Here is a 72089-nt window from a genome sequence, read left to right as displayed (position 1 = left end):
GGTCATCCCTTGAGGGAAAATTGCTACAGTCCTACAAAACTCTGCGCTTGGAGGCCCAACACGTATCTACAAGAATAAAGTTGCGTACTAAACATCACATGTCGGGTTGCGAGGATTTGTTATCTGTGTGCAGGGGCTATTTACGTTGTGTTGCTTGGTTCTCCTACTGGTTCGATAACCTTGGTTTCATATCTGAGGGAAATACCTACCGCCGTTGTGCCGCTTCATCCCTTCTTCTTTGGGGAAATACCGACGTAGCTTCAAGCGACATCAAAAGGAATTTCTGGCACCGTTGCCGGGGAGGATCTTCAACATATACCAGGTTCCTAATCACAAATCTCATCTCCTCACAATTTACATTGTTTACCATTTGCCACTCGTTTTCCTCTCGTCCACTTCACAAAAATTTGTCGTTTTATTCGCCTCCTTTTCTGTTCGCCGTTTTCTTGTCGGATCTATTTTTGTGTGTGCTTTCTTGTTTGCGTAGTCATGATGTCTCAAAGAAAATATTATGATGTTCCTTACACAAATATTTTGCTTGAAATTGAGAAAAGTACTAAGGAATATATGACTACACAATTTGAGCATAATAAGTATTTTACTGAAGAACTTAAGGAACACTCTGTTGTGCTAGATTCTATCACAAAACAACTTGATGATATTAGTAGAGAAGCTTGTAATCTTCAATCTAAGTATGCTTTTGCTGAAAGTTTGCTAGGAAAAATATCCGATGCACAAGCTACCTTAGTAAATCAAATGGCTGCTAAACTAATCTCGTTAGAAGATAAAAGTGATGAAGATCTTAAAATGATTGGTGTTTCTTCTATTGATTCTTTGTTTAGGAAAGTTAAGATTGATGAAAAAGGGACTGGAGAAGAGTCAACTTTAGGTAGAAGGCGTCCCAATATTTCGGAGGGTGAAAATCTTGTTGCAAAAATTGATGAAAGTGGGTTTGGAGAGGTCAAAACTTTAACTAGTGATGTGCCCACTCTTTTGGATTACAAAGACTTTAATTATGATAGTTGCTCTTTGATTGATTGTATTTCTTTGTTCCAATCCATTAAGTTCACCCCATGCCTATGAACAAAATAAAGCTTTCACTAAACATATTGTTGATGTTATGATGAAAGCTTTTGAAGAAAAAATGGAATTAGAAGTATGAATTACTAGAAAATTGCATGATGAATGGGAACCTACTATCAAAGTCAAGATTAAAAATTATGAGTGTTTTGCTTTCTGTGACTTGGGTGCTAGTGTTTCTACAATTCCAAAATCTTTATGTGATGCGCTTGGTCTTACCGATCTTGAATCATGCTCTTTAAATTTGCACTTAGCAGATTCTACTATTAAAAAGCCTATGGGAAGAATTAATGATGTTCTTACTCTTGCAAATAGGAATTATGTGCCCATAGATTTTATTGTTCTTGATATTGATTGCAATCCATCTTGTCCAATTATTCTTGGTAGACCATTTTTACGCACTATCGGTGTCGTGATTGATATGAAAGAAGGCAATATTAAGTTCCAATGAGGAAGGGTATGGAACACTTTCCTAGAACAAGAATTAAGCCACCATATGAATCAATCATGAGGGCATCTTATGGATCTCGAACCAAAGATGACAAAACTTAGATCATTGCCTTATGGCTAGCTAAGGGCGTAAAACTATAGCGCTTGTTGGGAGGCAACCCAATGAATATTTTTTTTCTTTTTGCTTTCTGTTCTCGAGTGTAAGAACAATTATGCTATTGTTATGTTTGTGTTTTTTGTGTTTTAATTAGTGTTTGTGCGAAGTAAAGCCTTTAGGATCTTCTTGGGTAATAGTTGTTCGATCTTGCTGAAAAAACAGAAAGTTTTGCGCTCATGAAAATAATTTTCGTTTTTTACTAGAGAGCGATAAAATACCCATTCCACTTGTAGTAGAACAATATGCAAATTTCTCGGGCTTTCCTAATATTTCGGAATTTTTGGAGTTACATAATTATTCGAAATAGTCAGATTGCTACAGACTGTTGTGTTTTGACAGATTCTATTTTCTTTGTGTTGTGTGCTTATTTTGATGGCTCTATAGTTTTCTTTGATGAGTTTTTGCCATAGAAAAGCTGGAATACAGTATATATATAATGCAAAAACAAAATATGAATTGGTTTGATACATCACTTATCGTAGTGATTTATTTTTCTTACACTAACGGATCTCACAAAGGTTTTGTTGAGTTTTGTGTGATTGAAGTTTTCAAGTTTTGAGTTATCTTATGATGGATGAAGGAAGGATAGAAGAGCCTAAGCTTGGAGATGCCCCGACATCCCAAGCTATTATCCAAAAATGAGCAACCAACTAAGCTTGGGGATGCCCCCGAGTGGCATCCTCGCTTTCTTCCAACGACTATCGGTATTTTACTCGAAGCTATATTTTTATTCGTCACATGATATGTGTTTTGCTTGGATCGTCTTGTATGATATGAGTCTTTGCTTGTTTTATTTTGTGTTTTAAGTCATCAATCCTTGCTAGACACACTTATTTGAGAGAGCCGAAATTATGTCATGACTTGTTAGAATTGCTCTCTATGCTTCACTTAAATTTTTATGAGCTATGGACTTGCTCTAGTGCTTCACTTATATCTTTTTGAGCACGGTGTGCTTAGTATTTTTGAAGACATGCACTCTTGCTTCACTTAGATTTATTTGAGAGTTAGTAAAATTTTCAAGAAAATCTCTCTTGCTTCACTTAAATTAATTTGAGAGAAGAAATATTATGCTCATGATCTTCACTTATATTTGTTTGAGCTTATGAAAAGCAACACATGAAAATTAGTCCCAAAGTGATAGATATCCAAGAAGTATATAATAAAAACTTTCATGAAGATCATTGGAAAAAATAAACTTGATTCTTAGTAATAGTTTTGAGATATGATGATGTGATATGTGATTCATCTTGATGAGTAATTATGCTTTAGTAAGAATATTGGTGTTAAGGTTTGTGAGTCCACTATATCTACCTATATGCTAGATGTGTTATTCTCAAGATATGAGTGTTTATTCAATTGTCATTGCACGAGAGTGAGGCAAAGGTATTAGGGATGCCCAATCCCGAAATGCAAAAATAAATGAATTTACTTTATGTTGTTGTAACGCCCCGTATGTGACCTACCATATTTGTATTCCAACTCTTGCCATTTTCGGCACTAAGTTATGATATTTCCTCGTTGTCGGGTTTTTGTCTTCGTGTTGTTTTGTCTTTGTCATGCATCTCATATCATGTCATCATGTGCACCGCATTTGCATACATGTTCGTCTCATGCATCCGAGCATTTTCCCCGTTGTCCGTTTTGCATTCTGGCGCTCCTATGTCCTCCGGTGTCCCCTTTTACCTCTTTTCTTGTGCGGGTGTTAAACGTTATCGGATTGGACCGAGACTTTCCAAGCGGCCTTGGTTTACTACCGGTAGACCGCCTGTCAAGTTTCGTGCCATTTCGACTTCGTTTGATACTCCAACGGTTAACCGAGGAGCCGAGAAGGCCTCGTGTGTGTTGCAGCCCAACACCCCTCCAAAGTGGCCCAAAACCCACCAAAACCCCTCCATCATCTCGGTCGTTCGATCACGATCGCGTGGCCGCAAACCGTGCTCAATTTGGAGCCTCCTAGCTCCCTCTACCTATAAAAAGGCATCTCCCCCGAAATTTTTGGATCAAACCCTAGACCCCTCTCCCCTCCGCGCGGCCGGACGTGTCCGCCCACCGCCGGACGAAAAATCCCGCCGCCGCCCGACGAATCCGCGTGCACCACGTGTCCCACCGGCGCCTCCCGCCGCCGCCGGCCCGCTCAGCCCGTGCGGGGCCCTCCGGGCCCGAAGCCGCCGCCGCACGGGCTCGCTCGCCTGCCCGCGGTCGCCCGACCTCGCCGGCTCCCAGGTCCCTGCCGTCGCCTTCATCCCGCGCCGGCGCCCGCCGCATCGCCGCCGCCGGCCGCCGCCTCGCTCCATCGCTGGCGACCCCGCCGCCCTCGGCCTCCACCGCGTCACCGCGCCTCCCCGCTCTCCTTCCTCCATTTCGGCCAACTCCGGCGTGGACTCTGGCGACACGGCGACGAACCTCGGATTGCGTGCCCGATCTAGATCCGGATCTGAGAGGTTGACCTAATTTTTCCTTAAGTCCCAATAATTTTAGCGTTTTTCATCGCATCATAACTCTGCATCCGTGGCTCCGTTTTGGGCGTGTAGCATATCAAATTGTTCGCCTCGACGAGTACTTCATTTCATTCCATTGCACCATGTTCATTTGAGTTTATCTTGATGCCCTAAATGCTATTGCAAGAGTGCTATGCAATGTTAGTTTCAGATTCTTATCAGTAATTGGACATTTGTCATTTTTGCCATGATTGTTGTGTGCCTCCTATTAACTTGAGCCCTACATGTGTTTTCAAGTATGCCATGCCATCTTGACAGGGGTGTATGCCATGTATTTTTGTGATCTCTGTGATGACTAGCACAAGCATGCAAAGTAGCTCTTGTAATGTTGCTGATTTCAGGGACTTAGAAATCTTCTAAGTCTTTGCCCTGTTGATATTTTTATCCCATGTCTTCATGTTGCTACAGAGTGATCCATGCCTCTTTTGAGCATGATCAGTAAGGATGTTTTCTGGATATTGTTGTGCTCTACCCATCCATGTCTTTGTTTGCATTTATGGAGCACCCTAGCTTGACTCAATCGAGCTCTACTTTTGCTATAAAATGTTCCTGGCAGATTGTTTACATGTTAAGCAATTTTGCCGAGGTTGTTGTAGTTGATCCGTGCATGCCATGAGGTTGTTCTTGCCATGTTTAGCTTCTATGCCATGTCTACTTGCTGGGTGTATGCTTAGTTTGTCATGCCATGCTTTGTGGTGAGTGCATCGAGCTCGTAAACATGCCTACGTGAATCTGTTTTTGCCATGTTCCAGTTTTCTTCTAAGTCTGAATCTGTTAACGAAACTTGCTATGTTCACATGGTTGCCATTGTATTTTCTGATCCCTTTTGGCTTATGGTCAGTAAGGGACTTTTGTTGTATGCTTTGAGTAGCTTCATGCCATGCTTTGCTTTGCCATGATATGTTCCTGTAGCATGTTGTTATCTTGCTCTAAACATTGCTTCCTGATGTTAAATTCCTGACATGTTATTTTCACTAAGTCTGTAACCTGTTATCTTTTGCACTTTTGCCATGCTTGTTTGAACCTTCTATTGAGTGAATTAGCCGTAGCTCAGTGTTCATCTTTTGTCAAGAATCTTGATTGGATCCCTGCCATGTACTTTTTTGCTATGTTAGAGTGTAGTAGCTTGTTGTTCTTGATGCATTTAGATGGTCTCGTGCTGTTAATCGCACATTGGTGCCATATTTATTTTGCTTGCCATTTGCAAACCGTGCATCCGTTTCCGGTGATCTTTATATCGATTTCGACCGAAATCAAATCATCTTTCCAGCGGTACTCTTGGTTTTTCCAAGTTGAGGCCAGGTTCAATCTTTCCTTTCCGAAACATGCATATGCATCGCATATCACATCCCGCATATAATGCCATGTTTTGCATCATGTTGTTTGTGCATTGCACGTGGTTGATTGTGTCTCCCTTTGCTTGTGTTCTTGCTTTGGGTAGAGCCGGGAGACGAGTACATGATCGAGGAACCCGTTGAGAACGTTTACGAGGATCAAGCTTACATCAACTCGGAGAACTTTGCAGGCAAGATGACCATACCCTCGAAATCACTTCTATCTTTGCTTGCTAGATGCTCGCTCTTTTGCTATGCCTATGCTACGATACCTACCACTTGCTTATCATGCCTCCCATATTGCCATGTCAAACCTCTAACCCACCTTGTCCTAGCAAACCATTGTGTGGCTATGTTACCGCTTTGCTCAGCCCCTCTTATAGCGTTGCTAGTTGCAGGTGAAGATTGGAGTTTGTTCCTTGTTGGAACATGTTCATTGTTGGGATATCATTATTATATCTTGTCTACTTTAATGCATCTATATACTTGGTAAAGGGTGGAAGGCTCGACCTTATGCCTGGTGTTTTGTTCCACTCTTGCCGCCCTAGTTTCCGTCATACCGGGGTTATGTTCCTTGATTTTGCGTTCCTTACACGGTCGGGTTATAATGGGAACCCCTTGACAGTTCGCCTTGAATAAAACTCCTCTAGCAAGGCCCAACCTTGGTTTTACCATTCGCCACCTAGCCCCTTTTTCCCTTGGGTTCCGCGGACTCAAGGGTCATCTTTATTTTAAACCCCCGGGCCAGTGCTCCTTTGAGTGTTGGTCCAAAACAGAGCCACTTGCAGCGCCACCTCGGGGAAACTTGAGGGTTGGTTTTAGTTGTACGTAGTGTTCATCCGGTGTGCCCTGAGAACGAGATATGTGCAGCTCCTATCGGGATTTGTCGGCACAGCGGGTGGTCTTGCTGGACTTGTTTTACCATTGTCGAGATGTCTTGTATCCGGGATTCTGAGTCTGATCGGACTGTCTTGGGAGAAGGATATCCTTCGTTGACCGTGAGAGCTTGTGATGGGCTAAGTTGGGACACCCCTGCAGGGATTTGAACTTTCAAAAGCCGTGCCCGCGGTTATGGGCAGATGGGAATTTGTTAATGTCCGGTTGTAGAAAATCTAAAACTTAACTTAATTAAAATGAATCAACAGAGCGTGTGACCGTGATGGTCTCTTTTCGGCGGAGTCCGGGAAGAGAACACGGTCTCGTGTTATGCTTGAACGTAGGTTGTTCTAGGATCACTTCTTGATCATAGTTTATCGATCGCGCCTTTGCCTTCTCTTCTCGCTCTCATTTGCGTATGTTAGCCACCATATATGCTAGTGCTTGCTGCAGCTCCACATCATACCTTTTACCCTACCTATAAACTTAAATAGTCTTGATCGCGAGGGTGTGAGATTGCTGAGTCCCCGTGACTCACAGATTCCTTCAAAACCAGATGCAGGGACCGATGATACCGCTCCAGGAGATTCGACTGAGCTCAAGTGGGAGTTCGATGAGGACTCAAGATGATACTACGTTTCCTTTCCAGACGATCAGTAGTGGAGCCCAGTTGGGGCGATCGGGGACATTATGCATTTGGGGTTGTCTTTATTTTGGTTCCGTAGTCGGACCTTGATTGTATCTAGATGATTGTAATGTTATTTATGCATTGTGTGACGTGGCGATTGTAAGCCAACTATGTATCTCTTTCCTTTATTCAATACATGGGTTGTGTGAAGATTACCCCACTTGCGACATTGCTTACAATGCGGTTATGCCTCTAAGTCGTGCTTCGACACGTGGGAGATATAGCCGCATCGTGGGCGTTACAGTTGTCAAATAATAAATTCCTTGGAAAGTGTTGGTATGGAGGGCACCCGTGGATACGGTTAACCATGGAAAGTGAAAGTTATGGTGGAAAAAAGAATAAACTTTATTTTCTGTTTGGGAACCGCCTATGGCATATCTAGCATGGAAAGTGTTTGGAACACTAAGTTGTTTTCGTTGGTGGGATGGATACACCTCCCAAAATGTTTTTATCTCAAATTTTTCACTTTGAGCTCTGGCACCTCTACAAATCCCTACTTCCCTCTGCGAAAGGGACTTTCTTTTACTCTATGCAATTTTTATTTTGAAATTCGAGTCTCCATCTTCTCTTATAAAAAGCACCAACTAGGAGGCAATATGATCGTGCTCAAGTATTGGGTGTAGTTAATATTCGAGTGTGTTTCATGAATGGATCAATGTTTGAGCATGATGGGCTAGGGATAACTTATTTTAGCATTGATATTTTGAAAGACATGGTTGCTTGTTGATATGCTTGAGTATAAAATTATTAAGTCAAAACTAGACTATTGCTTTGAATCACATAAAAGTTCAAATGTCCATGCTATAAAGAAAAAAAATATGATATGACTTGATGAACATCACTCCACATCAAAAATTCTGTTTTTATCACTAACCTACTCGAGGACGAGTAGGAGTTAAGCTTGCGGATACTGATACGTCTCCAACGTATCTATAATTTTTGATTGTTCCATGCCGTTTTATTATCAATCTTGGATGTTTTATAATCATTTTATAGTCATTTTATATCATTTTTTGGTACTAACCTATTGACATAGTGCCCAGTGCTAGTTCCTGTTTTTTCCATGTTTTTTACATCGCAGGAAATCAATATCAAACGGAGTCCAAATGGCACGAAACTTTACGATGATTTTTTATGGTCCAAAAGGAAGCAGATGGGCCCTGGTTGCACCTAGGGGGGGGTGCTCCGAGGGGGGCACAACCCACCAGGGCACGCCAGGAGGCCCTGGCGCACCCAGGTGGGTTGTGCCCACTGAGGGAGTCCTGGACTAAGGGGTCCTCGGGCATCCGACCTATGGGACGTGGGCCAGACTGATGGGCCGTGAAGATACAAGATGAAGACTTCCTCCCGTGTTCGGATGGGACTCTCCTCTGCATGGAAGGCAAGCTTGGCGTTCGGATATGAAGATTCCTTCCTCTGTAAACCGACTCTGTACAACCCTAGGCCCCTCCGGTGTCTATATAAACCAGAGGGTTTAGTCCGTAGAGGCAATCACAATCATACAAGCTAGACGTCTAGGGTTTAGCCATTACGATCTCATGGTAGATCAGCTCTTGTAATCCTCATACTCATCAAGATCAATCAAGCAATAAGTAGGGTATTACCTCCATCAAGAGGGCCCGAACCTGGGTAAACATCGTGTCCCCTGTCTCCTGTTACCATCGACCCTAGACGCATAGTTTGGGACCTCCTACCCGAGATCCGCCGGTTTTTACACCGACATTGGTGCTTTCATTGAGAGTTCCGCTGTGACGTCAAAGATAGGATTGATGGCTCGCCTTATTATCAAGGATGGTATCACCTCCGGAGGAGCCCTGGCCTCGGGCCAAACCCTCCGGCTGGGCGGCTTTACCGTGACCGCCCGTTCGGTCATTAAGCCGATGATGACTTCTCATGTCATCGAGAATCGCCTCCGTGTTGACTCTGAATATTCTAGACGGATGGATCCGGCAGAGTGGCCAGCTTTAAATGAACTCCTGGATCACATCGCCGCCATGGGGGTCGCTACAAACTATGATAAGATTGGGCTTAGACCCGATCAGAGAGAAATCAAATCTCCGCTGATCCCCATCAGATAGCGGTCGGAGAGGAGCAAAACAACAATTCTTCCCCTATGTTGAAGATGAACTATGTTCGGACTTCCGAGCCTGAAGAGCCGGATACCCGTCCGTAGAACGACACACCTAGTCCTCCGAACCTGGAATCGGGCGATGGGCCCGGAAAGTCGTTTGACATCCCGGAGCCTGAACTAACAAGATTGGAAGTTTTTCAAGCTCTAGATTCCAAATTGGGTCAGGGTTCGGATTTAAAGCCACCCACCCACCACAAGAAATATTCGCCAAGCAATTCCGGCCCGCCGGATATATGCGACCTCATGTACGTACGGCAGTAGTCTCAGGAAACAGTCCATCGCTTTTGGGCCAGATTCCTCCTTATCAAAGACAAGATTAAAGATTGTCGCGACGAAGATGCGATTTTAGTATTCTGTAATAATTGCACGGATGAAGGAATCCTCAACGCCATCAACCGCCATCACGTATCACACTTCGCTGACTTGGCAACCATAGTACAGAAGTATTGTGCAATGGAAAGCACCTGGAAAACTCAGACAGCTCACTGGGAACCACTGGTCTCCACTCAACTCCTATGGCGAGCAAAAAGGATGCACCCTCATGGGGAACCCGTCCCCGTAGTGAAGAAAACTAAAACCATTACGGGGCGTAGAACCGTTCTGGAGGGATGGCTCAATAGGCCATGCAAAATACACATGACACCAGATACCGTACCAACCCACAGCCTTAGAGCATATTGGATACTCCAGCAAGTGGCCAAGAGCGGCGAGGATATCCTCACCAAAAACACCCAAGAGCAACACCCCCCGGAGGACGACGACCTCTGAGTATTGACGGTCTTCAAGACTTTCGCTTCAAACAATCGGCGCAAGAGGGCACTCTGCGACCTCGCCGAAGTCTGCCAAGTCGCAACTGTAAACCCCTAGAACGACTCGGCCATAACTTTCAATGCCAGTGATGAACCAAAATTCTGTTCAGTCCGAGCACCAGCCACCTTGGTCCTTAATCCAATTGTGGATGGCTTTCGACTAACTAAAGTGCTCATGGACAGCGGCAGTGGACTAAACCTCATCTACGAGGACACACTCAATAAAATGGAAAATAGACATGAGCCGCATCGAGCAAAGTAATACGACCTTCTGAGGAATCATTCCCAGCCAGGAGGCGCGATTGTCGGTGTCAAAACTGGCGGATCTCGGGTAGGGGGTCCCGAACTGTGCATCTAAGGTCGATGGTAACATGAGACAAGGGACATGATGTTTACCCAGGTTCGGGCCCTCTCTATGGAGGTAATACCCTACGTCCTGCTTGATTGATATTGATGAATATGAGTATTACAAGAGTTGATCTACCTCGAGATCGTAATGGCTAAACCCTAGAGGTCTAGCTTGTATAACTATGGTAATGAATCTCTCCCTCCTGACTAAGTCCCCCAGTTTATATAAGCACCGGGAGGGTCTAGGGTTACACAAGGTCGGTTACAAAGAAATGAATCTACATATGCGGTCGCCAAGCTTGCCTTCCATGCCAAGGAGAGTCCCATCCGGACACGGGTACAGTCTTCGGTCTTCGTATCTTCACAACCCATCAATCCGGCCCATGGCTAATAGGCCGGACGCCCGAGGACCCCTTAGTCCAGGACTCCCTTAGTAGCCCCTGAACCTGGCTTCAATGACAAGGTATCCGGCGCGTAGATCTGTCTTCGGCATTGCAAGGCGGGTTCCTCCTTCCGAACTCCAAGATAGTCTTCGGACGAAACAATCATGTCCGGACCTGTAACACAGACCACACACACAACTGTACAAAGAATATAACTTTACACGAGTCCAATCTGCTGACAACTTTTCGTAACATGACATCACATCTGTCGGGTCATAATTTCGAACCGTTTTTTGTCTTCCGCTTCACGTCTCGAGACGCGTTGCCATTGGCACGTCTTGTCAAAGCAGAGATTGTGTCCCCTTATTACGGGATTCTCATCAATACGGGCGTGGGTAACCCAACCGTGCCGTTTACACAGCCCTTGGGAATAGGCGAGTAGGGAGGCGTTCGACATTCACGGCCTTTATAAGAGGATAAGGATTCGTTCTCACTCACCCCTGCCTTCTCCTTCCTATGCCCATCCATTCTTGAGCTCCAGCGCCCAAGCTCTAGCTTCCCACATCGGAGAAAGCACTCCAACCATGTCCGGATCCGGAGCTGGTGGCAAATGGATGGCCTCCTCTGTTAAGAGGAAAGACATCAAGGAGCTCCGAGAGGCCAGATACCTGGCCAAGGAGATAGTTCACCATCTCCCGGCCGAGGGATAGATCGTCCCTACCCCAGAGCCCCATGAGAGGGTTGTGTTTCTCACACACTTCGTCTGCGGGCTGGGATTCCCTCTCCACCCGTTTGTCTGCGGACTGATGTTTTACTATGGGCTGGACTTCCATGATCTAGCCCCCAACTTTATCCTCAATATCTCGGCATTTATTGTCGTGTGCGAGGCCTTTCTCCGTATACCACCTCACTTCGGCCTATGGCTAAAGACTTTCAACGTGAAGCCGAAGGTGGTGAGCGGCCAACAAGCAGAGTGTGGAGGCCCCATGGTGGGCAAGATGTCCAATGTCACCTGTCCCGAAGGCTCCTTTGTGGATACGGTGAAGGGGTGGCAGTCGGGGTGGTTCTACATCACCGAGCCACGCAACACCAACTGGGCGGCGGCCCCCGAATTCCGATCTGGAGCTCCGATGCAGCTCACGTCCTGGCAAGAGAAGGGCCTAACCTGGGGATCTTTGAGCAAGCTCACTGGGCTCTAGACGTGCGTCCAGAACATGATAACCAAGAGGATCAAACTCGTCAACGTGATCCAGGTTATGCTCATTCGCCGGATCCTTCCGTGCCAACTCTGGACTTGCTATTTGTGGGAGTTCGATCCGGCCAAGCACCAGACGCTACTAGAGCTCTTTGGCACGACGCACGAAGACATCTGGAAAATGCTCTTCAAGGCCGGCGAGACACCACCGCCCACGACCGAGGATCGCGGGCTCAGATTAAAATGCTAAGCCAATTCGGTAAGTTCTTTCATGTCTTCAAGGTATACCCCCTACTGGCATATTTTGAGGAAGGAGTTTGAGCCTTCCTATCAATTTTTCAGGCCTGGATCGATATAGCGGGGCAGATTAACTGTTCGGCTCCGCTACCCGAAGACCAAGAAACCCCTCTTCTGACGAAGATGCGGTTTCCAGCGCCTTATGAGGTGCCGGAGAAGAAGGCCAAGAAAACGGCCAAAGGGGCCAGGAGTGGCCTTCGCTGATAAGGTGCTTCGGACGTGACGTCCGGATACGAGACTCCCTCTTCGGCTGCCGAAGACGACGACGAAGAGGAGGAAGAAAACGACTCCCCCCCTAAGGAGGGAAGGAAGAAAAGGGGGGCCTCCCCAACTCTGGAGGCGAAGGCGTACAAGAGGGGGAAGTGCTCCCTCGCGGATAACTCCGCGTGGGATGTCGATAGCAGTCCGGAGCGACCCCCCCGAACCAAGCCTCAGGCTGCCTCGTAAGTACCTTATGCACATCCAAATGTCTGGCCGTTCCATTTTGTGATATTAATATGTTTAAATTACGCCATCACAGTCCAGCCCGCGACAGCTCCTTGCGATCCTTGACAGAGGGTTCGCTAGATTCAAAGGAGACGACCAGCGTGTCACCGCCGCCCGCTCACTCCCCCAAGGCCAAGGACGGCGCATAGGTGTTGTCCCGAAGGAATTTCCCGGGCCAGGGAGAGGCTCAGGAGGCACCAGGAGGCGATGCCTCCATCGCCGGACATCAGCGGGAGCCGATCCCCATGGAGACTGGTGGTGAGGGGGGCTGTGCTCAGTCCAACCCTCAGCCCGATTCGATTCCGGAGACCAATGCGTCTCCCAAATCCGGCACGCAACCTCCTTCGAAAGAAGGGGGTATGCGTATTCCGCCGGTGACCCCTGTCCAACCCGGGGCACCGGATAATCTGCTGGAAGCGCTGCGAGGCGCTTCCATTGTGGATGAGCATCGTGTCCTTATGGGCATGGTAATCGAGAAGGTTCATCCGCCAAAAGCGGACTGACCGAAGCCTGCTCTAGCCTTTTAACAGGCTTTGAGGTAAGTAATGTAATTGTAGAAAGAATATCACAGTGTAGACAGTAGCCCCTGATGCTCTGTTCGGTGTCTGGAAAGGAAAAGCCGAACAGAGGATCAAAATAATTTTCACAGGAGTCTAACATACGATGTCTATGTGAATAAGCAGGCGTCGCTGCTGGCTGCTGCCGCTCATGCTGCGGAGGTCTCCAGACTGAAGCAGAACCTGGAGCGGGCCGAGAAAGAGCTCGGCCTCATAATGAAGCAGCTGGAGGATAGCCGAGGTATGTAGTAACCTGCGTGTATATTTAGGAAGGATAAATGGTTCGTGCTGACTAAAGTGCCATGAACTTTATTAGGGGCCACGACCGAGGTGGCTGCCCTCAAGGGCGTTAACCGAGGCCGAGGACAAAGCAACCAAGGAATGTGTTGCATGCGAGAAGCACGAGGCTCGGATCAGCGAGGTCCAGCAAGAGCTCCAGGACGCCGTCAAGAAGAACGAGTCCCTGGAGCGTGATTCTAAGATGCAAGGGTCCGAACTTGCGAAGGCCCGCCAGAGCGCAGAAGATGCCCGAGCCGAAGCCCAGAGTGCCCTTCAGGAAATGCAGGCGGCCAAGAAGATCGCCACTGGTAAGGCTTTCGTTATGCAAAGCAAGTCTGCAAAGGAAACGTTCCTTTTACTTACCCGAATTTGGAGCTCTCTAGGGGCGTTTGCGGATTTGCCGCGCAGCGTAGTGGATGCTGCTGAGTTCTATCGAGCCGAAGAAGGGAGTTCTACGGAGAAGCTGTTCTGTTCTCAGTGATCAGCTAAAACAACTGGTCGAGTTGCATAAGGCAACCGAGCTAGCCATGAAGGGCCTAATAGTCCGACTATGGCCTGCCGAGCCCATGCCCAGCAGCTACTTCGGACTGGTGAAGCGGCTTGTTCATGCCTGCCCCCGGCTTGTGGTTATAAAGCGGTCGGGCTGTATCGAGGGTGCACGGATGGCCTTTGCTCGCGTCAAAACGCATAGGGTGAAGATGGATGCCAAGAAGCTAATGACCGAAGGGCCGCCTGAGGACAAGGAGCACCGTCGACCCGAGTTGTATTTTGATGGTGTCCTGGAGGGATGTCACATTGTTGCGGATCACTGTGTGAAAGACACTATCTTTGAATGGATGTATTCGAGCTTCCTCTTCCTTGTATGATGAAACTGAGTGTTTATGCAATATAATGCTTGTTATGTTTTTAAATTTTTATTTCCTGTGCGGCCGTGTTGTATGAAATCCGAGGGTTAACCAGTCGTCGGCTTCTGCCCCAACGTAGATAGTACGGGGGTGTTCGGGATGGAATCTAAACAATCTTGATCCAATTAGATGGTCCTTGAAGGAGTTGTTTAGCGCAACGAACCAGGCAACCAGACTATGCGGCTGTAATGCCCTCACTTAGCCATAGGAGTGCGACAATAAAAACATGGGCACAACCCCTAGTATTCGAACTAGAGTGCTATAAGCGTCTGATCGGGAAGTACCAATCCTTCGGGTAATGTGGAACAAATCTCCAACGATTTGCAACCACCGAACAGCTGGCCTGCTCTTGCCGCATCATGACAGTCAGTTTTCGGCTTTCTCTACTAAGGTGCTCCTTGAGATAAACCAAGGCACAATTGCAGTAGTTCTCCCTTTACTACCTTAGCCGATATAGCGGACCGTAAGGTAGCAAGCACAGGAGCCGGGCAACCCAACTATTGACCAAAGACATGATTCTGAGCCAGTGCATATAATGCTAAATTCGGGGTGCCGAACTTATACTTATAAAAAGTGTTCGGACATTTGTTGCCGTAATGTGGGGTGCTATGAAGCCCCTGGCAAACATCAAGCGTACCAAAGTGTATGGGTGCTACCTGATAGGGTGATCCACAGGGAAGCTGAAAAAGAGAAAGAAAACAGAAAAGGTACAAAGGTAAAAGGCTGGGGTCCTAAAGCTCCAGCCACAAACTGTTCTCATTCTAATTTAACTAGTATGTCAAGGCACATCGATACAGGTAGTGAGATAAGCAACAGGCTATTTGACATGCCAAAACCAAGGGAGACCTGCATGTGGGTCCTGAAAAACAGGTAGAGTTATCATTAACAGAATCACCTAAAAAGTCCCCCATATGTCTGCGTTTCTCGTCGTCTTGGTGTGTTTATCCTTCAAGAGGACCGATGACCAGACCACCAGATGGTGCCTGTGGGATTGAGACCTGAAAAGGAAACAAGTAAAAAGTGAAAGTATATGTGTATCCAATGTCGGTTGAGCCGTACTATGGACCACAAGCTAGTTATGCCCCCGTCGATGCCCTTGGGATTTTGAGTGCGTGGTTATGCACGCGCAGCATGAATGCCACCACTTTATCGGGACTGAGACGGAGGCCGGATTGCTAGTCGAGCTCATGACGAGCCGAGCTCTTCTGCTGCAGAGTAGTTCGGACCCTCTTAATGGTGTTCGTGGGCTCGGTAGCCGAATTAAGGTTCTACTTGAGAAGGCCGCTCTGTACTTCTGCTGCTAAGGCAGCTATGTGCTCTTCTGTACGAAGGGAGCGTTCCGTATTTCTATTGACTGTTATGACGCCGCGTGGACCGGGCATCTTGAGCTTGAGATAAGCATAGTGTGGTACTACCTTGAATTGAGCGAACGTAGTTCATTCGAGCAGTGCGTGATAGCCGCTGCGGAAGGCGGCGATATCGAAGATTAACTCCTCGCTTCAGAAGTTGTCCGGAGATCCGAAGACAACCTCTAGTGTGATTCAGCCCATACAGCGGGCCTCTACACCTGGTATGACTCCTTTGAAGGTAGTCCTTGTGGGGTTGATCCGAGATGGGTTAATGCCCATTTTTCACGCTGTATCCTGATAGAGCAGATTAAGGCTGCTACCTCCGTCCATAAGGACGCGGGTCAGGTGGAACCCATCAATTATTGGGTCTAGGACTAGTGCGGCTGAGCCACCGTGACGGATACTGGTTGGATGATCCCGGCAGTCAATAGTGATCGGGCATGATGACCATGGATTAAATTTTGGGGCAACTGGCTCTATTGCGTAGACGTCCCTGAGCGCACGCTTGTGCTCCCTCTTGGGGATGTGGGTAGTGTATATCATGTTCACCGTTTTGACCTGGGGGGGGACTTCTTCTGCCCCCCTGTGTTCGGTTGCTGGGGCTCTTCGTCATCGTCCTTGCTTTGCGATCCCTTTTCCCTGTTCTCGGTGTTTAATTTGTCGGCCTGTTTAAAAACCCAGCAATCTCTATTTGTATGATTGGGTGGTTTGTCTGGGGTGCCATGAATCTGGCATGGACGATCAAGTATGCGGTCCAAGATGGATGGGCCTGAATTGTTCTTTTGGAACGGCTTCTTCCGCTGACCGGACTTAGAGCCCCTGAATCCGGCATTGACTGTCGTGTCCTCGATGTTATCACTATTGTTTCGATGCTTGTATCTATTGCGTCGAGACTTGTCTTTGCTAGTTTTGGCTTCAGGGGTGCCGGTGTCGCTTGCATTGTTTTTGCTACGGGCCAACCAATTGTCCTCGCCCGAACAAAAGCGGGTCATGAGTGCCGTGAGGGCTACCATGGATTTTTGCTTTTCTTGGCCAAGGTGGCGAGCGAGCCATTCATTGCAGATGATGTGTTTGAAGGCTGCTAGGGCTTTGGCATCCGGACAATCGATGATTTGGTTCTTTTTAGTTAAGAACCTGGTCTAGAATTTCCTGGAGAACTCTCCAGGCTGTTGAACTATATGGCTTAAGTCATCAACGTCCGGAGGTCGAACATATGTACCTTGGAAGTTATCGAGGAATGCCTCTTCCAAGTCCTCCCAGCTGCCAATAGAATTTGCAGGCAGACTGTTGAGCCAGTGTCGAGCTGGCCCCTTGAGTTTTAAAGGGAGGTATTTGATGGTGTGGAGGTCATCGCCGCGGGCCATATGAATGTGGAGAATGAAGTCTTTGATCCACACCGCGGGGTCCGTGGTTCCATCGTATGATTCTATATTCATGGGTTTGAACCCTTCTGGGAATTCATGATCCAGGACCTCATCAGTGAAGCAATGAGGGTGTGCGGCGCCTCTATATCGGGTCATATCACGACGTGGCTCTGATGGAGTCCGTCTGTGTTTTTCAGCCCGCGCATGACTAAATTTGTCGCGTCCGAATAGGTGGCCGTTGTCACGTGTCGGGGCATGTCCTCGCGATCCGTTGTCGCGATCTGGTATGTCCTGCTTTATTGTTCAGGTTTTGCCGAAGGTCATATGTATGACCGTGGGCTAATTTACCTCTACCTATGCGATGAGGCGGGGCTGGCTGGTGTTCGGCGTGAGCTGCCATTTTGTCCCGACCACGTGGTGGTCGGTCAGGCGCATTGTGTGATGGAGGTATGTATTCCAGCGCCTCCTCGTCAAACTGTGGTAGCAATTTGCGCTTTGGGTAGCTTTTGGTTGGGCGCTTGAGGCCATATTCTTCGGCTGCTAGGACATTGGTCCATTTATCATTGAGCAGATCTTGGTCAGCTTGAAGCTGCTGCTGCTTCTTTTTCAGGCTCCTTGCAGTGGCGATTAGCTAGCGCTTGAAGCACTCCTGCTCAAGAGGTTCCTCGGGCATGAGGAAATCGTCGGTGCCGAGGCTCACCTCATCCTCGGAGAGCGGAAGATAACTTCCGTCCTCTGAGTCTTCGTGCGTGGCCTGCTTACCAGGGCTAGCCTGCCCATCTTCTCGTTCATCTTGTTCATTAGCTGTTTCAACGGGGTCTTTGTTGTCTTTGGCACCTTCTGGAGTGTTATCTTCTCCTGTGCCGGTGTTGCTGTCTTTGCTGCGGCGTGACTTAGAGCGGCGCCGCTGACGCCGGTGCTTGGATTGTATTTCGAAAGGTTTATCCTCAGCTGGATCTTACTTGTCATCGCCGCTGTTCTCCTTTGGTGCATCCACCATGTATACATCATACGAGGAAGTGGCCGTCCAGCGTCTGGTGAACGGCGGGTTCTGGGCCTCTTCTTCTCCGGCATCGTGGTCCATACCGTCGATGTCCTCGGAGTCGTAATCAAGTGTGTCGGTCAAATCCTCGACCATGGCTATGAAGTGGGTGGCGGGTGGGAAGCAAAATTCTCCAACATCAGCCCCTAGTTCGGGCCAGATATAGTTCGGCTATGAGTCCTCCATCAAGGACATGTTTTTTTAATGAGTTTAGCATGTCGCCCAAACGCGAGTGCCGGAAGATGTCTGCGGCGCTGAACTCGAAGATCGATAAACGATCAAGTTCGGCATCCACAGACTCGCATGGTTCGGAGCTTATACCCAGAGAAGAGCTTGGAGTTCCGGTGACACGGGTATCGTGTGAGATCAAGTCTATGTGTGGCTCCAATGCTAGGGAATCTATGGCCTCCATGGTGGGGTTGAGCTTCCAATCCTCGGATGTTGTAGTGTGCTCTGGATCTATGGCCGGAGTGGTCACAGGAGCTATCTCCTGGATGCGGTCTAACGACAGATTTAGGTCATGTTCGTCAAGGTGACCAGGAGCGGTCGCTATGGTCTCGAATCCAGCGAAGATCAAATCTCCACGGATGTCCGCAACATAGTTCAAATTCCCAAATCTGACCTGATGGCCAGGGGCGTAGCTTTTGATCTGCTCCAGATGGCCAAGCGAGTTGGCCCGTAGTGCGAAGCCGCCGAACACGAAGATCTGTGCGAGGAGGAAAGTTTCTCCTTGGACAGCGTCACTATCGATGATTGAAGGGGCCATCGAACCTTACGTCTACGGCATAGTGGAACTCTCAATGAAAGCACCAATGTCGGTGTCAAAATCGGCGGATCTCGGGTAGGGGGTCCCGAACTGTGCGTCTAAGGTCGATGGTAACAGGAGACAAGGGACATGATGTTTACCCAGGTTCGGGCCCTCTCTATGGAGGTAATACCCTACGTCCTGCTTGATTGATATTGATGAATACGAGTATTACAAGAGTTGATCTACCTCGAGATCGTAATGGCTAAACCCTAGAGGTCTAGCTTGTATGACTATGGTTATGAATCTCTCCCTCCGGACTAAGTCCCCTAGTTTATATAAGCACCGGGAGGGTCTAGGGTTACACAAGGTCGGTTACAAAGAAAGGAATCTACATATACGGTTGCCAAGCTTGCCTTCCATGCCAAGGAGAGTCCCATCTGGACACGGGTACAGTCTTCGGTCTTCGTATCTTCACATCCCATCAATCCGTCCCATGGCTAATAGGTTGGACGCCCGAGGACCCCTTAGTCCAGGACTCCCTCAGCGATGCACGGGAAAATTACACTCGACATAGTGTTCGGCATGCCAGAGAACTATCGGTCTGAAGAGATAACCTTCCAAGTGGCCCCTTTCAACAGTGGATATCACGCCCTGTTGGGGCGAGATGCATTCACACGCTTTCAAGCTATACCTCATTACGGGTACATGAAGCTCAAAATGCCCGGGCCCAATGGTATTATCACTCTCACCAGTGATCCGGACATAGCCGTCCGCGCCGAAAACAAAACCACGTCCCTAGCCCTCGAGGCACTGTCCGAGGCCCTCACGGCCAAAGAGTTAACCGCACTACGCTCCACGATGGATAGGGACGACGTAATCCTGGATAAGCGGCCCAAATCCACCTCCTTCAAACCAGCAGATGAAATAGTCAAATTTGAAGTCCACCCAACGGACCCCAAGAAGACAGCTTCCATCAGGGCATAGCTAGACCCAACGGTTGATGCCGCATTACGAGCGTTCCTACGCAAAAACTGGGACATATTCGCCTGGCAACCTTCTGATATGCCAGGAATCCCATGCAGGTTGGCAAAACACGGCCTCAATATATTGAAGCCGGATTCATCTGCTGGCGCTTTTCCGAACCCAGACAACAAGCTATGGGGGAGGAGCTAGCCAAGTTAATCGAGGCCGGATTCATCAGAGAAATAAAACACCCGGACTGGCTAGCAAACCTGGTGATGATGCCAAAGAAGGATAAATCCTGGCGCCTATGCATCGATTTCAATGACCTCAATAAGGCTTGCCCTAAGGATACCCTTCCCCCTCCCCCACATTGATCAGATTATTGACGCTATGTCGGACATGACTCACTGCGTTTCCTCGACGCATACTCCCGATACCATCAAATCAAAATGAAGTAGTCCGATCAAGCCGCAATGACATTCATTACCCCATACGGGCCTTTCTGCTTCAACACTATGCCCTTTGGGCTTAAAAACGCCGGCGCCACCTACCAACGCATGATTCAAACATGCTTGGAAAAACAAATCGGCAATACAGTTGAAGCATATGTGGACAACGTCGTCGTCAAGACTAAACACGTCGAGTCATTAATAGACGACCCACGTCTCACATTCGACAAACTCCGGACATATGACATCAAGATCAATCCGGAAAAGTGTATTTCGGCGTTCCCGCTGGAAAACTGCGGGGCTTCATCGTTTCCAATAGATGAATTGAGGCAAATCCAGCCAAAATCCGAGCTTTGTCACAATTGGCTACACCAACAGACCTTAAACAGGTCCAAAAACTAGCCGGATGCGTGGCAGCTTTAAGCCGCTTTATCTCTAGAATAGGAGAAAAAGCATTGCCACTTTATCGCCTTCTTCGACGCACCGACCACTTTGAGTGGACGGATGCGGCAACGGCCGGACTAGAAGAAATAAAGGCTCTTTCAGCAAGCAACCCAATCCTGGCCGCGCCGAACATCGGCGAACCAATGTCATTATACATCTCAGCAACACACTAGGTGTTGAGCGCGGTGCTTGTCGTTGAGCGAGAGGAGGCCGGACACAAATTCCCAGTTCAGAAACCGGTATACTACGTATCTACTGTCCTCACGCCATGCAAATCCTGGTACCCTCATTACCAAAATATATCATATGCGGTCTTCATGGCATCCCGGAAGTTGCGACACTACTTCCAAGAGTGCTCAATCACGATGGCTTCTGAAGTACCACTCAATGACATAATAAACAACTGCGATGCTACGGGCCGGATTGCCAAGTGGGCCATTGAGCTCCTGCCATTCGATATAACATACAAACCGCACCGAGCCATTAAATCCCAAGTATTGGCCGACTTCGTCGCCGAATGGATAGAGGCTGAACTCCCTAAAGAGTATGGTACATATTCCAACTGGGTCATGCACTTCGATGGCTCTAAAATGCTGGCCAGCTTAGGAGCGGTCGTCGTCTTAACGTCCCCCACCGGAGACACAGTCCGATACGTACTCCAAATATTATACACATACTCCAACAATGCAGCCGAATACGAGGCCTTATTGCACGGTCTTTGGATGGCTGCCTCCATGGGCATACAACACCTGGAGGTGCGCGGGGATTCAAATCTCGCAATATCCCAAATAAATGGAGACTTCGACGCCAAAGATCCAAAGATGGCGGCCTATCATAACGCCATACTTAAAATATCAGCTCGGTTTAAGGGACTCGAGTTTCATCATGTGGCTCGGAAAGTAATCAAGCGGCGGATGTTCTCGCTCACATAGGCGCCAAGCGTGACCTGCCTAACATCTTTCTGGAAAGGCTTTTCAGGCCATCCGTGGTGTGGCAGGGTGAGAGCAGCAACACCAGTCCGGATCCGATTATACCCCTAGATTCCGAACACAATACCGATATCATCGGGGGCTCAACCACCGAAATAACACCATCGGCCCATCTAATAATGGCAGTATTTGCCCCATGGACCGAACCCTTCTTGGCCTACCTTAATAGGCAAGAGCTCCCTGAGGATCAGAATGAGGCTCGCTGCATTGTTCGGCGCTCGAAAGCCTACAAGGTCCATGACGGAGAGCTCTACAAAAAAAGCGCTACGGGAGTCCTTCAAAGATGTATCTCCGAAGAAGAGGTACGACAGCTCTTGGCCGAAATCCATGCTGGTCTCGAAGGTCACCACGCCGCAGCTCAGGCCCTCATAAGTAAAGCCTTCCGTACAGGTTTCTTTTGGCCGACGGCCCGAGCAGATGCAAAGGACCTTGTCCAACGTTGTGGTGGATGCCAGCTTTTCGCCAATCAAAGCCATATGCCGCCTACCACTCTACAAACAATCCCCATTACTTGGCCTCTCGCGGTCTGGGGGCTTGATATGGTCGAACCCCTTAAAGGAGGAAGCCATTAGAAAAAATATCTGTTGGTCATGGTAGATAAATTCACCAAGTGGATAGAGGCCAAACCAGTTAAAACAGCCGAAGCCGGACTAGTGATAGACTTTATATCCGGTGTCGTGCACCGTTATGGTGTCCTGATATGTCTCCAACGTATTTATAATTTTTGATTGCTCCATGCTATATTATCTACTGTTTTGGACTATATTGGGCTTTATTTTCCACTTTTATATTATTTTTGGGACTAACCTATTAACCGGAGGCCCAGCCTAGAATTACTGTTTTTTTTCCTATTTCAGTGTTTCGAAGAAACGGAATATCAAACGGAGTCCAAACGGAACAAAATCTTCGGGAACGTTATTTTCTCACCGAACGTGATCTAGGAGACTTGGACCCTGCTCCAAGGAACAAAAGAGGCGGTCACGAGGGTGGGGGGCGCCCCCCCTAGGGCGCACCCCCTGCCTCGTGGGCCCCTCGTTGCTCCTTCGGCATACTTCTTCCTCCTATATATACACACATACCCCCAAATGATCAAAATAGGAGCCAAAAACCTAATTCCACCACCGCAACTTTCTGTATCCACGAGATCCCATCTTGGGGCCTGTTCCGGAGCTCCGTCGGAAGAGAGCCGTCATCACAGAGGGCTTCTACATCATCATAGCCTCTCCGATGAAGTGTGAGTAGTTTACCTCAGACCTTCGGGTCCATAGTTAGTAGCTAGATGGCTTCTTCTCTCTCTTTGAATCTCAATACAAAGTTCTCCCCCTCTCTTGTGGAGATCTATTCGATGTAATCTTCTTTTTGCGGTGTGTTTGTTGAGACCGATGAATTGTGGGTTTATGATCAAGTCTATCTATGAATAATATTTGAATCTTCTCTGAATTCTTTTATGTATGATTGGTTATCTTTGCAAGTCTCTTCGAATTATCCGTTTGGTTTGGCGAACTAGATTGGTAGTTCTTGCCATGGGAGAAGTGCTTAGCTTTGGGTTTGATCTTGCGGTGTCCTTACCCAGTGACAGAAGGGGTAGCAAGGCACGTATTGTATCGTTGCCATCGAGGACAACAAGATGGGGTTTATTTCATATTGCATGAATTTATCTCTCTACATCATGTCATCTTGCTTAAGGCCTTACTCTGTTTTTAACTTAATACTCTAGATGCATGCTGGACAGCGGTCGATGAGTGGAGTAATAGTAGTAGATGCAGCATCGTTTCAGTCTACTTTTCACGGACTTGATGCCTATATACATGATCATGCCTAGATATTCTCATAACTATGCTCAATTCTGTCAATTGCTCAACAGTAATTTGTTCACCCACCGTAGAATACTTATGCTCTTGAGAGAAGCCACTAGTGAAACCTATGGCCCCTGGGTCTATTCTCATCATATCAATCTCCATCACTTTAATCTTGCTTTGCTTTTTTACTTTGCCTTTACTTTTTACTTTGCATCTTTATACCAAAAATACCAAAAATATTATATCTATCAGATCTCACTCTTGTAAGTGACCGTGAAGGGATTGACAACCCCTAATCGCGTTGGTTGCGAGTAGCTATCGCTTTGTGCAGGTACGAGGGACTTGAGCGTGGCCTCCTACTGGATTGATACCTTGGTTCTCAAAAGCTGAGGGAAATACTTACGCTACTCTGCTGCATCATCCCTTCCTCTTCGGGGAAAACCAACGTAAGCTCAAGACGTAGCAAGAAGGATTTCTGGTGCCGTTGCCGGGGAGTCTACGCAAAAAGTCAACATACCAAGTACCCATCACAATCCCTATCTCTCGCATTACATTATTTGCCATTTGCCTCTCGTTTTCCTCTCCCCCCCAATTCACCCTTGCCATTTTATTCGCCCTCTCTCTCTCTATCCTCCCTCTCTATTTGCCTCTTTTTGCCCGCTTGCCTTTTTGTTTGCTCGTGTGTTAGATTGCTTGTTTGTCACGATGGCTCAAGATAATACCAAATTGTGTGACTTCACCAATAGCAATAATAATGATTTCCTTAGCACTCCGATTGCTCCTCTTACCGTTGCTGAATCTTGTGAAATTAATACTGCTTTGTTGAATCTTGATATGAAAGATCAATTTGCCGGCCTTCCTAGTGAATATGCCGCTACTCATCTGAATAGATTCGTTTATTTATGTGATATGCAAAATAAAAAATATTTCAATAATGATTTCGTTAAATTGAAGCTATTTCCTTTTTCGCTTAGAGATCGTGCTAAAGCTTGGTTTTTGTCTTTGCCTAAGAATAGTATTGATTCATGGAACAAGTGCAAAGATGCTTTTATCTCTAAGTATTTTCCTCCCGCTAAGATCATCTCTCTTAGAAACGATATTATGAACTTTATACAATTTGATCATTAACATGTTGCACAAGCTTGGGAGAGAATGAAATTAATGATACATAATTGCCCTACTCATGGTTTGAATTTGTGGATGATCATACAAATTTTTTATGCCGGATTGAATTTTGCTTATAGAAATCTTTTAGATTCGGCAGCGGGAGGCACTTTTATGGAAATCACTTTAGGAGATGCTACTAAACTCCTAGATAATATTATGGTTAATTATTCTCAATGGCATACTGAAAGATCTTCTAATAAAAAAGTGCATGCGATAGAAGAAATCAATGTTTTGAGTGGAAAGATGGATGAACTTATGAAATTATTTGCTACTAAGAGTGTTTCTTCTGATCCTAATGATATGACTTTGTCTACTTTGATTGAGAATAACAATGAATCTATGGATGTGAATTTTGTTGGTAGGAATAATTTTGGTAACAACGCTTATAGCGGGAATTTTAACCCTAGGCCATATCCTAGTAATCCTTCTAATAATTATGGGAATTCCTACAACAACTCTTATGGAAATTATAATAAGATGCCCTTTGAATTTGAGAATAGTGTTAAAGAGTTTATGAATTCACAAAAGAATTTTAATGCTTTGCTTGAAGAGAAATTGCTTAAAGCTGATGATTTGGTTAGGAACGTTGATAGAATTTCTCTTGAGATTGATTCCTTAAAGCTTAGATCTATTCCTCCTAAACATGATATCAATGAGTCTCTCAAAGCCATGAGAATTTCCATTGATGAGTGCAAGGAAAGAACCGCTAGGATGCGTGCTTCCAAAGATGCCTTTATTAAAGCGTGTTCTTCCAATTCCTATGAAAATCAAGATGAAGATCTAAAAGTTATTGATGTGTCCCCTATTAAATCTTTGTTTTGCAATATGAATCTTGATGAAACTGAATATGATCTTCCTTTACCTAGAAGGCATTCTAAAAATTTGGAGTATTTAGATCTTAATGATGAAATTAATGAAAGTGGGATTGAAAGAAATAAAAATCTAGATGTTGCTAAACCCACTATATTGGATTTCAAAGAATTTAATTATGAAAGTTGCTCTTTAATTGATTGTATTTCCTTATAGTCAAAATAAAGCCTTTACCGAACATATTGTTGATGCCTTGATGCAATCTTATGAAGAAAAACTTGAGTTGAAAATTTCTATCCCTAGAAAACTCTATGATGAGTGGGAACAAACTATTAAAATTAAAATTATAGATCATGAGTTTTATGCTTTGTGTGATTTGGGTGCTAGTGTCTCTACTATTCCCAAGATTTGTGTGATTTGCTAGATTTCCGTAATTTTGATGATTGCTCTCTAAACTTGCACCTTGCGGATTCCACTATTAAGAAACCTATGGGAAGGATTAGTGATGTTATTATTGTTGAAAATAGGAATTATGTGCCCGTAGATTTCATTGTTCTTGACATAGATTGCAATCCTTCTTGCCCTATTATTCTTGGTAGACCTTTCCTTAGAACGGTTGGTGCGATTATTGATATGAAGGAAGGGAATATTAGATTTCAATTTCCATTAAAAAAGGGCACGGAACACTTTCCAAGAAAGAAAATAAAATTACCATATGAAACTATCATGAGAGCCACTTATGGATTGCCTACCAAAGATGGCAATACCTAGATCTATCCTCGCTTTTATGCCTAGCTAGGGGCGTTAAACGATAGCGCTTGTTGGGAGGCAACCCAATTTTATTTTTATTCCTTGATTTTTGCTCCTGATTCGTAATAAATAAATTATTTAGCCTCTGTTTGGGTTGTGTTTTTTGTGTTTAATTAGTGTTTGTGCCAAGTAGAACCGTTGGGAAGACTTGGGGAAAGTCTTGTTGAATTTGCTGTAAAAAACAGAAACTTTAGCGCTCACGAGAACTGCTGTAATTTTTATTTGAAGAGTGCTATTTAGTTAATTCTTTATGTAGATGATTAATAGATAAATTTCTCACGTCCAGCAATTTATTTTAGAATTTTTGGGGTTCCATATCTTTCGCTAGCTACAGATTACTACAGACTGTTATGTTTTTGACAGATTCTGTTTTTGTGTGTTGTTTGCTTATTTTGATGAATCTATGGTTAGTAAAATAGTTTATAATCCATAGAGAAGTTGGAATACAGTAGGTTTAACACCAATATAAATAAATAATGAGTTCATTACAGTACCTTGAAGTGGTATTTTGTTTTCTTTCGCTAACAGAGCTCACGAGTTTTCTATTTTGAGTTTTGTGTTGTGAAGTTTTCATGTTTTGGGTGAATTATTTTGATGGATCATGGAACGAGGAGTGGCAAGAGCCTAAGCTTGGGGATGCCCATGGCACCCCCAAGATAATCCAAGGACACCAAAAAGTCAAAGCTTGGGGATGGCCCGGAAGGCATCCCCTCTTTCGTCCACTTCCATCGGTAATTTACTTGGAGCTATATTTTTATTCACCAACATGATATGTGTTTTGCTTGGAGCGTCTTGTATTATTTGTGTCTTAGTATGCCACAATCATCCTTGCTGTACACACCTTTTGAGAGATCCATACATGAATTAAAATTTGATAGAATACTCTATGTGCTTCACTTATATCTTTTGAGCTAAGTAGTTTTTCTCTATGTGCTTCACTTATATCTTTTGAGCTAAGTAGTTTTGCTCTATGTGCTTCACTTATATCTTTTGAGCGTTATAATTTTGCTCTATGTGCTTCACTTAGATCTTTTATAGCACGGTGGTGGATTTGTTTTAAAGAAACTATTGATCTCTCATGCTTCACTTAAATTATTTTGAGAGTCTCTTAATAGCATGGTAATTTGCTTAATAATAATATGCTTGGTATTCAAGATTTGTGAAACTTTCTTTTGAGTGTGTTGAATACTAAGAAAATATTGAAGCATGATAATTGTTTTGAGATATGGAGGTGATAATATTAAAGTCATGCTAGTTGAGTAGTTGTGAATTTAAAGAATACTTGTGTTAAAGTTTGTGATTCCCGTAGCATGCATGTATGGTGAACCGTTATGTGATGAAGTCGGAGCATGATTTATTTATTGATTGTCTTCCTTATGAGTGGCGGTCGGGGACGAGCGATGGTCTTTTCCTACCAATCTATCCCCCTAGGAGCATGCGCGTAATACTTTGCTTTGATAACTTCTAGATTTTTGCAATAAGTATATGAGTTCTTTATGACTAATGTTGAGTCCATGGATCATACGCACTCTCACTCTTCCACCTTTGCTAGCCTCTCTAATACCGCGCACCTTTCGCCGGTATCATACACCTACCATATACCTTCCTCAAAACACCACCATACCTACCTATTATGGCATTTCCATAGCCATTCCGAGATATATTGCCATGCAACTTTCCACCATCTAGTTCATCATGACACACTCCATCATTGTCATACTGCATATCCCGGTACACCGCCGGATGCATTCATATAGAGTCATATTTCGTTCTAAGTATCGAGTTGTAATTGTTGAGTTGTAAGAAAAATAAAAGTGTGATGATCATCATTATTAGAGCATTGTCCCATGTGAGGAAAGAATGATGGAGACTATGATTCCCCCATAAGTCGGGATGAGACTCCGGACGAAAAATAAATAAAATAGGCCAAAGAAGCCCAAATAAAAAGAGGCCATGAAATAAAAAAAAAAGAGAAAAGGCCCAAATAAAAAAAAACAAAAAAATGAGAGAAAAAGAGAGAAGGGACAATGTTACTATCCTCTTACCACACTTGTGCTTCAAAGTAGCACCATGATCTTCATAGTAGAGAGTCTCTCATGTTATCACTTTCATATACTAGTGGGAATTTTACATTATAGAACTTGGCTTGTATATTCCAATGATGGGCTTCCTCAAATTGCCCTAGGTCTTCATGAGCAAGCAAGTTGGATGCACACCCACTTAGTTTCTTTTTGAGCTTCCATATACTTATAGCTCTAGTGCATCCGTTGCATGGCAATCCCTACTCACTCACATTGATATCTATTGATGGGCATCTCCATAGCCCATTGATACACCTAGTTGATGTGAGACTATCTTCTCCTTTTTGTCTTCTCCACAACCACAATTCTATTCCACCTATAGTGCTATATCTATGGCTCACGCTCATGTATTGCGTGAAGATTGAAAAAGTTTTGAAAAAGTTAGAGTATGAAACAATTGCTTGGCTTGTCATCGGGGTTGTGCATGATTTAAATACTTTGTGTGGTGAAGATAGAGCATAGCCAGACTATATGATTTTGTAGGGATAACTTTCTTTGGCCATGTTATTTTGAGAAGACATAATTGCTTTGTTAGTATGCTTGAAGTATTATTATTTTTATGTCAATATAAACTTTTGTCTTGAATCTTTCTAATCTGAATATTCATACCACAATTAAGAAGATTTGCCTTGAAATTATGCCAAGTAGCACTCGGCATCAAAAATTCTCTTTTTATCATTTACCTACTCGAGGACGAGCGGGAATTAAGCTTGGGGATGCCTGATACATCTCCAACGTATCTATAATTTTTGATTGCTCCATGCTATATTATCTACTGTTTTAGACTATATTGGGCTTTATTTTCCACTTTTATATTATTTTTGGGACTAAGCTATTAACCATGGGCCCAGCCCAGAATTGCTATTTTTGCCTATTTCAGTGTTTCGAAGAAACGGAATATCAAACGGAGTCCAAACGGAATAAAATCTTCGGGAACGTGATTTTCTCACCGAACGTGATCCAGGAGACTTGGACCCTGCTCCAAGGAACAAAAGAGGCAGTCACGAGGGTGGGGGCGCCCCCTGCCTCGTGGGCCCCTCGTTGCCCCTCCGGCGTACTTCTTCCTCCTATATATACACACATACCCCCAAACAATTAGAATAGGAGCCAAAAACCTAATTCCACCACCGCAACTTTCTGTATCCACAAGATCCCATCTTGGGGCCTGTTCCGGAGCTCCGTCGGAAGAGGGCCGTCATCACGGAGGGCTTCTACATCATCATAGCCTCTCTGATGAAGTGTGAGTAGTTTACCTCAGACCTTCGGGTCCATAGTTAGTAGCTAGATGGCTTCTTCTCTCTCTTTGAATCTCAATACAAAGTTCTTCCCCTCTCTTCTGGAGATCTATTCGATGTAATCTACTTTTTGCGGTGTGTTTGTTGAGACCGATGAATTATGGGTTTATGATCAAGTCTATCTATGAATAATATTTGAATTTTCTCTGAATTCTTTTATGTATGATTGGTTATCTTTGCAAGTCTCTTCGAATTATCCGTTTGGTTTGGCCAACTAGATTGGTAGTTCTTGCCATGGGAGAAGTGCTTAGCTTTGGGTTCGATCTTGCGGTTTCCTTACCCAGTGATAGAAGGGGCAGAAAGGCACGTATTGTATCGTTGCCATCGAGGATAACAAGATGGGGTTTATTTCATATTGCATTAATTTATCTCTCTACATCATGTCATCTTGCTTAAGGCGTTACTCTGTTTTTAACTTAATACTCTAGATGCATGCTGGACAGCGGTTGATGAGTGGAGTAATAGTAGTAGATGCAGAATCGTTTCGGTCTACTTGTCACGGACGTGATGCCTATATACATGATCATGCCTAGATATTCTCATAACTATGCTCAATTCTGTCAATTGCTCAATAGTAATTTGTTCACCCATCGTAGAATACTTATGCTCTTGAGAGAAGCCACTAGTGAAACCTATGGCCCCCGGGTCTATTCTCATCATATCAATCTCCATCACTTCAATCTTGATTTTCTTTTTACTTTTCCTTTACTTTTTACTTTGCATCTTTATACCAAAAATACCAAAAATATTATATCTATCAGATCTCACTCTCGTAAGTGACCGTGAAGGGATTGACAACCCCTAATCGTGTTGGTTACGAGTAGCTATCGCTTTGTGCAGGTACGACGGACTTGAGCGTGGCCTCCTACTGGATTGATACCTTGGTTCTCAAAAACTGAGGGAAATACTTATGCTACTCTGGTGTGTCACCCCTTCCTCTTCGGGGAAAACCAACGCCAGCTCAAGACGTAGCATGTCCCACACAGCATCATCACCGATAACGGCTCCAATTTTACAGCCGATGAAGTGAAAACCTGGTCTGCTTTATGCCTCCATCTATCACCCACAAACAAATGGTCAAATGGAGCGAGCTAATGGTCTTATCATGAGCGGCATTAAGCCTAGACTAGTATGGTCTTTGAAAGAATCAGACAAGCACTGGGTTGAGGAGCTCGACTCTGTACTCTGGGGGCTGCGGACCACGCCCAATCGCACTACTGGATACATACCATTCTTCATGGTGTACGACGCAGAGGCCGTTTTGCCCTGCGACATCATTCATGACTCACCTCGAGTGCGCACGTACGAAGAAAGAGAGGCCGAGCTTGATCGGCAGGACAGTCTAGATGCCCTGGAGGAGGAGCGCGACCTTGCAAAAGCCCGTTCTGCATTCTATCAACAACATGCTCACAGATACCGAAGCAGAGAAGTGCAGGCCAAGACTTATAATGTTGGTGAACTCATTCTACGCTTTCCAGAGAATAAAAAGGACAAACTCAAGCCCAAGTGGTAGGGTCCCTTCATCATAGATGAAGTTCTCACTAGAGGAGCATACCACCTGCGTGATGCACCAGACAATCGCTTAGAGCCGAACCCGTGGAATGCCGCCAGACTCCAAAGATTCTACGCCTAGAGTCGTACTCTTTGTTCGTCTTCTTCTCCCTTTGTTTCCATTTTTTCTCTCTTTAATTTTTTTCTCCAGCTTGATAGCTCTTGTGTGGCCAAACTGCACACCCATGACGCGCACATCCTTAAATGTATACACTCATAATACCTGGGGGCTTCTTTTACAGAAGCTTATTATTATTATTTTCCAAGCATCAAGCTCACCACATATGTGTCTTTTCCTCATATGTACCTTTTCTTCGCCATTATATGCACCGTTATGACTTAAGTTTTTGCCAAGCTGGGTTGCCTGGCTCCTGTGCTTATGCCCTACGTTCTCGTTTGTTCGGCTAGGGCATAAAGGGAGCACCTCTGCGATTCTTACAGTCGGGTCATATGGACTTGTACCTCAGACTGGGTGAAGTTGAAAGCTAGCATTCTTAAGGGAATATTCAGTTGGCGGACTAAAGACGTTATACCCAAATTATACTGTGAACCCCAGATGTTACGTATACTGTAATTTTTCAATCACAGTTCGGGCATGCATACTAACGCATGTCCACCCAGGGAAAGGAAACCTTAATGGGACTATTCTACCTGGAAGGTGTTTCTTACAATCAACAAGTAATATAACATAGCTAGCCGGATACAACTTGTCTGTTCAAGCTACTATGACCCCTACTCCTGGTTTCCACGCATACCCCGGGCTATGCTGCCGATCCGGTGTTCAGAACACTCCGCACCTTTGGGTTCAGAGGTCGAAGCGAAAAGGTCTGCCATGACAATTGTTTTACAATCCGGCTAGGGACAAATTTGTCAATTGAAGTACATAGTCAGTTGGACTCAAAAACTTCTTCCTCTATGCCGTCCAACAGGCTGTCTAGCTTACAATCCTCTTGGGAAACTTGGTGGCTATCTTTACTTGGTCATATACCAAACTAACTGGAATTTCTTGTCCATCTGACCCCCGAGGTCCAACCCGGGCCATATGATTCGGATCAAGCTTGGTGTACTGTGTTTTTACCATGGCCCAAGCCTCGCCCGCACCTTCTCGGCAGGCTGATATCTTCCATAAGAGAAAGCGCCGCCGAGCCCCTTGGAATAGCTTTACAAGCTCCTCCATACTTCTTGGAGGGGAGGCGGATGGCCACAAAGCCTTGGCAACACTCCGCATTGCTTGCCGATCTCGCTCGTGCACTTGGGACAGCTCTTGCAGCATATCGGCTTGAGATCCGGACATTTCCTCTTCGAGACGACTAGTCACCATACCTGCAGACATAAATCAGTCAGCTCATTTTCTCATTGAATTACACAGAGGCAAGTTCAAAAGCATATTGAATATGCCGCCTCGTAGCCTCCTATTTTCCTTACGGCGTCAGCTAGCTGGGCTCGTACATCTTTTAGATTTTCACCCAGTAGGGTGTTGGAATCATGTAGCTTGTTCTTATCATCCCTGACTCGTGTCAGCACACGTTCGCCTACAGCATGTCACCTTTCGACCTCTTGTTTACCCGCCTGCGCGACTTTAAGTTCCTCTTTCAGTTGATCCGCTGATCCTGTCATCGGAAGCGCAATAGTATTCACATTACTGGTACATGATTACACTTTTTCTGGATGGAAGGGAACATTACCAGGCGGTGCCTCCTTGGACTTATCCAGTTCGGTAGTAACAACAGCTAGCTGAGTCCGGCACTTTTCCAGCTCACGAGACAGCGTGTTGTTCTTCTCTGTGAGTACCTGATTATACAATGATCCTTAAATCAGTTGTTTCAAATATTTCAAGTCTCAGGGGCTACTGGTATATGATTACCAGATCTAAACAATGCATACTTACCCGCATATCTTTCAAATGTTAGTCAGTGGCTCGGGCAAGCCCATCCCGAGCAGCTCGGATGTACGCATCAGCCGAGCTCAAGGCATTGAATGCCTCTAGTAAAATCAGGGTCGCGAAGAGCAGCCCTCCGGCGCCGATGATTCATGGCGCTCTCCACTTCAGAGTTCGTGATGGATACATTATCCGAATCCTCTGAAGGAGGACAGTCTGGCATTGCTTTCGTGTCAGCCCCCGCCCTAGAGGAAGGGTCTGGAACTTGACTGGTGGAGGCGCGATCGGCAGGATCCCTGGACATAGTCCAGCGAACACTCTTCCTGATAAAACATAGCGGACAATGTCATGGTTCGATGTGACTGCCAGAGGGCATATTTAAAGCCATACCTCTTTGATGAAGGCTCGGCCGTGTTGTCATTTGACTTCCTCTTCGAAGACCCACCGGGTGTAGGAGCCGCTCTCCTATGAGACGCCTCTAGTGCGGCATGACGCGCCGAGCGCCTCCCCTTTGGAGCACGAGGCAGTGCGGTGGGTGAGGCATAATGAGGAAGCTCTTTCAGAGGAGGTGTCTCCTGATTACTTACATGTGAGGCAGGAAGGAGGCTAGGATAATCGACCATGATGGGCACTTCTGTGCCGTCATAGCTCGCCTGGTAGAAGACTCCCTCTTTGAGTTCTACAAATATGTCTGGATCCTCTTCAAATCCGGGATCGAGGTCCCGGTTATGGTCCTCCGGCTGTGGAGCGGGACTATAAATCTCCATGATAGCCTTCCACCATTCCTATTAAGAATGGATGGGTAGATGTCAATTAAACATGACTTAGGGAAAGGATTGAGTAAGGAGGTGGGATTAAAACTCACCCAGCTAGGGGGATTGTACATAGAGAATCCCTCTCGGTGTTTGAGATGAGTAAACTCCTCTTTTTCCCCTTTATACAGATCAGCCAATATTGTGGCCTGGGCGGTAGGGGCATCCGGACTCTTCCCTCCGCAGCGTGAGGCGTCGTCTTCCCCATTATAGTGCCACATGGGGAGCCCTTTGAATTGGAGTGGCTGAACACCTCGCATTATGGAAATTGCCATTACCTCGATTATTGATAATCCGGACTGGGCAAGTGTCCTTATCCTGCCCATTAACATCTTGACCTTCGCACTATATTCCTCCTCGAGGCTCCGAGGGCGCCAGCTGTGGTGCTTCTTCAGTGGAGCGCTGGAAAACTCAGGAAGGCCTTGCCGGATTTGGTCCGAGAGAACGACATCTTCGATATAGAACCACTCCGAGGGCCACTCTTCAGACGCCTTCTTAGGCATGTCGGATAGGTATCCGGTTCCGGCTATGCGCCATATCTCGGCGCCGCCCACCTCGAATATAGATCCCTTTTGGGAGTGAGGGACGAGGCAAAACAGTTTGCTCCATAGCTCAAAATGAGCCTCGCAGCCCAGGAATAGCTCGCAAAGAGCAATGTAGCCCGCCATATGCAGAATGGAGCCTGGCGTGAGATTGTGCAGTTGGAGTCCATAATACTCCAGGAGACCTTGGAGGAAAGGATGGATTGGAAATCCAACACCTCGCAAGAGAAAGGAAATGAAGCACACTCGCTCCCCTTCTAAAGGATTCGGAAAATTTTCCGCCAGGGCTTCGCCCGTAAAAGAAGTTAATCCCGCTCGCACCGGGACTAGATCCGTGGGGGGAAGGAATCCCTACATTTGAAGCTTACTCAGTTGGTCATGGGATACTGAACATTTCTCCCAATCGCCTTTTTCGGAGCCATGGGGGCGGGAGGAAGAACTGGGAACGCTAGCCATGTTGGAATGGTTTCTCCTAGCAAGCTCTAAGGATTTTCCGCCTGGTGTGATATGGCATCTGAGATCCAGTCCACTTAAATATACACCTTTCTTACATGGCTAGGGTGTTATGTGCAAAAATACTCTGACCTTTCGTGTTCGCTCGACACGTGGAAGCCGAAGCAATGGAGGCACAGAAGCCGATGGGTACGACATTAAATGGAAAACTGAGTATAACTCTTCGGATCAGATGCTTTGAAGTATTCGGAGCAAGAACCCTCCTTGCAATGCCGAAGACTATCAGCACGCCGGAAACATCGTCATTGAAGTTTGGTTCTGGGGCTACTGAGGGACTCCGGGACTAAGGGGTCCTCGGGCATTCGACCTATGGGACATGGGCCAGACTGATGGGCCATGAAGATACAGGATGAAGACTTCCTCCCGTGTCCGGATGGGACTCTCCTCTACATGGAAGGCAAGCTTGGCATTCGGATATGAAGATTCCTTCCTCTGTAAACCGCCTCTGTACAGCCCTAGGCCCCTCCAGTGTTTATATAAACCAGAGGGTTTAGTCCGTAGAGGCAATCAAAATCATACAGGCTAGACGTCTAGGGTTTAGCCATTACGATCTCATGGTAGATCAGCTCTTGTAATCCTCATATTCATCAAGATCAATCAAGCAGGAAGTAGGGTATTACCTCCATCAAGAAGGCCCGAACCTGGGTAAACATCATGTCCCCTGTCTCCTGTTACCATCGACCCTAGATGCACAGTTCGGGACCCCCTACCCGAGATCCACCGGTTTTGACACCGACACCCACCTCGGGTCCCCCCGGACCGCCTCTTTGCTCTATAAATACCCAAATATTGCCAAAACCCTAGGAGAGTCGACGAAATATTCATCCAGCCACCGCAGAGTCCAGAAACACCAGACAATCTAGACACCATCATGGAGGGGTTCACCACTTCCATTGGTGCCTCTTCGATGATGCGTGAGTAGTTCTTTGTAGACCTTCGGGTCCGTAGTTAGTAGCTAGATGGATTCATCTCTCTCTCTTGATCCTCAATGCAATGGTCTCTTGGAGATCCATATGATGTAACTCTTTTGTGGTGTGTTCGTTGGGATCGATGAACTTCGAGTTTATGATCAGATCTATGTTTTTATATCCATGAAAGTATTTGAGTTTCTTTGATCTCTTTTATGAGTGATCTCTTATAGCCTCGAATTTCTTCTCTGATATTTGGGTTTTGTCTGGCCAACTCGATCTATTTATCTTCCAATGGGAAGAGGTTCCCGGTAGTGGGTTCGATCTTACGGTGCTTGATCCCAGTGATAGAAAGGGAACCGACACGTATGTATCATTGCTACTAAGTATAAAAAGACGAGATCTATATCTACCGCCATATAGATAAATGGATCTTGTCTACATCATGTCATCGTTCTTATTGCATTACTCTGTTTTTCCATGAACTTAATACACTAGATGCATGATGGATAGCAGTCGATGTGTGGAGTAATAGTAGTAGATGCAGGCACGAGTCAGTCTACTAATATTGGACGTGATGCCTATGCAATGATCATTGCCTGGATATCGTCATAATTATTTGATGTTCTATCAATTGCACAACAGTAATTTATTTACCCACTGTTTGCTATTTTTCTCGAGAGAAGCCACTAGTGAAACTTACGGCCCCCAGGTCTTATTTCTGATATATTTGCCTTTGCGATCTACCTTTTCCTTGCTTTTATTTTCAGATCTATTAAACCTAAAATCCAAAAATAATTTTCTACACTTTATTTTATTTGCGATCTATTTATCCAATCTATTACAACCTTTCTCCCATCAACTTGCCAATTTCTGGCACCGTTACCCGAAAGGGATTGACAACCCCTTTAACAGGTCAGGTTGTGAGGTGTTGTTATTTGTGTGCACGTGCTGCTTACGTTGTGTTGCTTGGTTCTCCTACCGGTTCGATACCTTCGTTTCATAACTGAGGGAAATACTCTATCGTTGCTGTGCTACGTCATCCCTCCCTCCCCGAGGAAATACCGGGGAGAAAGAGAGAGAGGCGACTGAACTCACCCTAGCAGTTCATCGCACCAGCTCAAGAACACCTCTCGCGAGGCTGTTCTTCCCTTGTACTGTTCATCATCAGCCCCCTGAGGCAATCCACCACACCACACACTGGAGTAGGGTATTACACCACAACGGTGGCCTGAACCAGTATAAACCTTGTGTCCCTTGTGTTGTTCGTTGTTTCCAGCTTAGATCACGCAAGGAGATTGGACGTAGATCGGTAGGGGAGAGATCTCCGCGCGCACCCTAGTGTTTGAACCTCAAGGGTCTGCCGAAAGTTGAAATGTGACAAGGATCTTCTTGGGCAATAGTTGTTTGATCTTGCTGAAAAACAGAAAGTTTGTGCTCACGAAATTAATTTTCATTTTTTACTAGAGAGTGGTAAAATACCCATTCCTATTGCAGTAGATCAATACACAAATTTCTCAGGTCGTCCTAATTTTTCATAGTTTTTGGAGTTACACAAGTATTCAAAATAGTCAGATTGATACAGACTGTTCTATTTTGACAGATTATGTTTTCTTTGTGTTGTGTGCTTACTTTGATAGCTCTATGGTTTTCTTTGATGATCTTTTGCCATAGAAAAGTTGGAATACAGTAGATATAATACAAAAACAAAATATGAATTGGTTTGATACATCACTTATAGTAGTGGTTTATTATTCTTATACTAACGGATCTCACGGAGGCTTTGTTGAGTTTTGTCTTTTGTGTGATTGAAGTTTTCAAGTTTTGGGTTATCTTAAGGTGGATGAAGGAAGGATGTAACAGCCTAAGCTTGGTGATGTCCCGACATCCCAAGCTATTATCCAAGAATGAGCAAGCAACTAAGCTTGGCGATGCTGTCGGCGTCCTGGGAACAGGGGTCCCCAAACTTGCCTGCCTGCGGCCCATAGCGCGGCTCCACCAGCGGCCCTGTACAGCCCATCTTCACCAATAAACACTCAAGACCCTCGCGAGGGGCCAAGCCTCGCGAGGCGGACGACACAAGACCTCCTCGGGGGCAACTTCACCAGGCAGGCTCGCGAGGGGGCGGAGAGATCAAGGCAAGGGACACCACATGAGGTTTCTGTGACGCAAGCCGTAACGACTGGATCCAGGCAGGCGCCAGCGCGCAGTGTCCTCATTTCCTCTTTGGTGCTAAAGAGGCAAGCACAGGCGAGGAGTCCCGAGGCATCAAGAAAAGGTTTCCACATCGGTGCAACAAGACCAAGACCAGCAGGACGGTAGGACAGAGGTCACCGTGGAGCCCAAGACGGCGTCACCACCAGAGCCTTTGGCAGGCGAAGACCACCTTTAGTCAGGATAACTTGTACTAGTTGTCTCCCTTTGAATTTGGTCGTTCTGGGATCCCTTCTCGCTCAATATTTGGGAAGAGGACTGAGGCCACTATAAATAGGACTAGCCACCACAGTAGGACGGACAGATCATTCAGGCCATCCTCAACCACACAAGTTCACCAAGCACAAGAAAACCTCTCCTCAGGAGGTTGTTCTTCCCTTGTAACTGTTCCTCCTCAGCCCAAGTGGCAATCCACCACACCACACTGGAGTAGGGTATTACAACACATCGGTGGCCCGAACCAGTAGAAACTCTTGTGTCTCTTGTTCTTTGGGTTCGTCGAGCTAGGCCGTGAGATCATGATGTGTGCGCGCTAGAGAAGGGGGAGAGATCTTCGTGCGCACCCCAGTGTTTGAACCTCAAGGGTTTTGCAGGAACCCGAAATCCGACATTTGGCGCACTAGGTAGGGATGCGCCGAAGCTTTGCCCCCTGACGGCCTCGCCTCTCCGACCGGCTCTCATGGACGTCGCCGCTTCTCCTACTGGATCGACGGGCGCCCTCCGCAGCGCCATGGGGCTCCGGGCCTTCACCCCCGCCTTGCGACGCGTGCGGTGGCCGCACAAGTTCAAGCCGAGATGCCGCCCCGTTACGATGGTGCGGCGGATCCGGTGGCCTTCCTACTGGCGTACGAGGAGGCTGTTCTGGAGGCCGAGGTGATGATAAGGTCATGGCCAACTGGCTCCCAATGGCCCTCGCTGGCGTGCCACGCACCTAGCTCCTCCATCTGCCAGCATCTTCTGTGGCCTCCAGGGGGGAGCTGCGCGACCTCTTCATCGCGCGCTTCGGGGGACCAGCACCCCCCGTCGTCGCAGGTCTCCTCGGTGGCTCGCAGGCGCCGCCCTCGGACCATCACACCAAGTCGTTTTTTCGCCAGATCAGCGCCGCCTCCACGTGGCAGGGGGCTCCCCCAGGTTGGGTGGCGCCCAAGGCTGACCTAACTTTCGACTCGGGGGATCACCCAGTCACCACCGTCGGTTCGGGCGTGCTCCCGATGCTTTGCACGCCCACCATCTGCAGTGTAGCTGTTACCAAGACCCTCATCGACGGCGGCGCCAGCCTCAACATGCTCTCCATGGAGGCTTTTAGCCTCCTTCACGTACCGCTTGAGTGGCTCCGCCCCAGCAAGCCCTTCTCCGGAGTCGGCGGCGGCTCCTCCAACCCCCTGGGGCAAATCCGTCTCCCCGTGACCTTCGGCACACGCGACAACTTCCCCACCGAGCTAATCGACTTCGACATCACCCGCATTGACTTACCCTACAACGCCATCCTCGGGTACCGGCGCTGGCCCAATTCATGGCAGCTACTCATCCTGCCTACAACCTCATGAAGATGCCAGGGAGCAAGGGTGTCCTCACCATGTTCGGAGACACCAAGGAAGCCTTGGCGGCCCTCAAACTCGCCTTCAGGGCCACGGTGGCAGCTTGCCCGGCCGACAAGGCCGTGCCCAGGACCAAGGGGGCTGCGCCGACCAAGAAGAAGCTGATGTTCACTCAAGGTCAAGCCGAGACAAAGCAGATACCGGTCGACGAGGACGGGGCCTCAGGCGCCACGTTTACTATAGGTGCCGACCTCGTCCCAGATCAAGAAAGGGAGTTGGTGGACTTCCTGCGGGCAAACAAGGAAGTGTTCGCCTGGGAGCCCAAGCAGCTAGTTGGGGTCCCGAGAGGAGTGATTGAGCATCATCTGAGGTTATGCCCCCAACGTGCACCCTGTGAAGCAGAGGGCAAGGCGACAGTCCACGGAGAAGCAGTCTTTCATCGTTCAGGAAACCCGCAAGCTGGAGGAAGCAGGTGTCATTCGCGTGGTCCGGTACCCAGAGTGGCTGGCGAACCCGGTCGCCGTGCCGAAGAAGGGAGGGAAGGAGCGCATGTGTGTCGACTTCACCAACCTCAACAAAGCTTGCCCTCAAGATCCATTCCCGCTGCCGCGCATTGACCAGATTGTCGACTCCACTGCCGAGTGTGATCTGTTATGTTTCCTGGATGCGTTCGCGGCCTACCACCAAATCAAGATGGTGGTGGAAGATGTGGAGAAAACGGCTTTATTGACCCCATGCGGGGTATACTGCTACACTTGCATGCCATTCGGACTGCGCAACGCAGGAGCGACCTTCCAGCGGCTGATGCACATCGCCTTGGGGCGGCAGCTCGGGAGAAACGCTGAATCCTACGTCGACGACATTGTGGTGAAATCTCGGGAGGCGAGAACTTTGATTCAGGACCTGGAGGAGACCTTCGCGAGCCTGCGCTAGGTGGACTTGTGGCTCAACCCGGAGAAATGCGTGTTTGGTGTCCCTTCCGGCAAGCTGCTGGGCTTCCTCGTGTCCCATAGGGGGGTCGAGGCCAACCCGGAGAAGGTCAAGGCAATTGAAGACATGAGCCCACCACAAATCCTCAAGGAGATGCAGAAGCTTGCAGGCTGCATGACTTCGCTGGGGCGCTTCATCTCGAAGTTGGGGGAGCGTGCCTTGTCGTTCTTCAAGCCTATGAAGAAGAATGGTTCGTTCGAGTGGACCCCCGAGGCTGACCTGGCATTTCAAGACCTCAAGAGATACTTGACCAGCCTGCCGGTGATGGTGGCGCCTCGTCCTCTTGAGCCCTTGGTACTCTACCTATCTGCCACACCCCACTCCGCCAGCACGGCGTTGGTGGCCCTCAGAGAGGAGCGCCAGGTTGAGGGCCCGCCAAATGGAGCCGCCAAGCCGGATGAGGCAGCACAACACCAAGGCGATGCTCCCGAGACAGCAACTGCCCTAGCTAGTCATCAAGCTGGGGATCCACAGGAAACACCTCAGCTCCCAGGAGCCAAAAACTCCTTCAGCTCTCCCACCCTCATCGAGCACCTAGTGTACTTCGTTAGCACAGTGCTACGAGATGCGAGAACACGATACCCCATGCCTCAGAAGCTCTTGCTCGCGCTCCTGGTGGCCTCGCGTAAGCTACGCCACTACTTCTAGGGTCACCCCATCAAGGTCGCTCAGCTTACCCGTTGGAGAGAGTGCTCAGGAGCCCCAATGCTGCGGGAAGGGTCACCGAATGGAACATCGAGCTGCAAGCGTTTGACTTGGAGGTCAGCACAACCAGGGTCATCAAGGGGGCTACACTCACTGACTTTGTGGCAGAATGGACCGACACCCCGGAGCTCGAAGTAGGCGAGAACCGATCCCTCTCGCCGGGGAGTGAAGCGCCGGATGGCTGGGTCATGTACTTCGATGGCGCGTTCGCATGCCAGGGCGTGGGGGCTGGAGCTGTGCTCATCTCGCCCACTCAGGACAAACTTTACTATGCCGTGCAGCTCTACTTCTAGCGGGGCGAGAAGGTCTCCAACAACATCGCAGAGTACGAGGGTCTCATCGCCAGCCTCAAGGCTGCGGTGGACCTGGGGGTGAAACGCCTCACCATCAAGGGAGACTCGCAACTCCTCATCAACTTCTCCAACAAGGTGTACGAGCCAAAGGATGCACTACAAAAAAAATACACTTTTGTGATGATACGTGTTTGTCATAGTAGGTCCCGTTTTCTGTCATGCATGTACATCCATGACAAATTTATGACAGAATCAAGATAGTCATACCTGTGCTGTCGTAGAAGTGTTCCACGACATTACCAAAATTATCATCACGGAAGTGTCCACTTCCATGACGATAAATCGCGCGTCACAGAAATGCTTTCGTCAAGGGTGACCAACACGTGGCATCCACCGTAATGGAACGCCGTTAAGCTATCGGGTCGGGTTTTGGATCCGATAACCCGTTAACAGCCCTGACCAATGGGGATTTTCCACATGTAAAATCATCATTGGCTGGAGGAAACACGTGTCGGCTCATCGCTGGGACAGATGTCATCCACTCATTGGACAGAAGGCGCCTATGATACGTCGACACATGGCACGGCCCAACAGAGGCCCATTCCAGTGAAAAGGCCGGCCCGTTTGACTTGGTCAAAAGGTGGCGGGCCGGCCCATGGAAAGCCTGTTAACGACATGTTCGCATATAGCCCATTTACAGCCCGCTAACCCAAGGCTCGTTACGCCCTATTCGAATGAGGCCCAGTAGCGTCATCTGGGCCATCCAATATGATTCCAGCCTGTTTTCACTTCTGGCCCATGTATGGCCCATGACGTCCTTCGGCCCAAATGAGGCCCTATGTAACTCTTGGCCTATTAATGGCCCTTGGTGAACTGGCTCGTAATGAACAGTGTATCACTTTACACCCATTAACGGCCCGTGGTGAAACTGGCCCATAAAGAACAGTGTATCACTTTATACCCATTAACGGCCCCTTATTCCGTTGGGCCGTTTCCAGCCCATGTTATCTATCGGCCCTCTCAGAGCCCATTTATTCTTGGGCTATTTTCCAGCATTCTTTTACTTATGGCCCGTTACTGTCATTTTCTTCTTGTGGGCCAAATTCAGCCCGTGGTTACAGTCGGCCCGTTTGTGGTCCGTTAATACGTTGGGCCATTTTCATAGCGTCATCAAATACAGCCTATTAAGGATGCCCCGTTATGGTCGGCCCTTGAACGGACGATTCCAACTCTAGCCCGTTTACGCCCATAATGCGGTCTGTTTGGCCCATGTTTGGCCAATCGATCATACGGCTCGTATAAGGCCCATTGATGATACGACCCGTAGAAGGCCCATTGTTTCTACGGCCCATAGAAGGCCCACTATTTCTATGGCCCGTAGAAGGCCCATTGTTTATACAGCCCGTAGAAGGCCCACGGTTTCTACGGCCCGTAGGAGGCCAAGTGTCACTACAGAAAATATTAGCCCATGGTTATTGTGGCCTAGTTTTAAAAAATAGGTTATTGCAGCCACTAGCAAACCACAGAAAAAGAACTGCACTGACTACAAGCAAACAAATAAACAAGACAACAAGGAAATAAATAAGCAAGCAACTTACACTAGGCTATCACGGCTATTACACATATTACATGCACTGGGCATCAAAGTTCGCCACCAGTGCAAATATAGGGAACACAGCAGCATATAAACGCCGCAGCAAAACAAGTCCAGAACTAAAACCACTTCAGAAGAGCTCAAGAAACAATATCATGGGTACCCATAATGCTGGCAAGATGTTTAGCAAGCTTATTAACTTTCGCTTGTTTGGCGCTTAAGTCCTCCAGCGCTTGCTGTTGCACCAGAAAGTATGCATCTGAATTCTGCAGGGACTTCCTCAGTCCTTCGGCTTCCTGTTGCATAACATCTGATCGATGTCTTTCAACTTGAAGTTGAGACTCAAGAAGCCGAACTGATTCAGGCAACAAGTTCGAAGAGCTGGTGCCAGCAGTGGTAGCCAGTAACTCGAACACTACATCAAGACAAGACTTTGGGGTTGTCTCAGTGTCTTTAGTATAGTTTTTATCAGCTTTCTTGGAGACCAACAGGGATGTCTCACTATCTTGAACCTTATTTGCATTACTTCCTTTACCATTGCATAATAGGGTACTCTTCTCCAATATTTTATCCGCATTCTAAAAGAGAAACAAACAAACACATCTCAGGTTTACAATGTAGTATATGAAAATCATTTTGGTAAACCAGTTCAGTAGTAAGGTGGACAGGATAATAGCATGAAACAAACATATATCTATGTAGTATGGTCACTGTATGGTCTATATCATTCTAGTTTATGTTGCCAAATCAAGATAGATATAGTTTGAATCATATCTATTTAAGACAAAGCAGCATAGACAGAATATAAGTGTGGGAAACTACATAGCAATAACAACACTTGTAATGTGCATGGCATGAGAACATAACTGTTTATTCAATTGAAACTGAAATCAACATAGAGCAAGTTACAACAGCAAACAGCCAAACACGTTGAAGAAACATGTTTAAAACATACCTGTTGCGCCATTGGAGTTTCAATTGCATCCTTCAAATTTGAAATTAGTTGGTATCAGTAAATACAGTGATGCAAGAGCAAAGTAGTATGAACCATAGCTACGGAACCTGACCTGAGAACAATTCTTCTTCTGATTTAAGCGTTGACTTCGGGTTCGGAGTGGTGGTCCTCGTGATTTGGGCACTGCAGTTGCCTTACTAACTACTCGTGTTTGGGTGCTCTATGGTGGAGACGGTGCTGTGTCAACGGGAACCGAGTGTCTATCTGCTGGGGTTGGGGTTCGAAGGGGTGTAGCTGGTTCTCTGTCCAACTGGGTAGGGGTACAATCTGCATGAGTGTGGGTTATGTGTGGTGGGGCTGGTTCTTGGGCAAGTACAACCGTGGTTCTATCTGCATCGGCAGGTAGCACGATCTTTTCTGAAAACCGTGTTTTTACGCCCACAGATATTGCCATCACTCCCTCCAATTGAAATGGCTGATAAACTAGAAAAGTAATTGAATGTACAGACATTGTAAGATAGACAGGTGCAATGGATAGCAGGGAAGAAAATAGGGCATGAAATAATTCACATTTATGTTGTCTAAGGAAACAGAATAGCAGGACATAATTTCACATATATGATGGCTAATTAAACAGGATAGCATGACACAATTTCACATGTATGATGGCTAACTAAACAGGATAGAATGACATACTTCAAAATATGATGACTATGTAAACAGGATGACATGATATAACTATACGATGTGTCTATTAAAGTGGTTGGCATGCCATAAATCACAAACATGCCTTCGATGGAAACATGATGGCATGATATAATTCACGGATAGAATGACATAATTTAAAATATGATGACTATGTAAACAGGATGAGATGATATAACTATATTATGTCTTTAGAAAATGGGTTGGCATGCCATAATTCAGATACATGCTGTCTATGTAAGCATCATGGCATGACATAATTCAAATATATGATTTATCTACTAAGGAAGTGAGCAGAGGGCAATCGCATATATGATGTGTCAACTAAGGAGACAATATTATGTATATGATGTAAAAACTAAGCATTGCAATACAACATATGCATTATATGAGTAATATAACGTTGCCAAGTTTGAGCATACACCTCAGGGGGATAATAGGACTGGTCATCTACCTCTGAATCCTCCTCTGGAGAGCTATCTGTAACCAGCAAGATATCTGCTTCAACAGGTAGCATTGTCTGCTCTGAAGACCTTGTTTTCACTCCAGATTTCTCCATCACCAATTCAAATGGCTGATGCACAGGAAGAGCAGTTGAATATACAAACATTGTCGACAAAAGCAATGAGAAATACAAAAAAAGGACGGCATGATATAATTCACATATATGATGCTTGCCTAAACAGCATGGCATTGCCTAATTCACATACATAGTGCCTTGCAACAAGATAACATTGCATACACATATATAATGTCTTGCAACAAGATGGCATTGCATAATTCACATATATGGTAATTAGACACTAAACAGGTGGCATTCACACAAAGCATGTCTAAACTAAGCAAATGACATAGCAATGCAAGATACCATACGCATGATATGAGCAACATAACCCTGCCAAGTTAGGGCATGCACCTCGGGGGCAAATATGACTGGTCATCTGTCTCTGAATCCTACTCTGAGGAGCTATTGGTAATCAGCAAGACATGCGCTTCGTCAGATAGCATTGTCTGCTCTGAAGACCTTGTTTCCACTCCAGATTTTTCCATGACCGTGCCGAATGGCTGATGCACAGGAAGAGTAATTGAATGTACTAAAATTGTTGACAAATTTAACACGTAATAAAAAATAATGGCATGATATAATTCACATATAAGATGACTGGCTAACCAGGGTGGCATTGCAAAATTCACATATATGATGCCTGGCTAGACAAGATGGCATTGCATGATTCACATATACGATAAAGAAACTAAATAGATGGCATTGACACAAAGCATGTCTAAACTAAGCAGATGACATCTTTAATGTATACAGTAAGCAATGCAAGGCACCATATGCATGATATTACCAACATCAGCATGCCAAGTTAGAGCGAAGACCTCATGGGGTAAATAGGAGTGGTCTTCTCCTTCTGAATCCCCCCAGAATAGTTATCTTCCTCTTGATTACGATCCGAAAGGGGTGGAGGGGGCTGCCTTTGCGCCCATCATGGAACGACGTTTGCATGAAATTTTATTGCCACGCAAGGCTCGTCTCTTTTGCTCTACATGATCAATTCCATTGTGTACAATAACTGGCATGCATAGGGATAAAACATAGTGAGATTATGTAAGGAGTGCATGCACAAATCCAGAGTGATGGTAGCAAACTGTGGATAGACCCAAAACCAATGATTGCAGGCAGATAATAGCTTTAGTTAAAAAATACAGATAATGGCTCCTTTAATGTTTGTTTGCACCCAACATGAAGCTCATAGTAGACACCGGAGATTAACCAGATATAGACAAATAGTACTGATTGCTGCCCCAATATGTACCCCACAACCATTTAAAAACTCAAGTTTCAGCATTAGTTTGGACTTGACTCGGAGTATAATAGGTGAACACGACGATAATGTAGCATGTCATCATATTAAGCGACGCATAACGTAAGTAGACACGGAAGAGTGCGACCTCTCTTGCGGACCCGTGTAGTCCTCAAGGTCATCTGCTCAGTTGATGATGGTAATGCAGTTGTCGTGGCTGCTGGCGGCGGGGAAGAAGATCTAAGGCGGCGAAAGACAGTCTAGAGAGCGGATCCCTGCTGTGGTGAACCCTTCCATCATTGGAGCAGCTGAGTTGGGGTGGAACACAGCGCCGCAGGAGCAGGACAAACCACACAAGGTTTTCTTTGACACATATCTCTAACAGAAGTAATTGAGTAAGGGCTTGTTTGAATTTGAGGATTCTAACAATGCAGGGATAGGAAATAGACAGGAATAGGATAGGAATGCACGTGCAAAACAGAGAATTTAAAAACACAGGATTTCTGCCAATCTGGGTGTTTGATTCACAACAATTGGAAGATCACAGGATGCAAAAAAGCATGGTGAGGTTAAGTCAAACCACAAGAAAATATACGGTTATAATGCTATTATGCTACTATCTCTTAGTCTTGTGCTTGATGAATAGGAATATGAAAGGAGGAGAAGTGGAAATTAGAATTCCTACAGTTTTTCTTTCAAGGAGACACTAAAGGAACAAATCCTACAGTTTTCCTTTGCTCCATTCCTTTGCACCAAATTCATGAAAAGTAGTACCATAGGAAACTTTCCAATTCTGATGTTTTTCATTCACTTTTCCTTTCAAGCACTGGCGATTCTAGTAGGCAGGCTTGAGCAAGGAAAATCCTACACTAAAAAAATGTTTTTGTGCTACTTCTATTACTTTGGACCCAGGCCACTGCCATACTAGCTCTACTCCAAGGCCCATCGACAAATGCACAGCTCAAACGCGCAGAGATAAATAATGATGGCGTTCTAGAGAGTCCATCACGGATAGCTAAGTTGCCTGGTACCTCACTACTTGTCATATAGTAGGATAAAATAATCGTATTTCCCGTTACTACGAGTGCTCGGTGGACAATATATGTAACATGTAGAGTAAAAAAGAGATGCAACAAGTGTACAACCTCTTTGGCGAAGCCATGTCGATCTCAGTGTGATTGGGTTGGCCGGTGAGGATACTCCGGCTGACTTGGCTGTCGGAGGAGGGGAAGAAGATCTTAGGCGTCTGGAGATGGAGCCCGAGATACTGCTCAAGTGTGATGGAGGGTTTTTTCGTTGGAGCAGCTCCGGTGAGTTGTACGACGCCGAGGCTGAAGCAGGACAAGAGAGACAATGAACAATGTTAACCTGAGTGTAATTCTAATAGCATCTCCAATACATGACGTAAAATACATAACCACAAAGTGCTAGATGTAAAATACATCAGCCGCTCATCTCTGAACTTAACTGTCAAAACTGAATTTAACTGTCGAAACTGAACTTAACTGTCAAAACTGAACTTAACTGTCGAAACTGAATTTTGCTGTCGAAACTGAATTTTGCTGTCGAAACTGAAGGCACTAGCAAGGTGAGGCTACACGTCGATCGACTGACTTTTTCATCTCTGGTCAGTCGATTTTGCAGCCGTTGGATACGAAATCAAGGGCCTGTGGTTCATCTTCAACCTCCACCCCCCTAAGCCGCCAGCCACCACCAGCCAAACAGCAGCCCCCCGCCGCACGCGGCCGGTGGTGCGCCGCTGCGCCCGCCCCAAAAACACTCCCCACGGCCGGTCCGCCACCGCCCCGGCCATCCCTCTAGGCCCCCCGAGCCAAGCTTTTTCTCCGGTGATCCCCACGCCACCGCCACGCCAACGCCCCGCCACCGCCAGCCACCACCGCCCACATCCTGAACCCTAAGATAGATAGTGGGGTACCTCTCCGGCGAGCCCCCCTCCCCGCTGCGGCTGGTTCTTCCTTCACCCCGACGAGCCCCACCACCCCCTGAAAATCGACTGACCCAAAAGTCGATTCAGTCGACTAAAGTGTAGCTAAATCGGAGCAGCATCGCAAGCAAGAGCAAGAGCGAGAGCAGCAGCGCGAGCAAGAGCAATAGAAAGAGAGACCAGGTAGGGGACCGAGAGCAAGAGCAGAGCAGCAGCGTGAGCGAGAGCTAAAGCAGCAGCATCTCCTACGGATGTGGACGTCACCGCCGAGGGAGTGACGCCGTGGAGGAAGTGGTCGGCGACACCGCCGTGGATGGAGCCGCGCCGTGTCGGCTCAGGACCGAGTGCCGGCAGCACCGTGAGATCGAATCAAGAAGAAAATGTGGCGATTAGTGTGCAACCTCTTTGGTGGCGCCGATTAGGCCGCAGCTTCATCCGAGGAAACGGTGATGATGATGCTCTTCCGGTGGTGCAGGTGAAGACAGCGGTGTGGGAATGGAGGTGGCATGAAAGACGAGGGGAACGTCGGGGCAGCTCCTTGGAGGTGGAGGACGGGGTGACTGAACCGGCGGGACGATGAGATCGACGACGGATCCTCATCCGGTACGGTGGATGATGGACGTCGAGGTGTTGCTCTGGACCACTTCGTCAGGGAAGAGGCTTCGGCTGGGTGGCAGACGGAGTAGGGTGTGGGGTTTCGTCGCGGGTTTTCGCGGCCTTGGTGTATGAATGGGTGGGCGGATGGGATGGCAGTGGGGAACCATGGCTTAGAGACGCGCTTGTCCGAAATGTGGGGTAAGTTATGAAAGTACCCCCACTGATTTGAGGCGGTTCTTTCGGTTTAGGGGTACCACGGGCATTTCGCGTGTCGGGATTTCACAAGAGGTGGGAGTTTTCGCGTGCGTTGTAATTTTGGAATAGCAAGGTGCGGGTTGAGATGGAGGGAGTTGTTGGAGCACAACGAGACAAAGATATATCTTAAATATTTCGGGCTAACAAGGCGCGGGTTGAAGAGGCGGGAGTTTCGCAGCACGATAGACAGAGACGCTAGCTTGAATTTTCGGCATAACAAGGTGTGGCTTGAAATTTCGGAAGAACAAGCTTAACGTGTACCAAAAAAAGACAATTTGCACCTCAACATGCACAACACACACACAAACACCATTTAGACTAGAGTAAGGTACACTTTCATTGCACGCATGAGATTTGCCAACCAAATTATGAATAAATACCACATTATAGCATGCAAGCTTTGAGTCATATATGCATGATGTAGATGTCCGTTTAATTCTTATAGTTCATTTCATTCAAAATCATCTAGTTTTTATAAGAAAGCTAATCTATTTTAAGATTCATGGAATTGTGCGTCGTAAGACATAAAGTAAAAACAAATGATGGCAAATCATGTAGAAATATATTTGGGCAATTCTGATATGGAAGATTCTAGAACAAATAAGAAGTGCTTTTGTTTTGATGTTTGTGCATTATGCTTAAGTTCAACCATGGAGTCTTCTAGATTATACATGTGGCGAAATCTGGTGGAATCTAGATGATATCCAATGACCGGTAGTGCTCAAATTTGCCATCTTTGGATCATCGGATTCGCCTCATCCAACGACCATCTTTAAAAGTTAAAGTTACCTGCACACAATATAAAAAATATAAATAATATGTATATATATAGGGGTATAGATATAGATATGTGATGCGAAAGCCGCCCATCATCTCCAATTAGAATAGTGTGTCCATGCACGGATGCGACGTGGCCAAATGATGTCTGCCATCGGTATCTCAAATTCAAATCAGTCTGACCTTGTTCAATGTGTATACATTACAACATGCTCGTTTCCAAACCACACCGCGCAGATCTCCGTCATATTCATGCATGAATGGGTTTCAAACATTACGATCTCTTATTCAAATATTTGAATTCAACTTTACATTGATTATGACCTCACCTATTCTTTTACACCCACACAGTAGTCTTATCTTTATAATTGTACCACTAACTTTCTCTCGTGCATGCATGCACACACACTACCAGTCGGCATTATCCATCGCACGCATGCAATCTTTTTCTTCAGGTCGGTCTCCCATGAAGGCACACACCCACACACATCCCCCTCTCCATCATATCGGGCATTCTTTATCTCTCACGCGTGCATGCGCAACGATCGATGTTCCTCTATGTATGTGTGTATATAGCTAGGTCTTTCATAGTTTTCCACACAAACCGATCAATCGATATATCCAGTGAGGTATCACCCTCTTTCCCACGTCCACATTGATCAATCTATACCTCTCTATATAGGATTAACATATATAGCTAATACATCCACATTAATTATATATCTAACGTCCCCCTCTCATCATCCATGCCTTCCGCTTCATCTCTCAGACGCGTGCACAATGGTGAAGACAGGGGGCAGTAAGGGCCCTGCCCCCTCCCCCTAACATCACTATATATCGAGGCTAATAAGAATGTGATCATTAGACAATTGCTGCTAAAAATGGTTTAAGTTCATGAATTGACCCTCCTCGTAAAGGATTAGCAATGCTTGGCCCCCTAGCTCATTTATTTTTCATGGCTCCGCCACTGCGCGCAACAGCGCACGTGTTCGCCTCCTCTCTCTAAATATCGGTCTCGCACTTGTGCATTCCTTCATAGTCTCTCTCCACTCGGCCCCTCGCACCATCTTCTAGCCCCCATCAGATTTTGCCACATGTATAATCTAGCAGACTCCATGGTTGAACTTAAGCATAATGCACAAACCTCAAAACAACAGTGGTTCTCTTTTGTTCTAGAATCTTCTGTATCATAACTGCCCAAACTTTTTTTCTATTTGAATTGCCATTATTTGTTTTTACTTTATGCTTTACAACGCACAATTCCATGAATCATAAAATAGATTAAGGGCTTCTTTGATTCAAAGGATTCTCAAAGGAATTTTGGAGGATTCTTATCATTAGGAATTTTTCCTATCTTGGTTGTTTGATTCGTAGGATTGTAAACCATAGGAATTTTTCCATATGATTCATTTGCACTAGATTTCATAGGAAACATCCCATCCACTCAAACCTCTTTGAAAGAATTCTGCGTTTTTTCTATGCACAATCAAACACTCGTACAATCCTGTAGGATTCAAGACGACATTCCACTATAATCCCATGTTTTTCCTATTCCCGTGTTCTTAGCTTTTTTATAAAAAATAATTGATTCTGAATGAGATGAACTATAAGAATTAAATGAAGGGCTACATCAGGCATATATGACTCAGAGCTTACATGCTATAGTGTGGTATTTATTCATAATTTGGTTGCAAAATTGTACCTTACTAGTACTTCGAGTATGTGCAAAACATGTAAATTAGAATACCAATGGCACGCTACACAGTGTCTCTCTTACAATTCATGAAGCCATGTGGCACATGTGGAGGCGTTGTCACGACCTCCTTGCGTGGATTGATCACAGTGACGTGCTGCTGGTTCCAGAAGAATGTACTCGTCCTCCTTGAGCCATACTGGCGGTACATGCACGAAGCGAAGATGTGCACGCACGCCACACACGCACTCATTCCCTCGCACGCACACGCGGGTACATGGGCGGACTCAATTTTGTGCCAAGATCCACCCCATGTGATAATTTGATGCGTGTAAAGTCGTTCACTTCATTGATGGTCAATTAATACAGCGCATGCAAATTGAGTGGACGTGAGGGCGGAAGAAATACATTATTACTCCATTGCGCGCATGCGAGTAGTTAAATCGTGGGTTGCTAGTAGTACTTCCATTGGTCTCCTTCGTATTTTGTGCTAATTTTTGACAGTAACATAATATTTACGCATTTGAGCAGTGTAGTACTTGAAATTTATGTTCCGCTAAACTCATCGGGAGCCGTTTCGGGCCTCGAAATCAAAACCATCAATTAATCTTTACCTTGTTCCCATCACATTCGAAAGCCTGCTTACACCTACTAGTACGTACCAAACCTGAACGTGTTCCCACTATGTAGTTATTAGTACTAGTGCTAGTACTTAGGTTATAAAAAGGGGAACTACCTAACCGAAAATTACTCTACCTTTCCTCCTCATAAGTGCTTCTTCTTCGTCCGTCGTTGCCATGGCCAGTGAGCAGAGCTCTAGGTCGAGAACTACTCGTAACAAGGGAGCGGCAACCAAGGCTACAGAAAAAAAGAGAGGGCTTGCCGCCACGCAGAGACCTCGAAAGATCTCTCACGGGCAGGCGATGGCTCCCAGGAGCGCCCTAGCCACGGAGGTGAACATGCCGAGCCGGCGGAGCTGGAGTCGTTATCCCTCGACGGCATGCCCGATCAACTTAATAAGCACCTCAATAAGAAGAAGGAGTTCATCCAAGGCTTGATGGACTTGCTGAAGGAGAGCCTCGACGACATGCCTGCTGAGCTCAATCAGCAAGGGGAGTTGACCGCCGGCTTGGTGATGCTGCTGAAGAAGAGCATTGCCTCGGAGAAGAAGGCAACCGGCGAAATCCTGCGACTTCAGGAGGACAAGGCGAAGCTCTGCCACGAGATCGACATGTTGAAGGAGAAGAACGTTGGCTGGAAGAAGCTGCATGAGAATAGTAGTTCCTCGATGAAGATGCTGCAGGCCCTCGTCATGGAATAGAAGGAGGAGTTGGCGAAGCTCCGCATCGAGCACCCGGCTGCTGTCATGGTACGTAATGCGGCCGTGGAACAGATGATGAAGGCTCGCGTCGAGAAATCCCGCGTCATGGACAGAATGAGGAAGATGGCGGAGGAGACGCGCAAGGAGATGGAGGTCGTGGAGGAGATGAAGAAGCAGTTACGACTCCGCGGCGAATTAGATCATTTGGGGTGATAATCTTCCTTCTTCTTTTTCTCTTGTGTTTCATCTTTTTCTTCGGGTGTTTCGCCGCACGTGTCACGTTCTCTGCGAGGCATGAATAGAACAATGGTTTTTTTTGAGGGAATGAATAGAACAATGCTAACAATGAGATGACTAGCAAATTAGATCATTTTTATCGCCATATGGCACTGAGCTGCCGTGTTTCGTGCTCCTCCGTCGCAGTACTACTCTAGTGGAAAACTTGAGTATACCGCACGGTTCTTTGCTCCTCCTCAATCAGGTCGTCGGCGCATTTATACGAGCAGTCAAATCACAAGGCCCTGCCTTCCAGCAGTAATGAGCCGTCAAATCACAAAGGCCCTCGCCTCTCGTGAAACCAACCAAGATAGACTGCCCCGCCCTCTAGCCTTTTAAAAAATGTATACTTTTGTACAGCAGTAGTATCGATTGATTGCACCATGGAGCAAAACTTGAAATTAAAAAAAGGTGGTACATATAGAGAGCGCTTGTCGCCAAATTATGCATATAGTACTATTAAAAAGGCTAGTCACAATAATGGTGTCCAGCACAACCCACCCCTCAAATAAAACTAAGAGGGTGCTTGGATACGTTTTAGTCCCATGACTAAAAGTAGTGGGACTAAAACATGCTAGCCTCACCCATGCTTGGATCCAAATACTAAAAAGGCTAAAATAAGTTAATGAGCATTTATTATCCTCCAAACCCTTCAATCCAGAACTCGCCTGTGTTAAAGGAGAGGAGTTAAATGAGTAGAGAGAGGTCTAATCCACATTTTAGTAGGGGTACCCCTGACTAAAAAAATTAGTCTCAAGACTAGTTTTAGCCCCTCTTTAGTCAGGGGTGCTTGGAAGTTTAGCCTCATAAAGAGACTATTTTTAGTCAGACTAAAATAAGTCCCTTGGATCCAAGCACCCTCTAAGCATCCTGGAATTCTTTGACAAAACTAAGCACCCTAAAATTCTTTGACAACTAAACTGCTGGCTATATGATGTTGGCCATATATATTGTACGTATATAATGTGAAGAAATGAGTGGTAGTACTATACCAACTAAAAGATGAAATGTAAGAAATACTAGTATGTACGTACTGAAGAGTTAAAGTAACGAGAAGAAACATAACATAGTTCTGCTGGGGGCTCAGCACAACAAACCCCTCAAATTAAATTAAGCACACCTGAAATTAAACTTTGCAACTATTCCGGTAGACACTACATTAGAACCACCATGAGCAACGACACTGCCACCTTACTCGGAGTCCTCGTCCACGTCCTCGACTTCGTCCTTGTCCCTCTTCCTCTTGGTCGATACTTCTTTGCTTGAACCGCACACTTGGTTGTTGCTCTTCATCCAAACCTTGTAGATATTAAAGCAAAGGTAGCCATCCATTGCAGCGTAGTGGATGTGGTCTATATCTAGTACATTCTGCTGCCATGCATGATGATGAAACATGTATGGGGGTTTCTCTAGTTTACCGTACGAAGGATGAACCATGGCTCCTGCCAGGGTCAGCATTGAAGGCTGACGAGAGGACACCAACCGATTCTTCTGGAAGTCGAAGGGGTTGCCTACAACGAGACCTATCTGACGCAGGACATCCCTGTCGTTCTTAAAGTCTAGAGTAACGAATTTCACTGTTTTGTCCTTGAGGAAGTTCTTAAAATCCTGGCACTCAACGTCGGCATGGCATATGTGGTAGACCAAGCAAACGTTATGTACGCAAACCTGGATCACAGCGGGCTTCTTCCTCTCTTCGTCCTTTAGATCCTTCTCTAGTCCCAGGACTGTGGTGTACTCAACACCTAGCCCAGTGACCCACTCATCATCTGAGTTTTCGAACATGTGTATGAAGCGAGAAAGGCATCCTTTCACCGTCGCGGAAGAACGGGTGTAGATGATGTCGAACTCATCGCCGGTGATGGTTCTAACCTTGTACTCACCGCCGATCGTGGAGATTTGGGACGCCATGGATTTGGGAGGAGGGTTAGGATTAGTGGAACTGCCGTAATGTGAATGGACGGGACGACTAGGAGCGAACCGCCGTAGTATCGAACGACGTGCAGGGACGAGTAGGAGCGAACTGCCAGCATGCGAACGACAGGGTAGTGGCTTTCCATTCTCCCATGACACGGGCTTCCGAGAGCCCTTGGATCTGAGATCGAACGGTTGCATGGTGTGATTCTAGACCTATGGGTGAATATCCTATCCTGGAGGGTTATTCTGCAAATTTTTAGCAACTTAGCATGCGACCGTTTGATCTCAGATCCAAGGGCTGCCAGCAGCCCGTATCATGGTCGCGCCTACCACGACCGTCATGTCGCTCGTGCGGTCGCACCCTTGGAGATTTAACACGGTGCGTTAGGCTATCTGATGTTGGCATGTCATACATAGTCATCACTTAGTCACTCATACTACAACAAGGTTGGCTATAAGTGTATTTTTTACTCCTCTCTATCTCTTTCGTCGTACTCCCTCCGTCCCATAATATAAGAATGTTGTTGACACTAGTGTAGTGCCAAAAACATTCTTATATTATGGGACATAGGGAGTACTGGTATTTATTGCATTTGCCAAGGAGTGACCTCTTCCAATGAAATGGTGTTGCTAAGTTTGCTTCATTTAATTAGCTATAGACTCAAAATTGTCTTTTCACCTAGGTACACGTGCTTAGCACCGTTTCTTCCTTGGGTCACCAAACTAGTCTCTCTCTTCTTGATTAACTTGCCACATCAGACTTTATGCCTATGTGGCAAGCTTAAGCACCTGTAGGAGCAAGTAAAAGTAAGTACAATAGTGCGCTTTACATGGCATTTTTGCATATGTGGAGGAAAGAGAGGCAAGGAAAAAGTGGAGAAGTGGGCTCTCATGCAAGAGCCAGCCTCTACTACATGGTGGAGCATTGGGAGAGGCACCTGTATGGAGGTGGTCAGGAATTGGGAGACTCACGCCGGTCGTAGCGCTGCAGTTAAAATGAAAATGGCAAGTCAAATCACGGGGCCCCACCTGTCTAGCGGTAACTCACTGTCAAATCACACAGCCCTACATTTGTGGCAGCCTACTCCCTCGTCTTCTCACCTCTCTGTCGAACCGACTAGGCAGAACTGTCCCACCGCCTACCACGCAGGAAAAGCCCCGCCCTCGACTTTTAAATAGTATACAGTATACTGATTTTTTATCCATGGATTGCGCCCGCGCCATGGAGCAAAGCGTCTATAAAACGGAGGAGTGACGGTGGTCTTGCAATAGAGAAGAGGGAGAGGCGAGATGGTGGTTTTGGAATGGAGATGGTGGAGAGGAGAGGAGGTGGTTTTGCAATGGAGAATATCAGAAGAGGGAGAGGCGAGACGGTGGTTTTGGAATGGAGATGATAGAGAGGAGAGGAGGTGGTTTTGCAATGGCGAAGAGGGACAGGAGCGTGCGACAGCGATTTAGGATTGGATGAGAGGGCCGGCGCGCTGTGACTGGATCAAAATCAAAATCAATTTACCCTTCAATTAAGAAAGTGACCCCACATTAACTAGTCTCCCTTTTATTCTGGGTCATAATTGACCATGATTTTTGCACATAAAATATATGTTATACGTTGCGAAAATAATATAATTTGAAAGTACATTCAGATACGAACCAAATGATAAAATTTTTGGTGACATGCATTCACATTTTGCTTGTCAAATACAGTACGTGGTCACACTTTGACCCAAAATACGCAAAACAACAAAAAAATACTTCCAAGACCAGCGCCGCTCTTCTCCTCTTAAACCACCGCCGCTCCTCTCTTGTTCCAATCTAAATGCAGCGCCGCTCCTCTCCTCTTACATTTCAAAACCACCGCCCCTCCTCTCCTGTTCCAGTCCAAAACCAGCGTCGCTCCTCTCCCGTTCTAATCCAAAACCAGCGCTGCTCCTCTCCTCTTCCATTCAAAAACCACCGCCGGTGAGTGAAGGTGCTGTGGAGAAGTAGATCGATGGAGGAGTACAACCGATACGTGAGGATCACAGACGGCGACCCTGTGAAGCTAGCTAGGATATTGGAGATACAGTCTTGGTTTGACAACAAGGACCAACTAGCGGCGACGGCGACATCCATGGCCAAATATCTACAACAGAGCGAAAAGGCGGCGATACTCCCGGAGGGAGTCGCGCCGGAGTACATAGAGCTGCTCCTCTGGGCCATGGAGCAAACAGATTCACCGAATCCGATCATGAGGGAGCGGTGGTTGGAGTATCGATCCTAGATGGAGCATCCACCAAAGATTGAAGGATCGAGCATCTACAGGGTGCCGTTTGTGAGGGTGTCCTGCCAGAGCGAGACGGTGGAGTCTTCGTCGACCGAACCCAACTGCAAGAGGAGAAAAGCAGTTGGCCCGATGACGCTTCTCCGCCATCATCTCCCTCGCCGTTCACATTGTCTCACGGGGCGGCTGTCTGCCGCCAAGGAATAGGAGGGGGCTGCCCCCCAGCCCAATAGTCGGGCAGGTTGTGAATTGATAGGAGGAGCTTAGGGTTTTCAGTATTTACAGGTTGTGAATTGTGTTTTGTGTTGTGTATTTTGAGAGTACTTTCAGATATGAATGTCTTTTGAATTTCAGATTTGCAGTATTGAGCATATGAAGTATTTTATGAATTCTAGATATCTATTTTTAGCACTTAAAAAATGTAGTTTCATAGGAGTATAAAAGTGCAGACAATGTGATTCTCAGAGAAGAAACTGCAAGTTTCAGTTTCAGATAAGAAACCGCAAGTTCAGTTTCAGATAAGAAACTGCAACTTTGAGAGGCAGAGCATTTATATTAACACGACCTTTTCAAACAGGGTTAACATCATGTTGGAAGTTTTATTCATGGTCCAAAATGGAACTACCAGCCAGTTAACATCATGCTGATCAACATTCATGCATAGCACATCTTCATATGATGCACAGTCAAAATGCCCACACAATATCGAGTGTGCGAAACATAGAGAAAATGAGGGACGAAGTTTTGGCAAGTGTTGGACGTGGTTTTGGGCTGCCCCGTCTAGGCTTTCATTTTTAACATGCGCAGCCCACGACCTCGGATGGGAGGTCCATAGGACTGTTTGTATTTTCTTAGGGCCGTCATGTATCGACTGGCCTATGGACCTCCCATCCGAGGTTTTATTTTTGGCAGCCCAATTTATGTATTTTTTGAAGAAAACGCAGAGGTTTGTTCTATTTTTCTATATAAGAATAGGAACGCTAGGTCCAACTTATGTTTCCCTTCTAACTATATTATATATATTTAAATTATTTTATATGTTGACTATTTAGTTCACATAATTGGCAAATAGATGACCGCACTCGCGATCGCCTTCGCCCCCGCCACCACCTCCACCCTCGCTGCCGCCATAGATCTCGCCGCCACCCCCCGCCTCCTAACTCCGGGCGCGCCTGGCCCCCTCAGTAAGTCCGCTAGCGCGCCCCATCGAGTCGCCAGCCATATCCATGGGGGAATGGCTGGAAGACAGGCAGATGTACAAGATGGATCTCCCACATGTCTACAAAGCCTTCCCGCGGATGCTCCAGCCGCTCAACTCCGCCGCGCCGGCGGTGCTGCAGGAGACTCGAGGGAGGAGATGGAGGGAGCGGGCGATGCGGATCCGCGATGACGCTCTCTCCTGGACCCAGTGCACACACAAATGGAGGGAAGCAGAGGAGGAAGCTGCAAGGGAGGAAGCCGAGGAGGGACCAAATCCGTTCTCTCACTCGCGCAGGTATGCTCGGATGTGCAAGGATCATGTGGATTGGGAGCTGCTGAATCTAGCCCTGCGGATCTACTTCGAAGGAGATTTCTCGGAGAAGCACAGGATGCCCCACCTCAGGGAGCCGCTGATTGCGTTCGTTCGATGGGCGAAAAGAAAAGTGAATTTAGGAGATCCACACCATGCTGCGAGATGGGAATGCTTGACTGGACTCATGCCCACTAGCATGCCACCGGAGCCGGAGCAGGTGGATCCCCTACCTTACCTCTCCCCAAACCTGCAGAAGATTGAAATTAGGCTTGCAATATGCTTCAATTGAGATGTCTGGTGGTTATTTCTGCTTCCTGAGAGACAACATCTGGCTGGAGGATGAGAAGGAACCAGGAACTCCGATGAATTTCCCCTATCACAATGGGGGGAGCGCCGGTTTGGCAGTGGTACGGCCCACCTCCGCCCCAAATGGGGGCACAATCTGGGCAGGCTCCCGTAATTTCCCAAGATGAATCTGCTGGTGGTTCTAACTCTCAGATCAGTGGGAAATCTCAAGGCAAGAATCAGCAAAAGAAGAGATAGGACATCCAGAAAACTGCTCCTACCCCTACTTTGGGCCTTATGGCATACTCTGAGGTGATCTGCTACAACTGTGGGGAACCGGGGCATCATTTGGATAAATGTGTCAAGCCTAAGAGTTGTTTTATCTGCAAAATGGTTACCCATGAAGTTGAGAATTGCCCTGTTAGAAGGAAAACCCACAGTTCTGCTAGATATGTTGGAAGTGCTGCTCCAGGATTAGGGTTCTACCACATAGACTCACCTGATGAAAATGCTCAGTATCATGGCTCCCTGAAGAATGTGGGGATTGTTCTGGTAGAAGCTGGTGAAGTGACCAAGCAGGAACTTGCCGCTGAGTTTGCAAACATTTACAAAACCAACTTGCCCTGGCCAATCAATGCCCTAGATGAGTGGACATTCTTGGTCAAATTCCCTCCGGAAATAGATGTAGTTCAAGTTGCTAGATACCCCTGTTTTGGTCTCAAAAAAGACAATGTTGTAGTCAATGTTGAAGTCTGGAAAGGCAGGATTGAGGCTGAAGAGGACCTCCAGGAAACTTGGATCAAGATCAGGAAATTGAACCCCCAAGTGGTGTGACTGGACTATGCTGGATCAAATCACTTCCACTCTGGGGGTCTTACTGGATGTGGATTGGCAGCATAATTTCAAGTCATTCTATGAAACTGTTAGGGTCAAAATCTTATGTAAAAATCCCTCCAAAATCCCTGCTGAAAGGCTTTTTGGAGTTGGGAACAAAATCTACAGGCTACTCATTGAGGTGGAGTTCTTAACCCCTAGTGAAACTGTCACCTCCACCAACCTCTCTGTTGGTACATATGTCTCTGCAGCTGAAACTGGTACCAATCTTACTGAAGATGCTGAATCCAACAGGAGCTCTAGATCTAAATCAGATAAAGGGCCTGTTGCCAATTCTGGGGCCCCTAACATCGGAGGACAGTCTTTTGGCCACAATCAGATGCTTGGAGAAACTACAACCACTTCAGTCCTCAAGACACACCTCCCTGATTCTCCATACACTCCTCAACTCAGCATCCAGGTAAAGATCTTAAATTATGTGCTTGATGAAACTGATGGATTCAACCTCCTCAAGGAAATGGAGCTCCTGGAAGATGATGATCTGATGGAATTAGAAGGTTTTGTAGATCTACAAGAGGATCAAGAGGCACTTGTTGAAACAACTGAACTCCCAGACAATTTGGACTCAAAATACAACTCTGACTTCCCTGCCCTTCCTAAGGAGAAGCACCTTCCCAAATGGGGTCCTGTTCAAGCCACCAGAACCAGTGCTAGGGTAGCTGGTGACAAGAGAACCATTATTGAAAAGGCTCAACAGCTCAAAGAGGTTCAGAACCTGGAAGTGCAAAAACCCCAGGGTATGAAACACACTTCCTTCTCCAACTTTAATGATCCTTCCTTCAATGCCATTGCTTCTAAGATTGGTGTAGATGTTACTTCTCTTAATGATGGCATTGAATGCTCTTCCTTTATTTACCCTCACCAAAACAGATCTGAAGGCTCTGTTTGTGAGAATTTTTCTCTAGATGGTAGTTCTAGTTTAGACTGCCTTCGATAAAATTGACCTTGATTTCCTTATGAAACTCCTGGAGCTTAGAGGTTTTGGGGGTAAATGGACTAGTTGGATCCAACAACTTACTCATGGGGGGGTCTGTTGGGGTCAAGTTAAATAACTGTGAAAGTGATTTTTTTCCTTGCTGGTAAAGGCCTTAGGCAAGGTGACCCCATCTCCCCGCTTTTGTTTAATATAGTAGTATACATTCTTACTAAAATGCTGAGCAAAGCTGCTGATCATAGTCTGATTGCAGGGCTCTGTCCTGAGGTCTGCCCTGGTGCATCATCTGCCTTCAATATGCAGATGATACCATCCCTTTTCTTAGACAATGACTACGCACATGCTAGCAATCTGAAAACTGTTCTAACCTGTTTTGAAGAAGTCTCAGGCATGAGAATCAACTACTCTAAAAGTGAACTCATCCCTATCAACATGAATGATCAGGAGTTAGATGACTTCCTCTCTATTCTAGTCTGTAATAAAGATAACTTCCCCATTAAGTACCTAGGTATCCCTCTCCACTATGATAGACTGGGGAGAGAGGATATCCACCCCTTATGGATAAAATCATTAAAAGGATTGCTGGGTGGAGGGGCAAACTTCTCTCTTACAGAGGTAGATTGATCCTCATACAAGCTTGTTTGGCTAGCATTCCAGTGTATCTCCTCTCCTTCTTCAAGTTCCCTAAATGGGCAGTGAACCTCATCAATTCTCAGATGTCTCATTGCTTGTGGAATGATTTTGAGGGAAATAGGAAGCTACACCTTACTAATTGGGCCCTAGTCTCTATGGAAAAAGATTTTGGAGGCCTAGGCATACCTAACCTCCAAGAAATTAACATCTGTCTTCTAGGGTCTTGGATTAAAAGATTCTATGAGGAAGACCTGAAACCCTGGAAGCTTCTTATTACCCATAAATACCTAGGAAATAAACCTAATATATTTGTCCCTTCCTCCAACCCTAATACCTCTAGATTCTGGAAATGATTAAAATCTATTATGCATGCTGTGAAATTTGGCTACAGATGGAACATAGGGGATGGGAGCAGAACCAGGTTCTGGGAAGATACTTGGTTTGGCACATCCCCCCTAGCAGTCCAATTTTGGCCTATTTACTCTGTCTGCAATGAGCTTAACAAAAGTGTCAATGAAGTTTGGGACGGTCAATGCCTAAAACTCTCTTTTAGAAGGAACTTTAGTGATAGTCTCATGGAACAATGGTTCCAGTTGGAGGAAATTGCCAAAAGCATTACCTTTACTGCTGAGCCGGATGCCCTGATTTGGCAGCTGGACAATAAGGGGAAGTATTCCTCCAGCTCCCTCTATCATGTTATCAACTTTAGAGGGGTTCAACCCGTGTTTATCCCTGCTGTCTGGAAATTGAGAGTTCCCCCTAAAATTCATGTATTTCTCTGGCTTCTCTCCAAAAACAAATTGATGACTAGGGATAACCTTAGGAAGAGACACATCATCAAACCCCTTGATTGTGTTTACTGCTTGGAACAAGAGTCTTGTTCTCACCTATTTTATGAATGTATAGTTGCTAAACATCTCTGGGCCCACATTGAGGAATATTTCTCTAGTTAGATTGGCTCATCCTTCGAATCTGTCGCCAGATTGTAGATTGCTACCATAAAGTGCTTAGTTTTAAATACTGTTAGCTCAGCTGTCCTTTGGTGCCTCTGGAAATATAGAAATGCTATGATTTTTAGTAACACCTCCTGGATTTCCATTCCGCAGGTCTTGAGGTTGATCAGGAACATGGTGAGGAACTGGGCGATTCTCTCCTCCGGATCGGACAAGGACAAGTTGATGAGCTTCGTGGAAACCCTAACAAGATCCCTCTAGAAACCGTTGGTAATCACTTGTGGCTAAACAAGGCTCGGCCTGCTCTGGGGCTGGACCCGTGGGCTTGTCTCAAGATCTATGATGAAGATGTTGGGCACCTAGCGCCGAAAAAGAGGGACATCCACCATGCTACGCCTTCCAGCCTGGTGTCTCTGCTTGCTTACTGGTCGCCGCAGGCTGATATGACCCCTTGGCTGAAGACCATGAAGGCTTTGCTGAACCCTCCTTGTGTCATTTGAGTGCTCTATCCGCTCTGCCTTTCGCACCGCTCGGGTGATTTGTGTTATTCAGAGAACTTGTTCATCCACCCCCCTAGTTTGTAGCTTTTCTACCTTTGCTTTCGAACTGCTCTTTGAGCTGTTGTATCAGAATATGTTATGATTTTTTTCTTAGCAATGGAACCGGGGAGATGCTCCCTGTTTTTCTAAAAAATATATTATTTCATATGTTATTATATATTATTTTTATTGTCATCATATATTTAACAGACACTTACATATGTAAGAAAACAATATCAAACATCTTATTAACTTATAAAAATAATTTCTTAACAAATAAAATCCTGGATTGTTTTGGCACGAAAATCCTAGTGATTGTGTACAAAAGCTTGGTAAGATTTAAGGGCGAATGTAATAATATCACTTATTATTTAAATATATTTATAACAAAATGCTCAACCCCTTTTTATTTTTTGATAACATTGCTGGCCCGGCCCAACATTATAATTAGAATCAGCCCAGCAAAATCGTGTATTTCGAGAAAGTGCAAATGGCCTGTAATTTTTTAGGAAATAAAATAAATGGGCTGCATGGATGCTACATTATTTGTTCACCCAACCCAGCTAATGGCTGTAAATCAAAAAAAAAGATTGTAAATTCTGAAAAAATGGGTTGAATACGTGCCACATTTTTGGAGGCTGAAATGTGGGCCAATAGGTCGAAGCCAACACAAGTCGTTGTAAATTTAGTCAACAAATGATTCTGACATGTTAGCCGTTGGATTTACATCCAACGACCGGCATCCATCTTCAATTTCTTGTCTTCTTCCTCCAGCGCCGTCGGGTCTACCTCCCGCCTCCTGCTGCTAGCAGCTCTGCTTAGCATGCTTTGTTATGAAGCGCTACTCCACCGTTGGCCAGGCCATCCCTCCACCCCACCACACCTCCTCTTCTTCTCCACCGACTACCGAACCACACCGTACTAGAACCAGTTAACCCTCGTACACCTCTCTGTCTACGACTCTACTCCCGCGTCTTCCCATCTCCGGCTCGTTGCTGTCCAGGGCCTCGCCGTCGTCCACCACCTTGGATGCGCTCGGCGCGGCATGGTCAACGTGGTCAACGAACGACACCATCGGAAGTATACTGTGCGTGGAGAGGCTGACAGCTGGGTCCATGGCCGCACACAAGGAAATGCCTCCTTATTACGCGCAAAATAATGATTCCTCCACCTGACATCTGGGACCCACCGGAAGGGCCTCTATATTTCGCAAAAATAACGTGCCCCCCGCTGACATGTCGGACCCACCAGCTATCTTCGCACGCAAGGAAGTGCCTCCTTATTACGCACAAAAAAATGAATATTCCCCTGCCAGCTGGAACCCAGCATAGTGGGAGGTTGACTTGTGGGCCTACCAAGTTGACAGGGATGGAGGGCTTTGTCAACTTAGTCAATATGAACAATTCTAGATCCTGTTACCGTACGATGTTCATCCAACGGCCGTAGTGCTTCTTCAACTTCTGATCTTCTTACTCTAGCCGCCCAAACCAGCGCCGGTCGTACCGCGTGCTCCTGCCTCCCGTGGCCTGCTGTGATGCCGCGGGGGCCTCACCGCCCCCTACTACTCCCACCACTGGCCAGGCCATCCCTCTACTCACCCACACCCCCTGTTATTCTATGGCGACAGCAGCCTCACACCGCAGCCGAACCAGTGAACCCTCGTACTCCTCTTCGCGTGGGAATCCACTGCTGTGTCTTCCTCGGCTCCGAGTCGTCCCCTTTCTAGTCCTCGCCGTCGTCCACCGCCGTGGTGCTCTCGGCGCGGCGTGGTCAACGTGGTCAAGCAACGACTTCCATCGGACGTGGACTGTACGTGGAGAGGCTAACAGCTGGGTCCACGGCCGCAGCAAGGAAGTGCCTCCTTATTACGCGCAAAATAATGATTCCTCCACCTGACAGCGGGGACCCACCGGACGGGCCACCGTATTTCAGGAAAAAAACGTTTCCCCCTGACTGTTGGGACCCACTAGCTACATCTTCACACGCAAGGAAGTGCGTCCGGGCAAAAAAACGATTCGCCCCCCTGACTGCTGGGACCCACCAGCTACATCTTCGCACGCAAGGAAGTGCGTCCAGGCAAAAAAATGATTCGCCCCCCTGACTGCTGGGACCCACCAGCTACATCTTCGCACGCAAGGAAGTGTCTGACAGTCAGGACCCACCTGGTCGAAGCATACGTAGCGTTGTCATACTGGTCGCGAACGTGTACGTACATATATACTGGTGGATGTAGGGGCACGCACGTGTCATAGTAGAGGCACGTACGTGTCGTAGTAGAGGTGCGTACGTGTCGTAGTAGAGGCGTGTATGTGTCGTAGTAGAGGCGCGCACGTAGCATGTACACGTACGTACAGCGGCCAGGGTGCAAGAAAGAAAATACGGCCACGTATGTGTACATACGGGCGGGGTCTCGAACGCCTACTCGCGCATACGTACGGTCAGGGCTCGTGTACATGGCTGGGTCGAAACGGAGAAACAGCGTCGTCGTCGTGTTCATGGGGAGGCAATGGAATGCGTCGTGTTCATGGGTAGGCAACAGAAAGTGTTGTGTTCATGGGGAGGCAACAAAATGCGTAGTGTTCATCGGGAGGCAACGGAACGCGTGGGAGCCAACCGGCTGGGTCGGAACAGAATGTGTGGTCGTGTTCATCGGGAGGGCTTGGACGGAACAGGCGATGGAAACGAGGCCTGAACGGTGTCCTGTTGATCGGGAGGGGTCTGGCGTACCGCAAAACGAAGGAAATGGACCTCCTACGGTCGAAGCAGGGGTCCTGTTGATCGGGAGGGGTGTGGCGTACCGCAAAATGGACGAAACAGACCTCCTACGGTCGAAACGGGGGTCCTGTTGATCGGGAGGGGGTGTGGCGTACCGCAAAACGAACGAAACGGACCTCCTACGATCAAAACAGGGGTCCTGTTCATCGGGAGGGGTGTGGCGTGCCGCAAAACGGGACTCCACGGGATACTGTTCATCTCCACCGTCGACCTCCTCCAGACTCCACGGGCTATCGTCGACCTCCTCCAGCCTCCACCGCGCGCTACTCCACCGGCTACTGTTCAACCACCCCTCCACCGTCTACTGTTCATCCAGCCCTCCACACCACGGGGTCCTGTTCAACCACCCCTCCACGGGCACCCCTCCACCGTCTACTATTCATCCAGCCCTCCACACCACGGGGTCATGTTCATCCAGAGGCAACGCCACCGTTCACTGTTCATCCAACCCCCCCCCCCCCCCCGCAATGCTCACTATTCATCCCAGAGGCAGCATCGATCGGCTTTAGTTAGCAGCAGTAGCGAAGGAATCGCTCGATCTGGTTCAGTTAACAGCCATCGATCGATTGCTCGGGTTCAGTAACGCGTAGCCTGCAGTGCAATCGCTCGGGTTCAGTTAGAGCCCAACGCCTCACACGGGTTCAATTAGAGCGAACGCCCTACACACACGCGCGTAAGTGTACGAGAGAAACGCGCATCGCTCGGCCCCCGACCTCCCACCATAACCAGGAACTCCCCGAAATTTTCCTCCCCTCGCTTCTACCACGGTTTTTTCCATCATGGACGGCCCAAAGAATGTCATGCAGCTGCGTCTCCGGCCCGCCCAGGACAAAAAGCCCATTTTCTATCATGATTTTTATCATAGAAGTAGGAGCCCACCACATCTATGATGATACTGGGTTTTGTCACAATTATCGTCATAGAAGTGTCATATGTCTGACAGAATTGTTTTTTCGTTCAGCCCAAAATGTCATGGATGTGTCTTTTTTTGTAGTGATGAGCACATGGAGGCATACCTCGCGGAGGTACGCAAAATGGAGAAGCAGTTCCTGGGCCTGGAGCTACAGCATGTGCCTCGTGGCACCAACAAGGAGGCCGATGACATCATCAAAAGAGCATCCAAGCGGCTACCCCAAGAGCCTGGCGTCTTCGAGGAGCGGCTCTTCAAGCCTTCGGCAGGACCTCCGCCCGCGGAGCCGGCGCCGCCTCAGGAGGAGCTCCCCCAGCCACCAGCCTCGGGAGCCCCCGCCTGCGGCCCGACCTCAGGAGCGCGCCTCCTCTTAGCGCTCGAGCCTCGGGAGGGGTGCTGGATCGAGGAGTTCAGGGCGTACCTGACTCAAGGCATGTTGCCGGAGAAGGAAGAAGACGCGGAGCGTGTGGCCCGGCAGGCTATGGCGTACTGCATTTAGGACGGTAAGCTATACAGGAAGCAGCCAAATGATGTTTCTCTATGATGCATTTCCAGGGAACAGGGGAATGAGCTGCTGGCTGACATACATGGTGGAGACTACGGGCACCACTCGTCATCGCGCACCCTAGTCAGCAAGGCTTTCCGTAGCGAGTTCTACTAGCCCACGACACTCAACGACGCGGACGAGCTGGTGAAATCCTGTGAGGCCTACCAATTCCACGCCAAGCAGATCCACCAGCCGGCTCAAGACCTCCAGACTATCCTGCTCTCATGGCCGTTGGCGGTCTGGGGGCTGGATATCCTGTGCCCATTCCCTCGAGCGCCTGGAGGTTACCGCTACCTCTACGTCGCCATCGACAAATTCACCAAGTGGAGGACCGTGGAAGCCGTCTGCACCATCCCAGCCGGGTCAGCAGTCAAGTTCATCAAGGGCCTCGTAAGCCGATTTGGGGTCCCTAATCGCATCATCACCGACAACGGCTCGTAGTTCACTAGCAATCTCTTCAAAACATATTGTGCTAACCTTGGAACGCAGATCTGCTACGCCTTCGTGGCGCACCCGAGGAGCAACGGCCAGGCCGAATGCGCCAACGCAGAAGTCCTGAGGTGTCTCAAGACTAGGACCTTCAAGAAGAAGCTCGAGGCCTGTGGCAGGGGCTGGCATGACGAGCTCTAGTCCGTGATGTGGTACATCCGCACCACCGCCACCAGGCCGACAGGCGAGACCCCGTTCTTCCTCGTCTATGGAGCATAAGCAGTTCTCCCACACGAGGTCAGGCATCGCTCCGCGCGGGTCCTAGCGTTTGATGAAATGCAACAGGACGCCATGCGGGGGATGGACCTCGTGCTGGGGAAGGAACGCCACCGTGAAGCCTCGCTCCGAGCTGCGAGGTACCAGCAGGCGCTGTGGCGGTACCACTGCCACAGCGTCTGCTCCAGGATGCTCGAGGTGGGTGATCTCGTCCTGGGGCGGGTGCTCTCCAGGGAAGGGCTGAACAAGCTCTCACCCATGTGGGAGGGCCCGTTTTGGGTCGCCCACGTCTCCAGGCCTGGTGCCGCGCGCCTGGAGACACAAGATGGGATCCCCATCCAGAACGCCTGGAACATCCAGCACCTTCGGAAGTTCTACCCATGAAGCAAGGCCCAGCGCCTCTGAAGCAAGGCCCAGGGCCTGTGAAGATCTCCGCTCGTGACACTCTCACATAATAATGAGTGGGGATGTACACGCCCGGGAGTCTCAGGAGTGCCGCCCTCGGGCCTCGGGGGCTCCCTCCCACGTGCTAGTGGCAGCACTTAGCTCCGCGCTGGTGAGAAGACAAGAAGACTAGACTAGGTGCCGGATGCGGATTTTCATTTGCTTTCCGCAGTGGGCTTGCCCCTTTTTAGTGAGAATTTTCTTTCTGGTGTTCCTTGTTGGCATGGTTCCATTGCCTTTTGCCTCCTTTTCCTTCCCATGGTTCCTCGTTTTTGACCCATACTCTCCCTCGCCTGCCTCGCGAGCGGGCTGGACAAGTGCCCTCGTGAGCGTTTTCATTTTCCTGTTCTTTGAAAGGCACCCTCGCTCGAGCTCGCAAGCTACCACACCCCTCTCAATCCGTGCCCCCAGGTACGGCGATGCGAAGCGCTGGGTCATGGCCGGCAGTCCCTGCGACCAGGATTCGGAAGAATAAGAATTTCCTAACGAATTTTTGCAGTTCCCAGACGCCTTTCGAGCACAGGAGGCCTCGCCAGGCACTGGGGAATGTGCGCCTCGCGAGGCGAAAACTACTTTAGGCGCATCAAGCTAAGTTATTCCTACGCGCTTTGACGCTACAAAACGACACAAGAGTGATAAACATAGCACAGCCACTTGGCAATCATAGTTGTTGCACGCCCCAGCGGGGCCCCAGACTTGTCTCTCTCTTAATGTGGGAAGGAAAGGAAGAACGAAACAAAAGCGACACGTGCTTCCAAGGCAGTTCGCGAGGATGGGCCCATGGGCGCTCCCCTGAGCTCAGCCAGACCCCTCCTCGCGCTCCACTGGAGTGCAGCGACGAGACGACCCGCTGCCACATTCGAAGCGGGCATGGCGGCTGGTCGTAGCCGCCGCTACTGGAGCTGCCACCGGAAGAAGAGTCGCCATAGCTGGACGAGCCATGGCCGGCGCCGAGGGCAAGCCCGCCTTCACTCTCGTCGCGGCCGTCGCCGAGGCTGAGCACCTCACCACCGTCGTTGTCCTCAGGGCAACACCCGACGCGGCGGCCATCTTCCCCGAACACCCTCACATAGAGGGTCACGTTCCCATCGTACTTGAAGTGGAGGGAGCACCGCCGGCCTAGGCCGTGCACACGGGCAAACGTCTGCCAGCCACGGGCCAGGGTTGCGTTGCCTGCGACAGAGACCTCGACCGCGACCCACGAAGCCTTGCTGCAGCAGCCGTCCGCCTGCAGCCAAAGACCGCCTGGACCCGTGGCTGAAAGCTCGCCGGAAAAGAAGCGCGGGAGCTGAAGCCAAGTACCGGTCGGGGTCTTTGACCACACGACTAACTCCGGCGGCACTTCTGCCGAGTGGAAGCACGGCCTGGGAGGCCGTGCGACCATGGCATGCCTCCCTTCATAGATGGGGCTTCCACGACCTGGGCGACCACCACCATGCGAAGAGGCGCCATCGCGGCCACGAGGGGCCGCGGCGGCGGTCGTGGTGTGCTTGGGGGGGGGGGGGGGGCGGCCGCGCCCCCTCTTGGGCGGCGGTGAGCCAGGCCCCTCCTGGTGAGCCTTCCCCTTCTCTGCGGCCGAGAGCCTCTTCGCAGGCGCCATGGGTGTCATTGCCGGCAATGAAGCGAGGAAGAAGAAGGAGCAGGAGAAGCGAAGGAAGAGATGGGTGACAGGGGCTCCGCCCCCCTCTTCCCATTTATAGCCAAGGGGAGGCCAACCGCAGGTCTCCATGATCTAAGGTAATAATGATCTTTCTCTACATGCAGCAAGGACTCGTCAAGTTGGGTAGTTGCCGAGGCAGCATGGGGAAGTGGAGATGTCCACGTCCAATCAATCGCCATGCATCAAGCGGGGCCGCAGGCTATTGGGGCCCGCGGCGCTCCGCACTTGCCCCTTGGCTTCGCCTCGAAGCCAAGCCCGAGCGTGCCTTGGGCCTGGGGGCTACTTCTGGCGTCCTGGGAATGGGGTTCCCCAGACTTGCCTGCCTGCGGCACACAGTGCGGCTCCACCAGCGGCCCTGTACGGCCCATCTTAACCAGCAAACACTCAAGACCATCGCGAGGGGCCAAGCCTCACGAGGCGGATGACACAATACCTCCTCGGGGGCAGCTTCACCAGGCAGGCTCGCGAGGGGCGGAGAGATCAAGGCAAGGGACCCCTCAAGTGGTTTCTGTGACGCAAGCCGTGAAGACTGGAGCCAGGCGAGCGCCAGCGCACGCAGTGTCCTCGTTTCCTCTTTGGTGCTAAAGAGGCAAGCACAGGCGAGGAGTCCCGAGGCATCAGGCAAAGGTTTCCACATCGGTGCAACAAGACCAAGACCAGCAGGACGGCAGGACGGAGGTCACCGTGGTGCCCAAGACGGCCCCACCACCAGAGCCTTTGGCAGGTGAAGACCACCTTTAGTCAGGATAACTTGTACTAGTTGTCTCCCTTCGAATTTGACCGTTGTGGGATCCCTTCCCACTCAATATTTGGGAAGAGGACCGAGGCCACTATAAATAGGACTAGCCACCACAGTAGGACGGACGGATCATTCAGGTCAACCTCAACCACACAAGTTCACCAAGCACAAGAACACCTCTTCTCAGGAGGCTGTTCTTCCCTTGTAACTATTCCTCCTCAGCCCAAACGGCAATCCACCACACCACACTGGAGTAGGGTATTACACCACATAAGTTGCCCGAACCAGTATAAACTCTTGTGTCTCTGGTTATTTGGGTTCGTCGAGCTAGGCCGTGAGATCATGATGTGTGCGCTCTAGAGAAGGGGGAGAGATTTTCATGCGCACCCCAGTGTTAAAACCTCAAGGGTTTTGCCGGAACCTGAAATCTGACAGATGCCCCCGAGTGGCATCCCCGCTTTCTTCCAACAACTATCAATATTTTACTCGAGACTATATTTTTATTCGTCACATGATATGTGTTTTGCTTGGAGCGTCTTGTATGATATGTGTCTTTTCTTGTTTTATTTTGTGTTTTAAGTTATCAATCCTTGCTGGACACACCTATTTGAGAGAGCCAAAATTATGTCATGACTTGTTAGAATTACTCTCTATGCTTCACTTAAATCTTTTCTGAGCTAGGACTTGCTCTAGTGCTTCACTTATATCTTTTACGAGATTATTCGTT

At 47.4% G+C, this 72089-nt stretch overlaps 1 protein-coding gene across 1 annotated transcript; it reads right to left on the bottom strand.

Moving 5' to 3' along the window:
- Window positions 1–32644: 32644 nt before the first annotated feature.
- LOC147974907 (uncharacterized) lies at window positions 32645–34300 on the bottom strand. Its single transcript, XM_087520194.1, has 7 exons — window positions 34079–34300; window positions 33801–33998; window positions 33580–33722; window positions 33401–33536; window positions 33020–33125; window positions 32881–32944; window positions 32645–32657 (listed from the first exon to the last, which is right to left on the bottom strand). Exons 1-7 carry the CDS (start codon window positions 34298–34300, stop codon window positions 32645–32647), a joined length of 882 nt encoding a protein of 293 aa, XP_087376320.1.
- Between the last annotated feature and the right edge of the window lie 37789 nt (window positions 34301–72089).

Source organism: Triticum urartu, chromosome 4A (assembly GCF_056163025.1).
Source record: "Triticum urartu cultivar PI428250 chromosome 4A, HENAU_Tu73, whole genome shotgun sequence".
Taxonomy (NCBI): domain Eukaryota; kingdom Viridiplantae; phylum Streptophyta; class Magnoliopsida; order Poales; family Poaceae; genus Triticum; species Triticum urartu.
This window is presented reverse-complemented; position numbering and strand designations above follow the sequence as displayed.

Excerpts from the sequence above, each read along its gene's own strand:
- LOC147974907 (XM_087520194.1), bottom strand. The coding sequence starts at position 34,300 with ATGGCAATTTCCATAATGCGAGGTGTTCAGCCACTCCAATTCAAAGGG. Across the intron at positions 33,537-33,579 it reads GGCTTTAAATATGCCCTCTG|GAAGAGTGTTCGCTGGACTA; the intron begins GCAGTCACATCG and ends ATGTTTTATCAG. Across the intron at positions 32,945-33,019 it reads GTCCAAGGAGGCACCGCCTG|GATCAGCGGATCAACTGAAA; the intron begins GTAATGTTCCCT and ends TTCCGATGACAG.